Genomic DNA, 65408 nt, shown 5'->3' on the forward strand with positions numbered 1-65408 from the left:
AAATCTACAGTAAAAGCAAAAGTCTCACTATGATTGCAAAACATTCCAAATTGTGAAACTTAAGTTACTTGTAAAATAGACAAAAGTAAAGCTGCTTCCTCAGTCATTTTTGGAGATCTCAGCATCAATTTAAAGAAAATGCTTATATTTAAAAGAAAGCCTATTACAAAATATGAATCCTTACATAACTACAAATAAGGACATGAAGTAAATTTATATACCATATCATACAACATTCTTATTCCATGTGTTTGCACATGAAGGAGATGTGAAATTAAAGTTTAAAAAAAGTTATTTCCTTTACTATTGAATTCTTTAAGGAATAAAACAGTACAAGAAATAACCACAATTGATATTAATTGCAAGAACAATCAAATTATATAAAATTGTTATGTGGATTATATGAAAAAAGAAAAGGATGGATGGATTTCCTTGTGTGGAAAAGATACATTTCTGTATGTACTGTAAAATACTGCCTATGAAAATGTTTTTACATAATAAATAATTTTTCCCACTCTCATTTTTAAATAAAAATTATGTGCATTTAAAACCCTGGTTATAAGAGGTGAGGCTCAGAACCTCACCCCCTCTGCTTTGAGAGAAATCTTCTGCATCCGTGGATGTCCTGCTGCCCTTGTCTAGCCTGGATTAATACTTAGTCCATAGGCACACACCTGATCATCTGATCATCTACATTTGCCTTCTTACAGCACTAAACTATGTTTTCTACCTTTATCTTGCATCTACCTACCACTTCAGCATTTTATTAAAAATAAAAATAATAATAATAATAGGAGAAATGTGGGATCAACATATAAATCAAGTACAAAAATCAAACGAATATTCATATTTGACCTGATTGTTTATAGGTCATAATGCATGACCAAAACCGAAAGTTTCTGTGATGAATGCCCTTGTACTGTTCACCATGTAAGAATTTATTCACTATGTAAGAATTCGTTCACCATGTAAGAACTTGTTTGTTATGCTTCAGAAGATTGGAGACTGACGAGAATTAGGCTTGAGATGGATTAATGATTGTACATTGAGCGTTGACCCCCCTATACTGAATTTTATTGTTGTTAACAACCATTTGATCAATAAATATGAGAGATGCCCTCTCAAAAAAAAAAAAAAAAACCTGGTTATAATAAAGTTTGTTGGGAAGGCAACAGATTTAAAAATCACATGGAATTTAAAAATCACATGGAATCACAAAGACAGAAGGGATCAAGAGGGTTTAGGGCCATATTTGAGAAGGAAAATATAGTCTGAGAAAACATGCTACTCCAAAGCAGCAAAACTATAATCAAAATGTGGTTGTTTGAAAGCATGGCACAGTAGTTTAACATCTGGAAAACACTGCTGCTATTTCAATTAGGTAGTTCCCAACTCCCCTCCCCAGTGGTGGGGCAATGCATTGTAATTTTCTCTAGCTACTGGGGTATTTTCTTAGCACTTTGTGGAAACTGTTGGCTTTCAGAAACACACAGGCTGATTTGAAACAAAAGTTAGACAAAATACAGAATTGTAACAACAATAAAAAGCAATTTAGAAAGAGGATCAAAGCCAAGCAGATAAGCAAACATTTTTAAATCAGCTGAGATTTTTTTTCAGATCAGTTCCCTAATTTCAAAGAGCCAAACCAAAGCAAAGCATGCTGACTTACACTGATTCTTCAGTTCTTTCAGCTGTTGTTTAAATTGTACAAATTTTTCATTGTTTTGGAAGTCTGCATCTGAATTCTTATTCTGTAAAGCCAAAAATTTCTTCTCCACTAATAATTTTAGATCTGGTATTTTTTCTGGACGTTCTTCTTGTACCTGAGGAAGATAATAAAAATAACTAAGTGTTAACGATAACATAGTTTTGTAACATTACTTTTATCTCAATTCATTCAAATGAAAATACTATGAGGTAGAAAACACAAACTCGCCACAGTGAACCAGAGAGGTCGGGACTAGTTGCAGAACAAACTGTTGGGAAAGAGTGGAGGGAATCATTCACCCCATCTACTCATCAATTTCTTAAGCCACTCTTCAAGGCCCTCCTAATTTGCTGTCTCCTGGCAACTACGGGGGAACAATCTCACACCAGCACAATTCCATGTCCTCTAACCTGAGCACTGCGGCTTCTGCTCTTTAGCCAGCAGTCTCTGTCCCCATCTGTCTCTCAACATGCCCCTCTTCTCTGGCAGGTGAGAGTGGTTCTTATTTCACAAGAGGTTGACTTGAATCTTGAGCTTTACCATCTGCTGCCACAAGAAGGAACAAGTGCCCCCTATTACATTCAAAATTAAACTCTCAGCCCATATTCCTTTTCTTCCTGTCAATATTTTATTATAAAAGGAAACATGTAGAAGAGTTGAAAGAACTGTATTTTGCCATTCATCTAGCTCCTCGATGCCACAATAACGTTTTGCTGTTTTATCACGTATCTATCCAACTTTCGGTTTTGCTGTCCACCCTCAACCAGGTTTTCAAGTTCATTCTTAATTTCATCTTCTTCATTTTCAGAACTCTTTTCCTCTCTAGAGGCTCTTACCCCTAAAATGTTTAATTTTGCCCTTTACTTCCATATTTAAAATCAGCCTCTTATAATCCCCTCAGTTATTTTCTCCTTACAGTCCAGCTCCTTTGAAAAAAAAACCATCTGTATCCACTACTGCTACTTGCTTATCCTCAAACTTTTGCCACTAGTGACGCTGCTGGCCTCACTACTACACTGTAACTGCTCTTCTGCAGGACTTCATAACCGGCCCACTGAATCACTGGCCTTTTCCTGGTGCTCCTGCCATCAAAAATTCACCAACCTCTCCCTCAGGCCCCAGCAGGCCTCAGCCACGCTCCTACCATAGCACCAGTAATATTAACTGGATTTATTTTTATATTCTATGTCTCTTTCCTCAAATAAATTCTAAAGTCTTTCAAAGGTGTCTGATTTATCAGTGTTGCCAGCACCTGACACATTAGAAGTAGTACTTAATATATTTCAAATGAATCAATCTTATTAGATTCCAAATATACATACCACTAAAACTCATGACTTACTGTTGTTATCATTAGTAGAGTACACAGCACAATTTCTGAGCTGGAAGATAACTTAGAGATCATGTGATCTTGAGCTCCACACTCCTCATTTTCATAAATGAATAAAATGATATACAAAGAAGTTAAATGACTTGTCTACAGTAATCCAGTTAATTAGAGGCAATGCTAAGACTACAAGGTAGATAAAGAAAATTCTTGGTTTTGGTTCTAGTCGGCAGGATATATTTCTGATCTCTGAATCTGAGTAGCAATGCATGTGAAGTCAAAAGATTATGTGCAGTTTATCTGCTTTGATTATCCTTTGTCATGGAGAAAAGAATTACATAATCTTCTTTTGCCTAGTTGTTAGGCATTTTAATTAGCTAAATGGAAAATAAAAATTAAGCATGAAACCAAAATACTCAAATTTATATTTATGGTACAATGTGTATATTGATGGTAATCAACCAGTGCTGAATCCACCATCAAAGAAAGTTGTGAAAAATACGGAGAGGCTTTAATGATAAGTCTTATATGTAATTTAAAATTTTAAATAAGTCCTGTAAGGCTAAAGAACCAATAAAGCTCAGTTGGGAAAAGAGAAGGTAGAAAGGCAATTTAATAATGCCTTTCCTCTAATAAAATGAGGAAATGAGCTCAAGAGTAAGAGCTATTATACGTGGTGACTAGAGCAAGAGCTATTATACGTGGTGACTAGAGCAACAGCTATTATACGTGGTGACTAGCTATCCTCTCCCTCTACAATGGCCAGAACAAGACGAAACAAGTTCAAGATTGTAGCATGAATAGTTCAGAATAGATACAGAAAATAAATTATGAGTTTTTACAAGAGAATTTCAGTCTTTCTGAATTTATAAAATAAAATTAACTTGCAGCCACCTGAGATGTTAATGGTAATGTCACAGGCAGGCATACAGATAAACCTTCTCAAGGTCTTTAATGAGTCTGAAATTATTTAATATGGGGTGATCAGGAGAGGTCTCATCTGAGCACATGATCAGTAAATGCAAAAGCTCTTTTCCTACAAGGTCTCTAATCCACTCTACATACATAATTTTCCTGGCTCAACTACAACTAATACTGGGAAGTTAAGGTGAGGGGTGGAGAGAACAGGTATTTTGCAGTTGACAACATGGCAACCTGAAGTATCACTAGGAAAACCTGAATAGACCAAATGTAGTGGTTCATAGTACTTTCTCCCCTGACAGCCAGACCTCAGAGGAACAGCTGTAAAGCACAGAAACTCACTGTAGTAAGTAGCTCCTCTGGAAATCTGAAGCTGCAGTGAGCATAGCTATCCACTGCAAAGAGAACTTAATGTACTCTAGCTACCAAAACAAAAGTCTGGAAGACATTAAACCCACTATGTTTAAATCTATGCAATAAATGGGGATTAATTATATTTTAATGATTTTTTGCTTCATATCTTCAACAGAAATAATTTTAAAAGGGAAAGGAAAAAGTCATTTTTTAGGTAGTGGATCGTAAGTGTTATCTAGTCTGAAAAAAGTAAGGATGGCCCTCTTTTCCTAGATCAAATTTAAAAATCCCTTAAAGAAATTCAAAGTGGGAAGAAGGAATTTAGCAGATGCCAATCCATCCCTTTCCTAAGGATAAAGTTCCTAAATACAGGACTTAAAATCTCAGTGAATTAAAATTTAAAGACACTGTATTAATTCGTTATGCCTGTCGTAACAAAGTGCCACAGACTAGGTGGCTTTAATGACAGAAATTATTTCCTCACACATCTGGAGACTAGAAATCTGAAACCAAGGTGTCATCAGGGCTGGTTTCTTCTGAGGCCTCAAACTTTGGCCTGTAGATGGCTGGCTCCCCCTGTGTCATCCACCACAGGGTCTTTCTTCTGAATGTGCCTATGTCCTAATTCCCTCTTCTTACAAGGACAACAATCATATTGGATTAGGGCCCATCCCAATGATTTCATTTTTACCTTAAACACCTCTTTAAAGGCCCTGTATCTCTAAATACAGTCACACTGAGGTACTGGGGATTAGGACTTCACATACGAATTTTGGGGAATCCAATTTGGCACATACACATAGATTTTTAAAACAAAATTTTAAAAACAGCTTATAGATTATTAGTCTTTACAGCATTTTAATTTTAAAATGATAGAAACTACTGAGAAGTTGACTTAGCAGATATCCTACTTACATAACGGGAATTTAATATTGCTTTTAAGAGAAAAAGTCAGGCCCAGGGGAGAGGAAGCTGCGACACAGCTCCAGATGACTGTGGCCATGCGAAAGCGCCAGCACAGGTTTTTAAAGAAAAGTAAGAAATCTAGATGTTTGTCAGATACTTTCTCAGAGTGTGTAGTCCAAACAATACATCCTGAAGGTCATGAGTTTGAAACCTCTATTTAATGTAAAGGGAATATTTTGGACATAAAAATAAAAGTACTCTTGGGCGGCCGTGCCGTGGTGGCGGCGGCGACGGTGGAAGCCCCGCGCTGAAGAGGCGCCGTGGCCGACCCGGCGGCCTGGAGGCCGCGAGAGGCGGAGGCCGCGCCCCCCTCCCGCGCCGCGGGATCGGAGGGGAGGAGGCGGACGCCGGAGAGCCCCGCCCGGTGGCCGGGAAGGTGGGGGAGGCTCCGCGCACCGCCCGCCCGCCGCCGCCGCCGCCGCCGCCGCCGCCTCGGGGGTCCCGCCGCGAGCTCGGCGGCCCCGGCCGGGGAGGGAGGGCGGCGTGCGCGCCCCGAGCCGCCCGAGATGGCGGGAGGCACTGCGGCACCTTCGCTGCGGCGGCGGCCGGCAGCGGCGAGATCGTGCAGCTGAACGTCGGCGGGACCAGATTTGGTACAAGGCAGACTCTCATGTGGATTCCAGATTCGGTTTTTTCCAGCTTGTTGAGTGGAAGAATTTCAACACTTCGAGACGAAACTGGTGCAGTATTTATTGATCGAGATCCAGCAGCATTTGCACCCATTTTAAATTTTCTTCGGACAAAAGAACTGGATTTACGTCGTGAGTCTTTTGTCGCTGGAGTTTTTGTGAAGCTTACAACGCATAAAGTTACTGTTTAAGATGGAAAACATCCCTTTCTCAAAGTCAAGATGGGATTTTTATGTAACCTCTATTCAAGTCTACACAGGCGTGTTCTATTATCAGGTCACAACTAAGCAGGTATCTTTCTGACTGTGAGCATGATATCAAAACACATTTTCAAATTTGTGAAAAGTTCTGTAAATTGGAGGGAAATCATGTGCAAACAAATTATCTATAAAGGCTTTCTGATTTCTTTTAAAACAAATTCATGTCATTCGGCAACATTTCATTTGAATACAGATAGCAAATTCAATCTCCAAGCCTAATGTGTGCAATAATGAAGTGTTTTCAAGACTCAGAATTAGTTTGACTGTAAAACTGGATGAAATTTTTTAACACCTCAAGAAAAATTCCTTTAAAAATATTATCAGTTAATAAGATACACACCAAGATTTTAAGTTAAATTATTAGATGGATTATTCACTTAGTGAACAATAGTAGGACACTTAGAGGTAGTAGTCTTTTGTTCACCAAGCATCACTGAAAGTTCTTTTTTTTGTCTCATATATTCTTAATCACTAGCGATAGAGACATGGAAAAGACAGTTTTAGTTACCTGTGATTCAGTGATAAAGTAGAAGTGCCTGCAGAAAGCGGAAGAAGGGAGCATAAGGGTCCAGGGGACATGGGGCAGTGCAGTGGGGAAATGGCGTGTAGTGAGGATGTATTTACTGCTCATTCTGTAACAGACAGCTAGCTAAGGCCTGAGGAAATGCAGTAGTTACCTGAGAAACGGAAATTAACCTAGTTCAGTACTTTCATACAAGCCTCAGTAAACTATTAGTAATATTTGAATGTATCATACAAAATGCTTGGTAAGAATATGTTTTTAATATCACATTGTAAATATAATTTTAAAATAAAATAATTTATGCATATTAAAAATAAATAAATAAATAAAAGTACTCTTGTAATCCACAGTATCTGGGGGGTATTGTGCATATCCCATACTTTTACTTTAGGGATGAAATATGGTCCTTTCACGCAGAACAGGGAATAATGGGAGAGGATGGTTGTGTGTGTGTGTGTGTGTGTGTGTGTGTGTGTGTGTGTGTGTGTGTGTGTAAGAGAGAAAAAGTAAGGGATTTCACTTTAACATGCGTATTCAAATTGCTTGTTTAAAACTTGGCTCCATACTTGAGATTAAAAATGAGGCTCTGCTACTAACTGAATGACCTTGGGAAAGGTACTAAATGCATCTCACCTTAGCTTCCTCATTTATAAATACAAAATTATAACAGTATTTACCTCACAGTGTTGCTGAAAGGAATAGATGGAATGAAGCAATAAACCACTGAGCTGTCTGCCAGAGCATTCGGTAGTGAGTAGCTGCTGCTGTTGTGATTGTCCTTGTTACCATATATATATATATATATATATATATTCAGGGTGGCTGGACACACAGGTCTGCAGCTCAGCAGCTGACATGGGGACACACAAGTGGAGGCGTCAGTGCATGGATTTTAAATGGAAACTACAAAAGTCTACCAAGGAGACTGAATAGGAAAAAAAAAGAACCAAGGACCGAACTCTGGAGAACACCCCATTTATGGGGCAGCTAGAAGACTCTAAAAAAAAGGTACAGGAGTTAAAGAAGATAAACAAAAGAAAGAGCCCCCAAATCTAGGAAGAAATTTCAAGATCTATCAAGTGCTGCTGAGAGGTCAAGCTACAAGGCCTGCGATGTGCCCACTGAACTTGGTGACTGGGTCATGGGGACTTTAGCAAGAGGAGAGGTAAACACAAAGTATTGACTCCAAACTATCCAGACCTCTGTTTAATGAATTGTTGTAAAAAGATGGTGGGGTGGTAAGCAGAAACATACAAATCTTCAAATTCCTATAGGTTCTCCAACCAACTGCTCAGTTTCGGCTCCAAAACACCTGTGAATGTTTAGCTACATTGAACTGGAACTCAGCACTCCTCTGACTGCAGTATTTCTCGTGTTAGCAAGGGGAAGGCAATCAGTGAGCTCAGTCAGGCCTCTGGTGGCTCTGTCCCTACGAACAGACGCTGCTTGTTTTGGGAAAAAAGACAACAGTAGAAACAAAAGGCAGAACTTGATTCTTATCCATACTGAAACTACGTAATATTTTCAACATGCTTTAACAAAATTCTAAATATTTATATGATGATAATATACCTCATTTCTTTCAAACAGTACTGTATACATATGCAATTACTCAAAGTGTGCCATTTTACTGCCACAGGGCAAAGTCAAGATCTCCTACTCCAATTATCATTACTGCCTTGTAGCTATCATTTCACTGGGAGGGGAGATCACAGGAGCTAAAGGTATTAATGGGCTGAGTAACACAAACTTTTGAATCATGGGAGAATCTGGTAAAACATTAGTCATTCTTTTAACTTAACCAAGACTCAGAAGGATGTATTCTCTCCAAACAGCCATGGTTGGATGTTTGACTCCCCAAAAAACATACCTGGTGATTTACATTTTGGAAATCACACAGCATTTTAAAGTTCATTACAAGTACATAGTAGTGATAAGCAATTTGCTCTGCGTTCTGCTCTGCACACTAAGTATCCCAAGTTCTAATTCATAGTCAGCTTGAGCTAAGGCTGTAAGACTTGCTTTCATGCTGGGAATCCACAGGGAATTGCTTCAATTGGTCCTAGAACATTCATTCAACAAATATTTACCGAGTCCCATTTGGGTACCTGGCATTATGATACTATTCCAAGCATTAAGACATTTACAGACGTTGGCCCACACTTATGACACATCACCAACACAACTGGTCATGCACAGAGTAAATTTATGTACACTAACACTGTCTCCAGCTTTATACAGCAAAAAAGCTTGGTAAAAGTTTTTATTGAAAGGCATGTCCAGGCTAAGAATCATTATGCTTTCACTGGGTATAACCTAATTGCATGTACATATGGTATATTTTCTACAGAGTTTATACTATACTGCCTTAGACCTGTTTAAAAAAATAAATCCCACACGCTAATGATGACCATGGGTTATACCCTTCATCTCATGCCAACTTCTGTTGTCAATTGCACAATCTGCACTGAACTCTGTTGGACCCAATTATTTGTACCTGAGTGAGTTTCTAGTGCCATTATTTAGTTTGACTTCTGACAAAACACTTAAGAGAGACACTTCCTTGTGGAGCATTATGACACATCAAATGGACTTCACAGTTTGCCAAGGTGTTGTAATGCACCATTACTGAGCACCAGCCAACCAGACATGGAAACATCTTTCCTCGTTCAAGGCTTTCATAAGAATTTTGAAAGTAAACTTAAAACATCTGAGAGAGTGCTATTGGTCTAGTTCCAATGGATCAGTCCTATTAGAATAGACAGTTGTCTAACAGATGGCACTGGAATGAGGCAATCTGCCATCTATGTGCATCTGTTACTAAATATTTATGCTGTTGAAAATCACTCCAATAATTTCTCATGGCTTCATTCCCACTACAGGATTATGACCAACAGGAATCACTTATTTATACAGCATAGCACATTAACATTCCCATACTGGAGGACAGAACCAAACTGCTAATTTTGCCTCTCTAGGGTTTTGTTTTATTGTTTTAGCCTTTTTTTTTTTTTTGCTTTGTTTTGTTTTGGTAGAATTCATAGAAAAATGCACTATTTACTTTTTCATTAATTTGTCCACTTGATAAATACTTACCAAATGCCTACCACGTGCAGGAACTGTGCTGGGCATTGGAGATGCAATAGTAAACAGACTAACTTGCCCCTGTTGTTCTCATGGGGACTGGGATCTCATTGGGAGGAAACAAGTATTATTCAGTCAAACAAATACACTATCACCAGCCATGATACATGTTGTGAAGGAAAAGTATTGATGCTAAGAGAGCATGTAACAACATAAATACTGAGGACATGATTTCATAGGTAATCTTTTTAAGCACTGCTCAATTTCAACACAGATCATACTGAGGGAGTGTGATGAGGATTATTGTTGTTATTGACAAACACTTCACACTTGCACAGTACCGTTCATCCGAGTGAGTCACAACTTCATACACACAAGTATCACAATCCCAATTTTATAGATGTGAGGAATGGGCAGTGCACAGTAGTTAAGCATCTTGCCCATGGTCATACTGAGTGAGTGGCTGATAGTTTCAACTCATTCAAACTCCCTTTCAATTTAATTTTGTTTTGCAAGTGCCTCCTAGTTAACAACTCAAAATGAAATTTATACCCCATCTTAAGTTTACGAAAACATACTTGATTTCAAGCATATATCCTCAACCTTTAATGGTCATTTGTTAGTTCTTATATGAAAAGACATTTATTCTTTTTTTTTTTTGAGAGGGCATCTCTCATATTTATTGATCATATGATTGTTAACAACAATAAAATTCTGTATAGAGGACTCAATGCACAATCATTAATCAACCCCAAGCCTAATTCTCAACAGTCTCCAATCTTCTGAAGCATAACGAACAAGTTCTTACATGGTGAACAAGTTCTTACACAGTGAATAAGTTCTTACATGGTGAACAGTGCAAGGGCAGTCATCACAGAAACTTTCGGTTTTGATCACGCATCATGAACTATAAACAATCAGGTCAAATATGAATATTCGTTTGATTTTTATACTTGATTTATATGTAAATCCCACATTTCTCTCCTATTATTATTATTAATATTTTTTTAATAAAATGCTGAAGTGGTAGGTAGATGCAAGATAAAGGTAGAAAACATAGTTTAGTGCTGTAAGAGGGCAAATGTAGATGATCAGGTCTGTGCCTATAGACTAAGTATTAATCCAAGCTAGACAAGGGCAGCAAAACATCCACGGATGCAGAAGATTTCTCTCAAAACAGGGGGGGTGAGGTTCTAAGCCTCACCTCTGTTGATCCCCAATTTCTCACCTGTTGGCCCCCCTGCAACTGTGCCTGTCTTAGGTTGTTCCTCTCTTGAGGAATCTTACCCGTCTCTGGCTAACCAGTCATCTTCCGGGGCCATACAGGGAAATGTAAAGTTGGTAAGTGAGAGAGAAGCAATATTCTTTGAAAAGGTTAGCTTTTTACTTCTTTGCAGATTTATGCCCTGTGGCTTCTATGCCCAGCATTTGCCATGAGGTATCTTTACCACTTGGAAGAATTATGATACTCAGTAATTTCGATATGAGGCACAAATTCTACTTAAGGGTTGTAATTAGGAAGGAAGAAGAAAAGCTTTAGAAGTAGCAGACGGAAGAAAACATGGGAAGATTGATTATTTCTTTGACATATCTTCTTGTAGTGTAACATAGCATGTATAGGTTTTAAACTACTAATTAAATTGCATGCACACATTAACATAATAGGAATACAGCTACATAACCAAAGCAGACCTACAATTACCAGCCATATCCAGTGAAACCAAGAAAACCAGTTAGGCACCCTAGGCATTTGTGAAAACTTATCAATTATATGATGGATATTGTCTCACTGAATTTGAATAGTTTGAGAAAAATCAGACAAATTAAAACAACACATTCCTGGGAACTGTTCACATCCCATATGTTCTTTTAACAGTAGATAGTCTATAGTCGCAAGATTTTGGAGCACTGCAACTTGCACTTCTCCTAATTCTTGGTTGAGTTCCGACAGTATAGATCCAGTCAAATTTGTTGTTTCACTGTATGCACAGGCCAGCTTAGATATCTCCTTCGTCATTCCAATGGCAAGTCCAGGAACTGGTAGGATGAATGTAGCTACAACTGCAACAGTGCCAGGATCTTTGTTGAAGTTTTTTGATGATCATCTTCTGGAATGACTCTTCCAGAGAATGTTGATGTTGGAAGTTCTTCTTCATATCGTATCTTAATTCGTTTTCTGGGTAGCCAAATTAGGCTTTGATCCTCTGTATAAACACAAACAAACCCTTTGCCCACCCTTTGATATGACCTTTATACCATTGTGAAGAACTTATTGGAGATCACCACACAGGAACTGCTTTTTTTTTTTTAAGAGAAAGGAATATTATCAGAAAAATGTACTTCCATAGCTGATCATCTGACACCCTTTAAATGATCAAAATTAAGGATATTTAAAGCATGCATTAATCGGTGATTTGCAGGTGGTTTTATCCTATCAGGGAGTAATCCCCCTTTTCTTTCTTTTTTTTTTTTTTTGTTATCATTAATCTACGATTACATGAAGAATATTATGTTTACTAGGCTCTCCCCTATACCAGGTCCCCCCCACAACCCCTTTACAGTCACTGTCCATCAGCATAGCAAAATGTTGTAGAATCACTATGTTGTTCAATTTTTATTCCTCACCAAAACAAGCAATAAGATAGCAATATCCATAACTTCAAGCATGTAGAATACATAAAGAGAGTGTAAGATATTTCCTTCTAAATAATTATCATAACCCACTACGACCCTATATAGTTTCAGGTTTTAGAAACATTATAAAATTATGACCTGCTATTACTTGGTCTTGTATCAAGCCTATACAGAGAGCACAACTTTGCTTCAGAAAAGGACAATAAGCATGTTTTATCCCCTTATGAAAGACAAGGGAGTTTCCTGACAAGCATTAGAATCACTAAATCCAAGTTGCTCTACAGTCTAGGGTAAGGTTAGGACTGAAAAGTGGGATAAAACTCAAAGTGTCATCTTTCCTGTTTAGCAGGGTGGGGGTAATGGCAAGAGGGCTCAAGATGAAAGAATGCTGTGAACTATAGAATGTGGGTGAGAGAGGGCTTGTCTTTTTTTAAAACTGAGTGACTCAGTTTTGTTTTTGTTTTTGTTTTTGAGAGGGCATCTCTCATATTTATTGATCAAATGGTTGTTAACAATAAAATTCTGTATAGGGGGGTCAATGCTCAATGCACAGTCATTAATCCATCTCAAGCCTAGTTCTCTTCAGTCTCCAATCTTCTGAAGCATAACATACAAGTTCTTACATGGTGAACGAATTCTTACATAGTGAATAAGTTCTTACATGGTGAACAGTACAAAGGCATTCATCACAGAAACTTTCGGTTTTGATCACGCATTATAAACTATAAACAATCAGGTCAAATATGAATATTCGTTTGATTTTTATACTTGATTTATATGTGGATCCCACATTTCTCCCTTTATTATTTTTATTTTTAATAAACTGCTGAAGTGGTAGGTAGACACAAGATAAAGGTAGAAAACATAGTTTAGTGTTGTAAGAGAGCAATTGTAGATGATCAGGTGTGTGCCTGTAGACAATGTGCTAATCCGAGCTAGACAAGAGCAATAAAACATCCATGGATGCAGAAACTTTCTCTCAACACGGGGGGGGGGGGGTGAGGTTCTAAGCTTCACCACTGTTGTTCCCCAATTTCTCACCTGATAGCCCCCCTGCGACTGTGTGTCTTAGGTTGTTCCTCCCTTGAGGAATCTTACCCGTCTCTGGCTAACCAGTCATCTTCCGGGGCCATACAGGGAAATGTAAAGTTGGTAAGTGAGAGAGAAGCAATATTCTTTGAAAAGGTTAGCTTTTTACTTCTTTGCAGATTTATGCCCTGTGGCTTCTATGCCCAGCACTTGTCTCAAGGTATCTTTACCACCTGGAGGAATTATGATACTCGGTAAATTCGATATGAGGCACGAATTCTATTTAAGGGTTGTAATTAGGAAGGAAGAAGAAAAGCTATAGAGGTAGCATATGGAAGAAAACATGGGAGGATTGATTATTTCTTTAACATATCTTCTTGTAGAGTACCTTAAGCATGTATAGGTTTTAAACTACTAACCTGCGCACACATATTAACATAATAGGAATACGGTGACATAAACAAAGCAAATCTATAATTACCAGCCATCTCCAGTGAAGCCAAGAAAACCATTTAGGCACCCTAGGCATTTGTGAAAATTTGTCTATGATATGATGGATATTGTCCAACTGTACTTGAACAGTCTGAGAGAAGTCAGACAAATTAAAGCAGCCCATTTCTGGGATCTGTTCACATCCTGTATGTTCTTTTAACCGTAGATAGTCTATAGTCGTAAGATTTTGGAGCGCTACAACTTGCACCCCTCCCAACTCCTGATTGAGTTCCAACAGTACAGATCCGGTCAAATTCGTTGTCCCACTGTATGCACATGCCAGCCTAGACATCTCCCTCCTCATTCCAATGGCAAGTCCAGGAAATGGGGTGGACGCAGCCACAACCGCAGCATCGCACGGATCCCTGTGGAGGCTTTTTGATGATCATCCCCTGGCATGAGTCCTCCAGAGAGTGCTGATGCCGGAAGCTCCTCCTCATATCGTAGTGACTCAGTTTTTTAAAGGGAAAAAAGTTGGATTCTTTATGTAAAAATACCTTGAACAGGAAACAAAAGCAAAAATGAACAAGTGGGACTATATCAAACTAAAAGGCTTCTGTACAGCAAAGGACACCATCAGAACAAAAAGGCATCCTACAGTATGGGAGAATACATTAATAAATTACATATCTGAAATTTCTTTACCTGCAAGATAAATTTGAGAATTGTGGAAGTCTAATGAATGTTCTTTTTGGTTTATTTATTTATTTTTTTAAGTTTTCCAATATTGCTCTTTGGCTCTTGGAAGGAAATGAATGTGTCTTCCACTGTCATTTTCTGGCTGATGACTTTGAAAAGTTATCGTTCAAGGTTGGGTTGAAAGTTCTCACCCGTATATATGTGGAAAGAAAACAAACAGCTGCACACATCATGATCATGAGTTACATATGTCTGTACAGTGCTGTGACACCAAGAAGTAGGGTTAAAATAGGAGCCAACTTAATTAACTGTAATCCCAATACCAAGTGCATAGGTTCCAATTTTTTAAATTAATGCGTCAAAAATCTGGATACAAAGTCCATGTTAGAAATAGTCAAATTCTGGGAAAAAAGCAGACAGTTAGCAGGAGTCCATTAGGAACTTGGGCTAAAGATGTGCAAACTAGAATTAACATTTTGAAATGTGTACATTGGGGCAAAATTAATGGCACAAAGAGGCAGATCCTCAACGAAAAGGAGATTGTTTAGGGACCTTGTATTTTCAGTGACACCTGGTACTGCTGTCTCCTCAGCATAAATGAATCTTAGGCTGCTCAACTAGTTTGTTGCCTTTCAGCTTAATAGTATGTGAGATTATCCACCAGTGTGTATCATTCATTCACATGTTTGACGATGAGCTATTTTAATGCCCACTTTTTAAAAAATGAAATTTGAATGGCCTTGCCTATATTTGGGAAACCACCTGGAAAACCAAAAATAATAAATAACATAAAGAAGAAGAAAAAAGTTTGCTTATCAAGCCCAGCTTTGACAATCTAGCTTTGTCCCTTTGGGTATAACAGCCAATTCATTAGAATATGAGGACCCATTATTGAACTGACACTGAAAAATTCCAAGTCAGAGTTGTGGTAAAGGAGATTTTTACATCAAATAGGAGGTCATCTGCAAGTGTAAGATTCTTTGAGTCTCTTTGAGGGGTTACTATTCCAAACCACCCTAAAAATCATGTTTTGATGAAATCTCTATAGAAGGTGCACCTTGCCAAGAAAATCCAGTTAGTATATATATCCCACTTGAAACTGACATGATTTTTAAAAATTATTTTTAATTTGTGAAACAGTGCAGGTTCACAATCTTTAGCTGCAGTTGTGAAATCCAAAGAGCATGAAAAAAATACATGCACACCAAGTAACTCCTTTGGCAGCAAAATCTGAGCTAATATGAAATCATTTGGAGTTAAACCCGATCAGAGCAGATATGAAGCTAGAGATAGCATTATTTACCTCACTTGTGAATATTCGTAAATTTTATTGCAGAAATATGTGTGGATTATGGAACACCAACTGAGACCCTACCTATCATATCACATATGATCTAAGCATCCTATTACTTTCTTGTATTTGAATAATGCCATATTCTGAAACAAATCTAGCCCCAGTGATTTTGGGAAAGGGATTATAGACCTTTACATAGAACTATAGACATATAAGAATCCATCTTATAAGTTTGCTATATTATAACAGGCTTTTTGAAAATATAACTTTGAATCGTAAGGGTATAAATTAAACCACAGCTATATCTAAAACTACGTAAAGTCAAGGTATAGTGAATTCTGTTTCGTTGGGCTTTCAAGTTTCTAATATGTGCATTTGTTTGACCCTTTATTTCCCACTGTGAACCTGACTCAGTGCTGCTCGATCTTCTGCTGATTCAAATATGGATGATATTTGTAAGCTGCTCCGAAGTACAGGTTATTCCAGCCAACCAGGAGCCAAGAGACCACCCAACTATCCTGAGAGTTATTTCCAGAGAGTGCCTATCAATGACGCCTTCATCAGTATGGTCATTGGCCGACTAAGATCTGACGACGTTTACAGTCAGGTGGAGATTAAAGCTGTTAAGATCTTAATGATCCAAAAGACTGCTTTCCCTTTCCTCTTCAATTACTCCTTCCCTTCTTTCTTCCTTTAAAGAGTAAAAGCAACTAAAAACTATCTAAAACCTTTTGAACTGTGCTATGGGATAATAGAGGAAACAGGGATGTTAATTTGGGCAGAATTGGAGATTCAGGGAGGAGATGGGATTTGAGTTATATTTGAAAGATGCTGCATTCTTTTAGTCATTCATTCAAGAAATGGTTACTGAGTGTGCATTAGATGCCTGTCTGTGTGCTCGGTGCTGGGGATCCATCGCTGATGAAGGCAAGCCATACCCGTAATGAGCTTGTAATAAAGATAGAAGACAGAGAGCTAAAGGGATTACAGTAAAGCAAGACGAGTGTTATCTAAGGGGAAGCACGGGGTGCCATGAAGTATATAACAGGGCCGGCAAGATTGCGACAGGTGACAAAGGGGACATTTAGGGCAGTCCGAGCAAAGGAGGCAGCACAAGCAGGGCTGTAAAGATCCTGCAGCATTTGTAAGTCATCTCCCTTTCCTCTCCAGTATATGTATCATTCACTTACTTAAAAGGATGAGAAAATTATCATTTGACTATTTTTCTGAAATGAACATAATTTTATGTATTTTATATACTTTCTTACTAGAAGAGAATAAAGAACTGTACCTGTGATAATTTATATTGTATACTTGTGATAATTTATGATAGACTGTTATTAATCACAGTGAGTACGTGCTCTGTGCAATTGTTTAGGTAGCCTGTTTTTCGTATGAATAAGTTAAGTGTAAAAAAGAGACCTTTTTTTCCCTTTTTTTTAAGACAACTTAAAGTCAGGAGCTACCTGCAAATCCCAGGTCTCCATAATACTTGTGGACATTTATTCAGAACCCAGTATAAACCAGAATCATTGGAGTCAAAGATTCCTAACGCAGGAGGTTATGGAGCCTGGGGACACATCAGTATTTAGAAGACAGGCAGACGAGCAGCCAGCAGAGCACAGCGAGGAGAGGACCCGTTGCCCAGAGGATTGAAGTGGGAGTGTGACAAGGAGGCCACCGAACTGAGTGACGGTGAGGGTGTGAGTGACCCCAGGAAATCCCAGGAGTGATGGTGGAGGCCAAGCTTCAGGAAGTGGGCAAATGGCAGCAGAGAGATGAGTCTGTGAGTTCCGAGAGATTGGCTGTGATGGGAAAGACAGAGACATGTGCTAGTGAGAGACATGGGGTTCAAACTTTTTCCTTTTTCTTAAGGAAGACTTTGAATTTGGAAGAAAGATGACATTATGTGGTTGGAGAGGAGAGGGAAGGCCCTGGTTACACTGCATCCCTTATAATACCACAGTCTGAGAATTGCATCTGGTGCCCAGGACCCTCAAAGGAGGTGGCTTGTGAGAGACTGATAGGCCCCAGGACTGGGTCATTTATTTGGCACCTGTATACATTTAGATGTTGTAACAGCTCCCTCCTCCGGGTGATCCAGGTCTCGGCGTATCCTTTGCCTGAGCATCGCAGCACGGCCATGCTGTATGTGATTCTCTACTTTGAACCTTCCATCCTTCACACCCATCAAGCAAAAGTGAGGGAGATAGTGGATAAATACTTTCCAGATAATTGGGCAAGTATTACTATTGATCTGTCTTTTCTCTACAATGAGGTTGTTGCAGAACTGACTTTGTATTCTTTTGGCCTTTAACTCAGAGGTCAAAATGTTGTAAATAAGGAGACAAAATTACTGGCAAAATTACTTTAAGTGTGTTGAGAATTTTATAAATCATAACATGAAGAAGAAAAAAATCTGAGTAAAATTTCCTGACCAACCTACTGGTTTTTCTCTTAAATGGATACTTTGAAGGTCAAACTATGCATTAAAATATATCTTGCCTTAGCTACTGAGATTATAACTGTTATGTAAGCATTTCTTTGTTCTTTTCTATTTTATGAATCTAAACCATCAGAGTTTATCTAATTTGTCATTTTATGAATAAGAATTTCACTTTTATAATGTTTTATCCCTATGTTAATGTTGATGGGGCTGCTGAAGTGTAAATACTGCAGGAATATGCTGTAACTTTTTAAATGTTTCACTTAAAAGCAGTAATTCTTAAAGGAATAGAACTGACTTAACACACTTAATTTATATGAAATATTCTCTTTGCGCATAGAACTTTAACAAAGTACAGTGAATCAGATCATTTTGTAATTCAGGTAGCAGATTTTCCTTCACTTCTTCCCAGCCATTGAATCACAGATTACCTATGATAAGGGACCTGGATGAGGAGCTTTCCTGGGGAGGACACAGCCTACACAGAGGAGGTGATGCTTTCTATCTAACTAAGAGTGCGTCACACTCATGGGCTAGCAGTTGAACAACCTAGGGGAAAACTCTGGTAGTCTAACTTCATTTGCCTAAGCATAATTAAAGAAGTTTTGACCACAATGTTATAATCAGAAACGGAAGCGCCTTTAATATTAAGAAAGGTCAAAATCCTGTTACATAATGTTTACAAGATGTACTACTTTAAAAAAAACACCCTGGCACATGGAAATAAAGGAGTTAAAAAAAAGATATGTCAGGCAAGTGGCATCCAATAAAAAGCTAGTGAGAAATAATAATATCACACCACAGAGAATTTTAAAGAAAACACATTAATAGGGACAAAGAAGGATCATATGTGTGTGTCATATTAAAAAGAATAATCCACACTCAGTAACATACTCAAAATATATAAAGTGTGAAAACTCAGAATAATGTGGAAAATTTGATTTTTTTCCTTAATGATAGGAAATTTTAATGTACTTCTTTTCTATATATAATCCTGCTCCCCCCAAAATACATAATGGATGTTCCATGTGTATTTGAAAAGTTGAATATGCATTGGATCACGAAGGAAGTCAAAAATTCAACAAAGTTAAAAAAACCAGTGTTAGACTAGGGACTATATTCTCCTGCCATAGTGCATTTGAATTAGAAACCAAAATTAAAAAGATATTTTTAATGTTTGGAAATACATATACTCCCAAATAACTTACATTAAAGAGGAAATCACAATGTAAATGAAAAAATACTAAGACTTGCACCGTATCAGAATGCTACACAGTGAAGCTTATAGGAAATGACTATAACTTGAAGGTGAATACAGAAACTTAAATTCACTTACTTGAAAAAAATTAAAATTAAATGGGTTAGATATTAAGCTTAAGAAGTTAGAAAAGGCAGAGTAAAAGGAAGTTGATAATATACGAGCAGAAAATTTATTGAACTAGACAAAAAGGAAATGAGATCAATACAGCAAAAGCTATTTTGAAAAATGTAATAAAATAGATATTTATTTGGTAAAACTGACTACAGAGAGAGAGCAAGAGAGAAATTTCAATATATTAAGTTGGAAAAAGAAGACCTAGGACAAAGAATTTTTAAAAGTATAAGAAAACCTATGAACAACTTTATGCCAGTACATTTGAAAACTCTGCGAAATGGACAAGCTTTTTAAAATTATAACTACCAAATATGAGTCAGGAAGAAAAACAAAACATGACTAGTCCAGTAACTATGAAAGAAATGGACTTGGTGATCAAATCTCAGTGCCTAATCCACTCCCACCAAAAAGAAAGAATCACCAGGCCACAGGAATTCACAGGTAAGTCTTGGCAGAGCTTCACTGGCTCCCCAGCTTTAGACACACTGAAGTGGGTAGGTACAGAACTGCAAAAATAATGCTGTTTCCTCCAGTCAAGGGATTTTTACAACTTGAACTCGGGACCCCTTGAAATCTCTACCTTCAAGGGGTCAGTGAGGTCAAAACTGTCTTCATAATAAATTAAGACATTCTTTGCCATTTTGCTCTCATTTCTTCCCCAGCATACAGGGCAATTCCAGAGGCCACGTGACAAGTGAACCTGCAGTAGAAACAGAATGTAAATCCAGCTGTCTTCAGTTAAGCCAGACATTACAGAGACTTGAAAAAATATCAGAACAATGCCAGTCTTTTCACAAATATTTTTGGGAAAACTTGAGGTTTTTTTCCTTTGTTGTTAAAAAAATATGTATGTTAGCATGTAAAACAAAAATTTATGTTGTTTTTTTTTTCCTGAGGGCTTTTTTTAAGTTATTAATTGAACATTTAATGGTGCTGTAGGGCCAATTATTATCCTTTTATAGGTGGGGAAACTGAGGTGTGAAGACATTTAGTTACTTGCCCAGGGCTACACCACAGGCAGTGCTGGGCTGGACCCCAGCAGGCTCTTTACCCGCCAGGGGATTTCTAACGACCCGCAGAGCCTACATCCAATGGTGGAGCCAGACTGAAGTCCCTGATTCGTTTCTCCTCCCTTCTTTCCAGCGGTCCCTCGCGCGGGCTGTCCTGAGAGCACCACCCCCACCCCACCCCCTGCTCCTGGAGTCTCTGCCCCATATCCTCCCCTTTCTCAGTCCCCTCTCTCCTTCTGTGGAAGCATATCCTCAAATAACATTCTCAGGAAGGTAGATCAGAGGAAATGCGAGTCCTTGTGTGGCAGAAGCAGCCACAGCATCCCCTGTCCCAGCACCCTGGCTGGCCCTCGGCAACAGGACTTCCCCTTATTCACATCAAGAGACAGGGTCCCTTTCTTCCCCCGGACGCTGTGGTAGCGTCGGGATTCACTCGGGTCGGAGGGCTCTTAATGACACGTCGTGAACAGCGGACTGAACAATGCTGGTGTGCGGCCTTGACCTCTGTTTCTGCTCTGAGAACCGCTTCTGTGCCGGGAGGTGCGGACTTGCTCTAGGGAGGCCCGCGTCATCCTGGCTGGCCACCAGCAGCCTGGAGGTGGGGTGAAAAGCCCAACAAGACCTGCGGTAAACAGCCCCCGGGGCCAGCCAAGGCACAAAGCCTCAGGCCAGGTCAAGGGTGTCTCGGTCACTACGTTTTGGGGTGGTTGTCAGGTGGGAGTAGGCAGGGAGACAGCTCACAGGCCCGGAACCTTCTTACGCTTGCTGGATGGCAGGCTGGGGGGTGCTCGGCGGGCGTTTCCCCCTTGGGAGTCCGCTGGGGGCCGTGCGGTCCGCAGCTGCCCTGAGCAGGCCACGAGCCACGGCTGGTCTTGTTAATGTCGGCACGCGTGTTTTACATTTCTGAGGTATTGCTCGTTCGGGAGCCCCCGGTTCTTTTTTCAGAGCACGCAGTTCTGTTTTAGGGGCAAAGTGGCTTTGCAGGGAGGGGGCTTTGGGGTCCTGCATTTTCTCTTTTTTCTTTGTGGGTTTTTTTTTCTTTTCAGTCGTGGGACCTCCTAGCAGGCACTGTCTTCGGGGTCTGGTCTGCTCTCCTTTCCGCTCCTGTATGCGAGGGAGGTCGGAGGTCAGGAGGAACCCCCAACACGCTCTGTCCCCGTTAACTTCCAGAGCTGTCCGAACATCCGAACCTCAGGCCCCTGCAAGGAAGTCCTCTTGCCTCTGAGCAGACCGGTCCTGCTGTCGCTCTGCCATCTGGAGGGACAGCTGGGGGAGCCCCCGTGTCACCTGCCGTCCTGCCCTTGTGCCCCCCTCTCTGTGATGCTGGATCGGGGCGGCCATGCCAGGCCATCCCTGATCGGCCTGTTTTCTGGCCCTCGCTTCATCCCCACCCAGCCGTCCTGCCAAGTCAGTCCTGACCTCCGCCAGGAGTTGGTCAGTCCCTTGTCTTCAGACTGTTATTTCTCCTGTCCTCTTTGCCACATGAGGCAGATATGCTGCAGGGGCTGCAGGTGGACGGCTCACCAAGAGGCCATGGTGTGACGGGCCACAAGCTGGGCTGGCTGGACACGTGGGGCCCCTGCCTGTGGAGGCCCGTCTGGCCTAGGGCCGGGCGGCACCTGGCAGCCTGTCACTACAGCTCTGGCTGGAAATGAACCAGGAGGGGCTGCATCCGGAGCCCAGCGCAGGCATCAGCTGCAGAGCCAGCTCGGGGTCCACTCGGCCATTGGAGGGAGGCACCCCCGGCCTCTACCCTGTCGCCCCTTTCTGGAGTCTCATGGTTCTCAGCACGTGCACAGCTCAGAGCATCCCTCTAGGGCTGACCTGGGGCGGCAGCCAAGGAAGGCTCCCCGGAGGACCCTGAGGCAGGGAGGCCCCAGGAGGCCGGTAGGGGAGCGGCAGGGTGTGGGGGCTGAGTCCTGCGCCCCATGCCTCCCAGCCTGCCAGGGGCCAGCAGAGGCCCAGAGATGTTTGATGAGGAGAGAGAAGAGGTCCATGTTTAGTGTTATTTTAAATTAATAATTTTTTCTTAATTTCTCAGTTTTAATGTGTAATATGATAAATATTATTCACTATAACCCCCATTTAAAGAAAAATTCTTTGGGGTCCTCAGTAACTTTTTAAGGGCTGAGATTAAAATATTTGAGCTCTAGTCAACGTCTCTGCTTTTTTTCCAACCTTGATTTAGCATTTTTCCATGAATTAGTAGCAACAATTCATTCTTGCTCCAAAGTGTTCCTAAGGAAGAACTCTCACCTATTATGTATTTTGAAACCCTTAGTTCTTCAGGGATGGAGTTTAAACTGGAAGGAGGGGGCAATGTCTTCTCTAATTTTGCCTTGAAGTGAGTAGGTATTTAACAAATACTGAATGAGTGTCTCCTCTTTCAGGTAATTAGTATTTACATGGGGATCACAGTGAATCTAGCAGATGCTTGGGAACCTTACAAAGCTGCAAAAACTGCTTTAAACAATACTCTAGACCTTTCAAATGTCAGAGAACAGGTAGGTCTGGCTAATCGAGAAGGATTCTGTAAAAACTGTAAGCCTGCTTTCTGGGGTAGGAAATGAGTTAAGTACATTTCCCAAGGAATTTGGGTGATGTCCACATAGACATTTCAGTGCAATGATTAATGAAAGGTGAATTTTTCACATCCAAATAAGATAGGTGATTACAGGTTTTTAACTTACGTGAGTATTTGTAAATGAGAGACTTGGGTTCTAAGGAGGAGTCAGCATCCTAAGATGAATCAGTAGGTCATATGGCTCCAGTTGGCTTCACTTATTCTTGTTAAACACCTTCTCCTATGGATAGAAGTGCTTTCACAATGAGCTGGAATTTTAGTCTTTTCATTAGTAGGACAAATGTTGAGGATGGTAACCGAAGGTGTACAACATGCCCTACCATGCCCTGTCATTGTAATTTCAGTTCATTTCTGATGTGCAAAATAAGCAGCAAGACTCAAGACATTGATCTCTAAATGGCTGCATTCTGTCCCTTTGATTAGCGCACAAGGCAGAAGAAAATACCTGAGTAAACAGAGGAATAAAAAATAAAGCCTTTTAATAGGGAAATACCCTTGACATTTCTAAACAGTTGCCTTCCTCAGCCTGGCTGCCTGAGTTTTTCAGTTTCTAGTGGGGATGGAGCAATATTGACTCAACTTCAGCATGTTTTATTCAAATAACTTGAATTCCATAAATAATTCACAAAAGACAGTATCACCGTTGGCATATCTCCTAGAAATATATTAGAGAAAGTGTCACTTCCTATGCTTACTGGCATCATAGCATTAATTTTTCATTACTTAAATTACTTTCTAAAACTGCAATTGCTTATTGGCAACATTTTAAGAGGTTCTCAAAGTCTTCTGATGAAACACCTTATAATAGTTTTAAACTAAACTGACTAGGTTAAGGCTGTTTTAACATTTAACTCTTGCTTCAGGTAAAGCAGACAACCAAATTTTTAAAAGGCTGGTTTGAAAATTCAGTTTTGCCCTCCCGCAGTGTACTTTGTCAAGCTTTCCTATGCCTGCAGAAGTCTCATCTCCTGAGGTTTCTGCTCTGCTCTGCTCTCTCATCGGCAATAACAGGGAGAAAGGCAATCGAGCTGCTCCCTTTATGTCTCTTTTCTGTCCAAGTTAAGAATAGAAAGGGTCCTAGGAACCGCTTGATTCTCTTCTCCAGTTTACATTTGAAGAAACCAACATGCAAAGGTTAAATCTGAATTCACACCAATAGTTAATGTAAGCACAGCCAGAATTCGGATTTAGAGTTCTCTTAATTCTAAGTCCAGTGCTCTTTCAAAAGTGTCCAATAAACCACTCGCCTTTGAGCCTTATCCACTGTAGCCTGTATGTTACTCATCTCATGTAGAAATGTTATCTGTCAAGGGATCAATTTGAATGTGATTCACTTTCAAGATAAATAATTTTCTTTTTTCATGTAATTCAAGTTTTTTTTTAATTTTCAAAGGCAAGCAGATATGCAACTATCAGTGAAAGAGTACATGCTCAAGTGCAACAATTTCTGAAAGGTTATTTGAGGGAGGAGATGGTTCTGGACAATATCCCAAGGCTTCTGAACTGCCTGAGAGACTGAAATGTTGCCATCCAGTGGCTAATGCTGCATACAGCTGACTCAGGTAATGGAAGAAAGGGGTGGCCACTTATAGCACCCTATAGAAAGGCCTTCAGAATTAAGATCTCCTGCATGATGCAAAGCTGGTTAGCCCTTGGTTGAGAATCAAGTTGCTTTTCTAAGTTGTTTGTGTGTCTACTTGGAAAAGTCAACAGCCCACCTGAACAGCCCCCTATCACATACTGTTAGGTGCTAGGGAACATGAAGAAATTTACCTCCACATTCAAGGAACTTGTCACTGGTCACATTGGGGAGATTGGACGTATATGTATGAAAAAGTATAGCTGCAGATCTGCAAAAGGCAGAATAATGCATTCCCACCCCCTCTCTCAAGCATGCCCATGGCCTAATCTCTTCAACATGGGGCATGGTAGCAAAGGGGGAGTAAGGTTGCAGGTGCAACTAATGTTGCTGGTCAGCTGACTTTGAAGTAAGGAGATTATCCTGGATTTTCTTAGTGGGTCTAGTATATTCATATAAGAATCCTTAAACTGAGAAGGAAGCAGAAGAGTCAAAACTAGAGAAACCCATCATGGAAGAGACTCAGCAGGCCACTGCTGGCTGTAAAGATGGGACAGTCCACGAGCCAAGGAGCACGGGCAACCTCTAGATGCTGAAGAAGACAAGAGAACAGATTTTCCCCTAGATGCCCCCGAAGGAACCCAGCCCTGCTGACTCCCTGATTTTCTTTAGCCCAGTGAGACCAGTGGCAGACTTCTCATCTCTGGAACTGCAAGAGAATAAATTTGTGTCATTTTAAGCCACTGAGTTTGTGGTAATTTGTTGCAGCCACCATGGAAAACTAGTCAAAGGGCCAAGCCAGGAAACAAAAGCCAGATGTGTGAAACAGACGGTTGATGGGATCTGAGTCCAGAGCAGGAGAGACAGTGGAGGGGCGGAGGTGACTGGGGCAGGCTCCACGCAGGAGGCAGGAGCTGACCGCCCCTTGCTAGGACTTTGAAGTAAAAAGAATTCTAGACTGGAGAAACAATAGAAAAAAGGTGTGATTTTGGAAGTACAAAAAACATGGGCCCATTGAGCTAGACAAGAGTGCTTAATTACAGAAAGTTGGATCTTAGTGTTTTCTGGGTCATGGTCCTCTTTGAGGCCCCATGGGCCATCAAGTCTAGTTGTTTCACAGATTACATGAGATGCCTCCACAGGGTCTGAGAGACCATGACTTTAAAGCCCCTGGTTTAATAGAAAAATAAGTGGGTTAAGCTAACCGGAGTTTGTTCAGAGCTGATGCAGTTCCTTATATGTAGTAAGTGCTTGATCAACATAACTCAGGGATTCGTTCATCCAGAGCTGTGTGCCCCTTCCCCTAAGACCCCTAAGAATCGTGTTGTTCAGCATCCCTGGAGAGCCTCTGCTTTACTTTTTTCATCAACGGTTTTCTTGAGAACCTACCCTGAGAAGGGTACTGCTTTCAACACTTCCTTGTTCTCTCAGGTAAAGCTGTGTCTCTAAAAAACTGTTCACACCAGACTATTCTGCAGCCTGCCCTGTAACACAGTAGCCCCATCTCAAGACTCTCAGGCAAGGTGTTCTTCAGTCCCCCTCGCTGCCACGTGTCCGCTTCATGGGGGTGGGGCAGGGAGGACAGGGGTTGGATTTCTTCATCCCTCACAGCTGAAAATGAAATTTCTCCTCAGCCTTCTCTCTTCATGCTAGAAATCTCCGTCTTCTAAACTCTTCCTCATAAGCGATGCTTCAAGTTTTGTTTTGTTTTTCTGCCTTTTGCATGTTGGCCTAGAGCTTGCTCCAAATTAGTTTACTCAGAGCATGAATACCATGGCTAAAGTTCTAATCATCTAATGGACCTGTTTTTAGTTGAGTTTATTTTTTACATAAACTCCAGTTCTAATTTGAGGATTTTACTACGTTGACTCAGTTTGTAATCTTCTTTACCAAGAGTCTTACTTTCTCAGGCATATAAACAACTCAAGCCCTTGATTTATCCTATCATAAAACTAACTGCTGTTTTACAGTGAGTCAGCCTCATCTTCATCTTCCTATGTCTGTGCCTGACAGTCGAGCCTGCATTCGGGGAGCCAGTGTTCTCCTGGATTGCACCCCTCCAGGGGCAACCTCAGTCTGCCAGAGTTCTCTGCTTTTATCTTCAGCCACATCTGTTTTCCGTGTTTGTCCCTGACCACTGTCTGACCTGACTGCGCAAGGTCATAACTTACCAGAAACAAACGGTTTACCTATCTGGTTGTGAGTCATATGTGGGAAAAGTAACTGCTTATTTAGCTTTTCTGGTGTTGTGATCATGGTGTGCAGGAAGAAAGGCATATTTCTCATACTCCCTCTGGTTGACCTGCTACAGGCATTTCACACAGGCTCTGGATGCTTCCGCAGTGCCTTGTAGCTGCTGAGGAAGCACACTCGGAGTCAACATCATCTAGGCAAGGCCGGCCTGCTGCAGTCTGACCCCAAGGTCACCAGGATTCCCGCCGTTCTCTGGGTATGAATTCTAGAGGGTCAGATCTTCTAGGGGAGATCAGGCCTGACAATTGGAACCAAGCCTGGCTTCTACCACGGAATTAATTGTCAATGTGTAGAGCTGTCCCCTGTCCAAAAATGAAAGCCAATTAATACCAGAATGTTTCTTGAATTACAAGTAGTATATAGACAGGTGGAAGTCCTTACAAGGTTGCCTTTTGCTTTTTAGTTAGGCAAATGTGAAGCTGAAAAAAATTGTCTATGTAAATAAATACCTTCCCTGATAAGTCCTGGAAAACACATGGTAAGTCGCCACTGCAGTTTCCCTTGAAAACTGAGCCCCTCTCCAGGTTGTCATGGTCTCCTTCTGATGGAGAAACTTAGAAATCAATATATTAAATGGCCTTCTGCAGGCTTCCCCGTAACTGAAGCACCAGAAACGCCCCTGACATACACTCATACAGCATCGTCATTCTGGACATGCCCGACACCCTGAGGTACCAGACGGAGGGCCGGGAAAGCAAGGACGTGCATGTGTGGTACTAGAACAGCTGCCAGGGACCTTGGACCTTATCAGCTGTGACCTTTTTGACAGTATTTATGGTCTTAAATTTTTGATTTTGACTATTTGTACTTTGACTTCTAAATATTTTTGCCTTATCCTATTTTCTCACTCTTTCTTAGAGAAGTAATTGTGCCCATAAGCCAATTGCAGCAAATAATGGCAGTTTTTTATTCTCTCTACTTTTTCTTTTTTAACATGTTGTTTATTTTGTTTGAAATAGTTTAGCTTGGCGGCAGCTGGCAGGCTGAACAGGGAATCAGGACATCAGTGATACGGTCACTCACTGCTGTTTTGGAAGCTTGGTCTAGTCTCCCTGGGCCTCGGTAGTGGACAGTCCAGAAAACTGAGTGCCGGCCATACCCTCTGGCCTTTACAAGGAACAGAAGAGTCCCAGGTCTGGTTGGCAGTGCCACATGTTCGTGTGGGTATCCCTTTCCTCTGCTGTGTCTGGGCACCCCAAGACCACTCCAGCTTCAGTAATTTGCTAGGAGGACTCAGCATATACTAGTACTCATGGCTATAATTTATTACAGCAAAAGGATAGAAAGCAAAACCAGCCAAGGGGAGAGGTGCAAAGTCTGGAGGAAACCAGGCAGAACCTTCCAAGAGGCCGCACATGGGACACGTTTACTTACCCCAGCAGTGGGTTGTGACAGCATGAGTGAGATGTTGCCAACCAGGGAAGCTTGTTAGCAGCTCAGTACCCAGGGCAATTATTGGGAGCTGGTGTGTAAGCCTGGAACCTACCCAAATTTCAGTCTCCCCAAAAGGAAAGCAATGGTTGATCATAAGCCACATTGTACAAACAGAAAAGCCATTATCAGACCATTTTTATCGGCTCTCGAAATGGCAGAACTTCAAAAAATCCAAGTTCCCACATGTCAGCCAAGGGCTGCTCTTTTTTCAACTGTATATCACAGGCGACATTTCATGTCAGATCCAGTTGTCATATTTAGTAGTTTAGTTGTACTTAACTCTGTAGCATACATGTCCTATAATTTATCGTGCCGTTACCAATACACATTCTGCTTATTACTTCATAAATGCTTAAAATAAATGAAAATGAAGGAAAGTATTTAAGAACTCACACTTCATCAATATTTTCTACACATTTAATAAATTGGAAACTCTTCTCTTCCTATGTCTAGCCTGTAACCCAAACAATAAACATCTTCGTCAAATCAAGGACCAGATTCTCAGACTCTAGGTACAATCCCAAGATCCTCTTTTAGTTGCTGTTGGATACTGCACAATTTGAGTTTATACTTAAGGAGGTAAAAATATTGAATGAATAATCAATTCTTAGGTTTGTTCAATGCTTAAGAAGATAAGGATTCGGTAGCTTCGTCTCTGATTCATGCCACAGATTCCAGCTGTCTAAGATAGTTCTTACAGAAAAAGGACAGGTTACACATTTAATGAGCATTTCATACCTACTGTCCTTGGGGATACAGTGATGGAAAAGTGCACAAGATTGTGGAGTACAGGCTAGTGAGGAATATGGGCATTAATCAGAGAATCACGCTGATGAAAAATAAATATAAACTGAGATACACACGCTCAAGGAAAGGAACCTCATTCTGCGAGTACCAGAAATAAGGGGTGTTGTACTAGCCTTGACGACTTCCCTAGGAGAAGCGAGAGCTTCCGAAGGGACCTGGAGAAGCAGCCTGCGAGGGTTAGCAAAGAGAAAGGCTGGGAGCATGATGAACATTCTGGAGAGAGGACGAACATGTCCAAGTCCTGGGTGGGAAGCAGCATGACCAGTTCAAGGACCTAAAAGACCAGCTGGCTGGAGGGAAGAGAATAAGAAATAAAGGTATGAAATGAGAGTTGGGGAAGAGTGAGCCCCCTGCCTGCCCTTGCAGGATTCCAGTCTTCACCTGAAAGGCCAAGAGAACCTATTAGAAAGGTTGTAAGTAGGATGGGTAGTTTGCATTTAAACAAGGTCAACTTAAGGACTTTAAAGATTTTGAATTCACTGGAGGAAGTTCTGAGGTTATTCTTATCCCGCAAGAAGCCTCTTTGGATATAAGACTGGTAAATACCCAGGAATGCCAGCACCAGCAACCTTGGGGGTTTGGGTCAGGTGGGCCCAGGAACTAGCCCCAAATATTAATGCCCATTTAGGACCAATACTCACCTTGACTCAGCCTGGTTAGTGGTATACAACATGTTTCTTTATCTTCTAAGTATGTGAGGACACTGTTTTCCCTATTTAGTAGCCCAGGAAAAGTAGATACTGATTCTTAACATAATGTTAATGGATGTGCTGAGTGTTTTCAGTGACTTGTTTAAGTGTAATTTTATAAGATCAGAGAAGTGCTATCCCTTTTTTAAAATTTTTATTTATTTTTTTATTAAGGTATGATTGATATACACTCTTTTGAAGGTTTCACATAGAAAAACAATGTGGTTACTGCATTTACCCATATTATCAAGTCCCCACCCATACCCCAATGCAGTCACTGTCCATCAGTGCAACAAGATGCCACAGATTCACTATGTGAGAAGTGCTATCCCTTTTTATCTTTTTAATAATGTTAATGTTTCCCCTGTGAATAGCAAAGTATTATTGAATACCTACTCTGTTCCCAACTAGGTGCTAGGAATCTAAAAGTGAACAAGGTATATCCGTACCCCCAAGGAGCTCTCAGTATAGTCAGGAAGAGTGACAGATTAAGCCAAGATAAAAAACCAGTAAAGATCCAAGAGCTGGAACCAGGCATCTTATTAGCTGGTCAAAGTAAAACTGGCCTTTCAGAGGCAGGTGAATTGCCCCCAAGGAAGAAATGTGCTCCAGTTAGCGTCCTGACCTAAGTTAATGCTAGTGACCCAAGAGTTGTTGAGATCAGGACAGATCTGGGTCATCTGCCTGAACAAGCCTGCTTTCCAATCATAAATCTTTACCTGGAATCTATTGGAATAGAATGGGCAGCTCCCTTCTGTCTTTTCAGGTAGCAGAAAAATAAAAGCCTACAGATCAATCCAAGTTGTTGTCAGAGATCTTTGAGGAGAGAAAGATCTGGTCGAAAGAAAAGAAAACCAACTACGCAATACAAATCGATCAAAACGAGGATACATTTGAATTTCTGACATTACAGCTTGGTCCTTTAACTTGTATTTTCATTTGTCCCCCCGACCCCAACCCTTTTTCTAGAATCCCTTTCTGATTCTCCTATAAACACACCAATTGGTTCCATGTTTTTTCTCATCTTTATATGAAGATGCAGCTCCTAATTTAAGGACCATCCCCTATCCCAAATCCCATCTTACAAGATAAGAAATCTGAGTTCACTCTGAGGGAGTATTTGAAGAGCTGAAGCCATTTGGTCCATAAAGAAGATCTCGGGGTGAAGTTTTTGCTGCTTTGTCCAATGGCATTGATTGATCCCAGGCACTCAGATAGAGCAGACTGTATAAATAGTGCTCACTGTTCCCATCTTATGACTTATCATTTCATTGATTAAGCATCCTGCCTGGTTACTAAATTCCTCTTCACTGGCCTTGCAGAATCCCCCCAATTCTGATCCTTTCATTGGCAGATGGAGTCTGCTGCCCCGTTGCTCATCTTTTCAATATTCATTGTGAGGCTGAGGAGCAAAGGATTTAAGAGGAAAATGAGCACTTACGTATACTTACCTCTTAGGAGCTCAGTGAAATAAACCTCCATACCTTTGTACATACCTTAGATATGTTTTTAAATTTTGTTTCCAGAAAAACAAAAACCAACTAACCCTGAGTTATACCATTTCCTCCTCTGTTCGACTCTGTAAGTTTAAATTTTATGAATGAGTGAATTAATAATCAGAATTATTGGATAATCAAAGCAAGGAAGAATTTTTTTAGGTGACTTAATTCATTCTCCAGTTGTCAGACAAGATAATACTCAAGTCTTCCCTGACTAATTAAATTAGAATCATAGAAATTGTTACCTAGAAAAGACCTTAGAGCAATGGTCATCAAGTTTAATTTCACATTGGAAATGCTGCTTCCTGGGCCTACACAAGACCTGAACCAGAATCCTGCTGGGTGGAGCATGGGATTCTGAAAATGTTAAGGCTGTCCAGGTGATGGACAGCCTTAAAGCTCTCAGAGATGCTCTAGCCTTGCCCCTCAGTTCATTTGAAGTAGTAAGGCTTAAGAGATGGCCTCGGGGTAATGTTCAGGCATATATTTTTGTAAGTTGGGTTTCACACAGGCTTTCTCAGGAAACTGCCCAATCTGGATTTCTTCTTAAGTAAATCTCTTCTGTCTCTTCAACAGATGTTCAAGCAAATGCTCTCAGAAAAGCAAGCCAAATGGGAGCATTACAAGAAGGAGGGCTCAGAGCGGATGATGGAGCTTGCTGATGTCTTTTCAGGAGTGAAACCCCTAACCAGGGTGGAGAAAAATGGTAATTGCTAAAGAGGCATATCTGTGTTCGGAATGTATACACAGACTGTTGGAAACTGGCAAAGTAGAAAGTCATTATGTTGGTAACATCTTTGTATTGATTTTAACATTGCAAATGAAGGTGGGAAGTTTAGTTTGGGCTGCCTCTAGCTTTGTGCTCCTTTGAGTGGTCTGTGTCACGCCCCTATAGTTTTCTATAGTTTTCTTGTCCTCAATATATGTTAGGCTAAATCAGGGTTTCTAATTCTGTGGTTTTTAGATGCCTTATAGAGTCATAATGCACCCTCCCCCACACTTACCAAAGTATGCAAAACTCATGTGTCAGCTCATGTGCACTTGAGGGAAGGGGAAAACCTCTTAACTCTCACCATCTCAGAAGAATATACTTCATCCAACAATAATCGCTAGGTGATAAAGGTTCTTTTTCATCTACGTGCCTGCCATCTACTGGCATAAGAGGGGACATGCAGACTGGATTTGAAACTAAACGTAACTCATTTACTTTTATTTTAATCCTGCTGCTTTTAGGAAATTTTATCTACATGAAAATTGTTGTATCACTTAAATTTTTCACATAGGTAGAAACCTTTCAAAAATGCCCCTGAAAGATCATTTTGATTTTTAAGATAATAAATCGAACTATTTTTTTTAATGCTCTAATAATAGTTAAAGCTGTCAAATTCATTTCCAATAGTTAATTATGCTGTGAAACTGCTTAATAATATAGCTTTTTATTTTTAGAAAATTACTATTTATAATCAATATGAGCTTGCTTGCATATGTCAGTAAGAACTAAGTGTGTAAAGGATTAATTAAATTCAAAGCCACAGCTATGGGAATTATGGGATTCAGTAGTCTTTCCTTGTCTCTGTATTAATAGAAAATCTTCAAGCTTGGTTCAGAGAGATCTCAAAACAAATACTGTCTTTAAATTACGATGATTCTACTGCTGCAGGCAGAAAAACTGTGCAACTGATAGAAGCTTTGGAGGAGGTAAGGAAAGTCTTTTAAAATGACAGTTCTTGAATCAGAAATCATACTTTCTGACCAACCCAGCAATCTGCTTCTGGAAATATATCTAAGGGACTATTTCGTCAGAAGCAGAAAAGTACAAAAAAAGCAAAATATGCCCACTGTGCTACTATATACAGTGTCCTAAAATTGGGGAAATAATTAAATGACTAGCATGAAGAGAATGGTAGTGAAAAGTTACATTTCAACTGGTGGAAACATGTAATCTTGGAAAATTAATTATGAAAACAACATAGAAACATTGGCGAAATTGTGGTAAAGTAGTAAAAGCAAAAATAAAATTGCACTGCATGTCTCATTTTTAGGTTGGTAAAGACTGTAGACCCAGGGCAAAACTGTAAAGGAATCCACAAGAGTGAAGATAGTTGTATAATGATCATATTCCTAAAGTTTTAATTGTATGCTTAGCTAAATTTAAAATAGAAAATAAACCAAAGTATCAGAACAATAACCATGAGGTCTGTTATTTAAAACATCATTCAATACTTATCTGGAACCCTGTCCAGTTGATGTACATATATTTTTAGAAATATAATAAATATTGTTTTCATTTGATGGACTTTCTTAGCAGACGTTTTCTTATTTTTATGAGGTTTTTACAATCATCACTTGTTAATGGCAGCACAATATAGTACTCCGTTGTTAGCATTTCAGCTTCCCAAGCCATTCCAAACAATCCCCACTTGTACTATTTGGGTTGTTTTTTGGACATTCTAGTCTATAGTACAACTACAAATAACTTTGTAAATCTCAGATGCTTTTATCTTTTCCATTATTTATTTTGGTAATAGCCCAGACCCTTTGAATCATATATATTAAAATTTATATATGAATAAAATATATATAGCATTATATACATTAAAATTTCAGTGGAATGTTTTGATTTAAATACATCAAAAACTTAAAAATGTGCAAGTGCCAACACCCCACTTGTGAGTTGACTTCGTTTTTTAGCAGTCCTGCAAATCTTCAGAATGAAGAGGCTTCTCCAGTATACTTTTATTGATACTAAACTGGAAAGTGGAAATAGTCACTTATTATGTCATATATGTACAGGAAAATAAGCAGTGGGACATTTCCTAATTCTAGAACTTTGTGTCGCCTTTTCTGACCTGGCTTATACAGTTCTGAAATTATAATTTGAAATTAAAAATTTGCCAAAAAATTCTTAGTAAGTAGTGTGCTTTATTTTAGGTGTTTTGAAGGAAAAATAAACACCACAGAGGCCACTCAGAAGTTTTAATTAAATGTATTTATGTAACACAGGTTCAAGAATTTCACCAGTTGGAATCAAATCTGCAAGTATGTCAGTTCCTTGCTGATCCTCGCAAGTTTCCCCACCAAATGATTTGAACCATTAACATTAAAGAGGAGGTCCTCATCACAATGCAGATTGTTGGGGACCTTTCTTTTGCTTGGCAATTAATTGACAGGTAACGTGGACAGCCTAGCATTTGCCATTGATGAGGGCCACGATGAGCATCTCCTTACCATTTATCTCTTTACAGTTTCACATCTATCACGCAAGAGAGTGTAAGGGTAAACCCATCCATGGTTACTAAACTCAGAGCTGCATTCCCAAAGGTAAGCAGAGAGCAGTGAAAACAGTCTCAGACACCAGGGGAGAGTTGGTCTTCGTTATTACTTCATTAATTCAGCCCAAGAATTTTATCCTTTCAGAAAGTTAGATAATTTGAGTATTTTTATAGACTGAAAAGTTGGCAATTTTTCCATGAGAGCACACTTTCAATAGATGCCATAAATATTTAACGTTTGAATTCATAAGTTGCAGTGTCTAACATAAATTATTTTTAAACTAAATAATTTTTTAAAATTTTACCAGTATATAAAAAGGGCTTCTGTCGTGAGTGGCACACGTGGGGCAGCTCGTATGCTCTTCGTGCGGAATCGACATCAAGAGATTTCGGAAGCATAATTTTTTGGTACTTGGGCAGCTAGTGATCGTTGGTCCTGGAGCCCCCAAAAAAAAAAAAAAAAAATTTTACCAGTATACTAAAAATGTGAGTCCCAGAGTCCTTTTTCTCTAGACATGAATTGAGTCCTTTTATTTATTCATTTAAAACATTCTTGTTGAGGCTCTGCTCCAAAGTAGGATCTCCTCTGAGGTCAAGGAGTAGTGGTGAACAACACAAGCATGGCCCTTGCTCACGAGGTAATTGCAGTTTGTGATAGGTGAACAAATAATTTACTCAGCGACTTCTGATGGAATTACCATGAATATCAGTTCTGAGGTACACTTTCTTTCATGTTTAATTGGGGTTACGCTTTATAATTGATGGAATATCCTAGTTGAATTGTCAACATGTTTTTTCTTTGTGAATAATGCATAAAGTAATGAATGGCACTTCTTATTTGCCATGATGTCTTAGATTGTACTCAGTACAGTAGTCTCATCAACCAAGACGTCTGATTTTTCCAGAGACGAATAGCTGTCTACCGTAGCACCGAGAGACGAGCAGCTGTCTACCATAGCACAGAGGCTGTCAAACTTGAGGGGTGTCAGAGTCACCTGGAAGTCTTGTTAGAGCCGATTGCTGGGCCTCTCCGTCAGTCTCTGATTAAGTCAGTCTAGGGTGGGGCGTGAGAACTGGCATCTCTACATCTCTAACAAGTTCCCAGGTGATGCTGATGGTGCTAGTCCAGGGACCACAACTTGAGAAGCACTGTCATCCAGATGACATTTTTTTTTAATTATATTGTTGTGAGAAACCATTAATTGGCATTGATAAGTTCAGTGATCTTTGGTCTGAGTAAAGCCCAGAGGCATTGTTGTACGTTACTATTCCTGGAAAGAAAGAGATTTCTAGGACTTTTTGAGAAACGTGTATATGTGATTTTTCTTCCAGCTTGCCTCTGCCCTTGATCTTCCCCTTCTTCGTATTAATCAAGCAAATAGCCCTGACCTCCTCAGTGTGTCGCAGTATTATTCTGGAGAACTGGTGACCTATGTGAGAAAGGTAAGAAACGTATCAAGATGATGTTTATTTTTTGCACATGTGTTTTTATTTTCAAAGAACTTTTACACCTGCTTTATAAATGCTAGTGGTAGTAACCCCATTTTATAGGTGTAGAAACTGAGAAACAGATTACAGTGGTTTCTTCAAAGTCACAGAGCTAGTTGGTAAAAGACGCAGATCTAGATCCAATATGTCCTAGTCACAAGTTAAGTTTTCAGGGGAATTTTGGTCCTGGTTTCAGTTACATATGGTGTAGCATGGAAGCAAATAGGCCTGGATTCAAAATTTACCTGGGTCACATACTAACCTTTGTGACCTTTGGCCATTGTACTTAACATCTCTGAACCTCAGTCTCCTAAAAATGTGTCATCTGAAAAAGATACATTTTTTTGCAGCATTTCTATGAGGATTAGCTTTATATCCTGTGAGCAAATAATATTTGAAGGCATGTAGCCCTGGACCTGATAGCAGTTATGAAAAAAACTCTTTGAAGTCCCTCAGCATCCCTTGCAATAGACCAATGGCTGTTTGCACACACTGGTACCTTTCCTCCTGTCATCCTAACATTTTTTAGCAAAGAAAAATAAATGTTCAGATCACGGGAAGATGACAGCGTGAGTAGTTCAGAGAAAATCTCCTCCCCAAAACATATATATTTATGAAAATACAATAAATACAACTATTCCTAAAAGAGACACCAGTGGATGCAGTAAAACAGCCAGGACACATCTACATCTGCGAGAACTCAACATCACACGAAGGGGGTAAGATACAAGCCACGGCCAGGAAGGACCCAAATGCTCCCCCTCCCCAAAACCCAGTGGGAAGGAAGGAGTCGGAATGGGGAGGAAGTGAAAGCCCAGTACTGCTAAACAACCAGCTCTAGAAATCCGCACCTCGAACGCAGACACAAGGTTCACGGGGTGCTGGATATTAGAGAAACGGAAAAGCAAAACCTGTGGGCAGTTGCCCGCAACTGGTGCCCCTGAGACAAAAGAAAAGCGAGTGCTTTCTGCAAGTCTTAAAGAGACAGGGACCCCATAGATGGATGAAGTTGTCCTGGCACACTTAGCCAGCAGCTGGGAATCCTGGGGAAACTTAGGTGCCCTAAATCCTGGGGAGGCAGTGCAGCTCTGAAGCCCCTCATGGCACTAAGCAACCTGCCAGTCGTTCCTCCAACTGGTGTGAACTCCGACACACCGGCCCAGTAGCGGGAGAGTGGCAGTGCGTGCCAGGGATGGCGGTGCCAGAAGGGACTGGGAGCAGATACATGTGCCAACGGTGCAGGAGGGGACCAGGAAAGGCTTGTGCGAGCCCGCAGCAGTGCAACCGAACAGCCCAGGCATGGCTCGCGCACACCAACAGCAGTGGAGCCAGAGGAGCCCGGTAGAAACCGCGCGCACCTGCAGCAGAGCCAGAGGGAGCAGGCGCACTCCCAGCAGCTGACCAGAATCCCAGCCCAAGGCACAGCTGCCCAGGGCAGACCCAAAGGCCACTGCTGGCACAGAGCTGCCTGGCAGGGGCGCTGCTAGCACGGAGGAGCACACCTGGCGTGCCTGCCACTCCTCGCAGGGCTCCGTGCTGCTCTGACAGAGACCCTGCCCACAGCAGCTTAGGGGACTCACCCGGTGGCTGCTCCAGGAGTGCAGGTAACCATCAAAGGCAGTGGGGAAGGGCAAGGGAACCAGCAAGCAGGAAAGGACTTTCTTCTCCCAGCTGACACACCCGCAAGCTGCCTACAGCCACTGCTATCACCATGAAAAGGCAAATAGATTTAGTCCAGTCCAAGATAGTTCAAACAACACCTGAGAAAGGATCTGCAGAGGCAGACCTAACGAGTCTCCCTGAAAAAGAATTCAAAATAAAGTCATAAACATGCTGACAGAGCTGCAGAGAAATATGCAAGAGCTAAGGGATGAAGTCCGCAGGGAGATTACAAACGTCCAGAGGGAGATTACAGAAGTGAAACAAACTCTGGAAGGATTTATAAGCAGAATAGATTAGATGCAAGAGGCCATAGATGGAATAGAAACCAGAGAACAGGAACGCATAGAAGCTGATGCAGAGCGAGATAAAAGGATCTCCAGGAATGAAACAATATTAAGAGAACTGTGTGACCAATCCAAAAGGAACAATATCTGCATTATAGGGGTACCAGAGGAAGAAGAGAGAGAAAAAGGGATAGAAAGTGTCTTTGAAGAAATAATTGCTGAGAACTTCCCCATACTGGGGGAAGAAATAGTTGCTCAGACTATGGAGGCACACAGAACTCCTGAGACACGGGACCCAAAGAGGACAACAGCAAGACACATAATAATTAAAATGGCAAAGATCAAGGACAAGGACAGAGTATTAAAGGCAGCCAGAGAGAGAAAAAAGGTCACCTACAAAGGAAAACACATGAGGCTATCATCAGGCTTCTCAACAGAAACCTTACAGGCTGGAAGAGAATGGCATGATATATTTAATGCAATGAAACAGAAGGGCCTTGAACCAAGGATACTGTATCCAGCATGATTATCATTTAAATATGAAGGAGGGATTAAACAATTCCCAGACAAGCAAAAGTTGAGGGAATTTGCCTCCCACAAACCACCTCTACAGGGTATTTTAGAGGGACTGCTCTAGATGGGAGCACTTCTAAGACTAAATAGATGTCACCAGAGAAAATAAAAACACAGCAAAGAAAGCAGACCAACCAAATACTAACTAAAGGCAAAAAATAAAATCAACTACCCACAAAAGCAGTTAAAGGAAGCACAAAAGAGCACAGAATAAAACAACCAACATATAAAGAACGGAGGAGGAGGAATACGAAGGAAGAAAAATAAAGAATGACCAGACAGTGTTTAAATTAGCTCAATAAGTGAGTTAAGTTAGAAGATACTAAAGAGGCTAACCTTGAACCTTTGGCAACCACAAATCTAAAGCCTGCAATGGCAATAAGTACATATCTTTCAATAATCACCCTAAATGTAAATGGACTGAATGCACCAATCAAAAGACACAGAATAATAGAATGGATAAAAAAGCAAGACCCATCTCTATGCTGCTTACAAGAGACTCACTCAAACTCAAAGACTATAGGAACAAAGAAAGACAGAAGGAACAAAACAGCAGCAGAATCATAGAACCTAAGAATGGACTAACAGTTACCAAAGGGAAAGGGACTGGGGAGAAAGGGAGGGAAGGGAGGGATAAGGGTGGGGAAAAAGAAAGGGGACATTATGATTAGCATGTATAATGTTGGGGGGGGTGGCATGGGGAGGGCTGTGCAACACAGAAGACAAGTGATGATTCTACAGCATCTTACTACACTGATGGACAGTACTGTAATGGGGTTTGTGGGGGGGGTTTGGTGAAGGGGGGACCCTAGTAAACATAATATTCTTCATGTAACTGTAGATTAATAACAACAAAATTAATTAATTCATTAATTTAAAAAATAAAATAAAATAAAATAAAAAAGGTAGGGAGTCAGTAGTTGAGAATTCTTCTGGGACCACAGTAATGCATATTATTTAACAACTGGCTGATAAAAATATAGCTGTACCCAAACATGTGACAAAAATTTTGCACCAGTCCACAGATAAACAAGTGTGATCTACAATCTGTTACACAAACGGAAATAAAACTAAAAGATGACTGTTAATTATATATAAATACATACAAAGTGAGAGTATAACTATCCATAACACAACCTCCATACTTGAATTACCCCTCAACTGGCTTTAAAGTATATCACAGAAACTGCTAGTTCAAACTAGATTATCTGCAGCACAGCAGAAAGCTGAGTCCCCAAGTCTGGCCATTCTTGTCAGACTCTACTAAGCCTTTCCTTCCTATATATTTGTCTTTACTCAACCATTAATTCAAGTATCTCACCAATTTCTAGGTGCCAGACCCTGATTCAGCAAGAAAAATGAAAAAAACAGAAGATAGTCTGCATTCAAGGAGTTCTAAATCCATGAGATGAGATAAATTATAAGAAGGAAGTATACAGTAAGAGAGGTAAAAACAGCAGGGTGGTTAAAGTCTGAGACTAGTCTGAAATACCTGAAAGCTACTTCTCTGACTTGCTAGCTATGTGAACTGAGTAAGTTTTTCACCTGTAAAATGAGGATAATAGAACCTACCTAATAGGAGTTTTTATGAGATAATACCCAACAGAGAAATAAGCACTGTGTATTATTTACTGCTATTACTAGTAAGAGTGCTATTACTGAAATATGACCAAAGTGCTATGGGAAAATGAAGCAGTTAACTGCCTAGGGAAGATTATCAGAGATGTTATCAAACTGAGGCTTGAAGAATTAGTAGGAATCCAGACAGGTAAGAGCATATGCAAAAACAGTAATAAAATAGCCTAGCATGTCCAGAAAACAATACGAACAAACTACAGAGAAACAGGACAAAGAGAAAAGAGAAAGGATAAAAATAAAGAATGACCAGACAGTCTTTAAAATAGCTCAATGAGTGAGTTACAATGGCATCAGATGCTTAAGAGTCTTACAAGCCTAGTGAATTTACACAAGACAATCAGGAACCACAAGAAAAGGCACACCTTAGGAAAGATCAAGGTTCAAATCTAAGTTTACTGTGAAATGGATCAAAGACCTGAAGGTAAATCATGAAACCATAAAACTCTTAGAAGAAAGCATAGGCAAAAATCTCTTAAATGTAAACGAGCAACTTTTTTCTGAACACATCTGCTAGGGCAAGGGAAACAAAAGCAAAAATGAACAAATGGGACTACGCCAAACTAACAGGCTTTCTGTACAGCAAAGTATACCATCAGTAGAACAAAAAGGCATCCTACAGTATGGGAGAATATATTCATAAACAAACAAGGGTTAACATCCAAAATATATAAAGAACTCACAAGCCTCAACAACCAAAAAGCAAATAACCCGATTAAAAAATGGGCCAAGAATATGAACCGACACTTCTCCAAAGAAGAAATTCAGATGGCCAATAGGCACATGTAAGATTCTCCTCATCGCTAATTATCAGAAAAATGCAAATTAAAACCACAATGAGATACCACTTCACACCAGTTAGGATGGCCAACATCAAAAAGACAAGGAACAACAAATGCTGGCGAGGATGTGGAGAAAGGGGAACCCTCCTACACTGTTGGTGGGAATGTGAACTAGTTCAACGATTGTAGAAAGCAATATGGAGGTTTCTCAAAAAAACTAAAAACAGAAATACCATTTGACCCAGGAATCCCACTCCTAGGAATTTACCCAAAGGAAACAAAATCTCAGATTCAAAAAAACCTATGCACCCCTATGTTTACTGCAGCACTATTCACAATAGTCAAGACATAGAAGCAACCTAAATGTCCATCAGTAGATGAATGGATAAAGAAGATGTGGTACATATACACAACGGAATATTATTCAGCCATAAGAAAACAAATCCTACCATTTGCAACAACATGGATGGAGCTAGACAGTATTAGTTAGGCTCAGTGAAATAAGTCACACGGAGAAAGACAAGTACCAAATGATTTCCCTCATTTGTGGAGTATAACAATGAAGCAAAACTGGAGGAACAAAACAGCAGCAGACTCACCGACTTCCCAAGAAGAGACTAATGGTTACCAAAGGGGAAGGGTGGGGGAGAGTGGGTGGGGAGGGAGGGAGAAAGGGATTGAGAGGTATTATGATTGGTACACATGGTGTGTTGGGGGGTCACAGGGAAGACAGTGTAGCACAGTGAAGACTAGTAGTGACTCTGTGGCATCTTACTACGTTGATGGACAGTGACTTCAATGCGGTATGGAGAGGACTTGATAATATGGGTGAATATAGTAACCAAAATGTTCTCATGTGAAATCTTCATAAGAGTGTATATCAGTGATACCTTAATAATAAAAAAATCTAAGTTTACTGTGTAGCCTCAATTTCTCTGAGTCTCAGTTTTCTCATCTGTAAAATGAGGGATACCATTATCTGGTTTGGATGGTGACTGGGATTATTTAAATATCTCCAAAATGCCCTGGTGTAGGGCCTGGCATGTAATACTTAAACAGCAGGTGATAGTATCATCACTATATGTGATAGTAGTCAACTTTTGATGCTGGAATAGTCAAGGATAAGTTCATAGGACCCTAGTTTGACAATGTCTACTAGACGTGCCATTCTCCTGTCCCATCTACTCTTTTACTGAAACAAATGAACAAAACAGACTGATTTTATATTCTCTTCTTATATTTTATGATGCATTCTAACAGATGGACGCTCAAAAATATATTTGGGAAACAGAATGAATTGTCTGGTATACCTGTTCTTAGTGAAACGGCCAGCACGAAGTCATAAACAGCCAATTAAGTTTATTAATACTGAGATGTTTCCAGAAGCATACCAACAATTTCCTACCAGTTACTTAGCTGGTAGAAAATGCAATGCTTTCCCTACTGTACACAATACCAACACTCCCCTCTGCAAAAAAAAGCCCACTTCAAAAGAAATCAGAAGATAAAAGTTCAAAAACTCAGCTTAGTAACTGGGCCTCAGTTACTTCATCTATAAAATAGAGTTACTACCTATTCTATTTACCTCGCTGAGTTACTAGAAGCATTAGATAAGAATGTATATAACGGCACTTTAATAAGTACACAACTATACAGTATTATCATTCTGACATCCAGTTAGATGATTTTACAACATCCTGGAGTCTCAGTTCCTAACTTCCTTCCCTATAATGATCCTGTCCTCCATTCTCCCTTAGCCTTTTAACTCTCATGGTCAATACCAACCATCTCAATCCTTCTATAATCTCTATTTCAAACACTGTGCTCTGCAACCACAACCTTCTACCTTTCCAGTTCATTTCTTCTAGCACCTCCAAAATTCTTAAACCCCATCAGAACCTACAATCCACTGATCTAATTTTTCACTCCATTCCCCTACCCCTCCACCCCAAAGTCCTCACCAAGTTTAAAATTACATAGTCCATTATTACAATCACTCCCTTGTCCCCACTCACATTAACTCTGGTTAGTGGAGACTGGGTATCACAGTTTTAACAGTATGTATAGCACATTTAATACAACTGTATCCAAATTAATCTTCCTGTAAGAAAAACTGCATTGATATTTACCCCATTTAAATACCTTAAACAGTTAGTACATTCCTACTTAGAACATTAAAATAAAACTTATCTTTGTAGCCCTAGATTTCACTTTTTCCCTATGCCCAATGGCTTGTATAATCATTGTCCTGAAAAAATCAAGAGCTTCAGTTGGAGCTATTTTCTCCAAATGAGTATCTCCCATTCCTTTCCTTTGCAAGGATGCAATCCCATCTTTCAAGATCCAGCTTAAAAGCTGATTTCTTCTTAAAGGCACGTCCAATCATCCCACTTTGAGGGTTTTCTCCTTTCCTTACAATTTTGCATTTACTAACTATATGATCCATCTGATAATTATGCTGGTGAGGAACAAATTATTGTTACTTTTATTCTCTAGAACAAAAGCTCCTTGAAAAACACTACTTCTTAACCAACTCCCACCACCAACGTACTCAATATATATGTCTTAGTACAACCACTATTCCAATATTGTTTTATTTAACAATCCTTCCAAAAATTAGTTTGTTTTCTAGAAAATATTCTGAAGGTATATATACCCCTTGGCATCTCTTGTGCAGATAGTACCTTAAAGTAGTATGAAACCAATTAAATTTTCAACTACTTCTGCCCTTTCTTTTAGGGTAACTGGCAAATTTTACTCATAGCAACAAGAGAAATTACTGATTCTACAGCATACAATCCACAAGCATCAGCATTATTTTCTTCAATAGTCAACACCCACATTAACAAGTTAATTTCTTGTTTTATCAATACTGCCTCAAAAAGGATGAAAAGTTCTCTCTACTCCCTCAACTCTGAAAAAACTGTTAACATGAACAGTTAAGATATGAGTACTGACTTTTCCAACAATCATTACTTAAAACCAGTCACAAAACATGACCAATGACTGATTTTTTTCCTTTTTTTATTAAGGTATCATTGATATACAATCTCATAAAGGTTTCACACGAGCAAAACTGAGGCTATTACGTTCACCCATATTATCAAGTCCCCCCTACACACCCCACTGAAGTCACTGTCCAGCAGCATAGTAAGAAGCTACAGAGCCAATGACTGTTTTTCTATTACAACTTAACACATGGAGAGCTGTTTTATATTTCAATTTTATAAACTACAGAGATAAGTTGAAATTCCTTTTTGAAATCAATGTAATTGCCAAAAGAGTGGCAAGAACAACAAATAATTGGAACTTCATGAGATGAGACCAATTGTAATACACCTCTGGTTGCTTGCGTGACACCCATAAGATTTATCTTACCTCAACAACGTCAGTAAAAAGAATAACTAAGGCAAGTAACAGGAAATGCCTGTTTTGATCCTAACTTTAATTTCTTACTATCTATAGTCCTTACTAAAACATTATGTGCTCTTAACCTATGTACAGTGCCAAAGCAACTTCAACTTTTTCTTCATCCATTCCTAAATTAGGTGTAAAATGCTAAATGTATTTGTTAAATCCCAAAGAAATAAGCCTGACAGTACAGTATATTCTGTCTTTCACCATGGGCATATTTAAGTTTTTGCACTAATACAATATGCATTAAGTACATTTGGTTAGAATTCCACAGTTAAATGGTCAATTCACTTCTTATAACTGAAAGATCACTGCAACATCTTCTGGTATTCACTGCAATATCTAATCAATGCCTTCTTTCAGTATTTATGGTGGTCTTTTGTAATTCCTTTGGTAATTACCATGAGTCAGCTTTCACTTAATACTAAATGGGAATGCTAATATGAAGAAAGAATTAATATCACACACACAAGCAAAAGAACCAAGTTGTTTCAGGGAATAAATTTTAACAGAATTGAAGAACTCAAGCTGGAATCCATTTTCATTAATAAAATAGTAGAAACTTACTGGTTTACAAGAAAAAAATGAAACTTCTACATGGGTTTCAAATTCAAGATCTCATGAACCTGTTCTTTTCAGAAAATGGTAATACTGACCACATCAAGACAACAGTCTTTTTTTCATTTTGCCATGTACCCAAATAAATGAACATGTATCTCAGCTATGAAGCAGCACAATCAGGACAGCTAATTATATATGTGCTTTAATAAATTTTTAAGTCACAAATTTTAGTTTAGATTATGTAACTTATCATAAAGACCTGAGAAAATGATAATCCCTCTGCAGTACTCTAATGAGAATTATGTGACACACTCAGAATGAAAGGAAAGAATATAACAGGGACACCTATTTTGCTCTAATGCTGCAGCACTAGAACAGCCCTGTAATAATCAGCCTTACAGTATATTTGGATCTGTTTCTTCTTGGTCCCCACGCCCACTTTGAAAACAGTGCATCATCACATGAAGTCCCATGATCACAGTCTTGCCAACCCCATTCTCCCTTCAATACAACGTATACATTTTTCTCCTGTGACATTATTCCTTGACATGTTCCAAGTTTTTAAGAGCCTTTTGCCTTAGATACATACCCTGTACCCTTTAGATCACCACTAGGTAGCCCTCCCTTATACTGACCTTATTTGGTCACTCTTGATCCCCAGAACATGTAGTAACCAACAATTTTATATTTGCTAATGATCATGTCAATTCATCATCATTTTGAAACCTATACATCATTATTTTGAAACCTTGTTCCAATCCCTTCCACCTATCATAATATGCATGGGAAAGGGAAGAGCAATGATTTTGCCTTGTTTCAGCAATCCAAGCAAAGGTGACACTGACTTTCATAGCTAGTAGCATCTCAGGCAGATAATGGGAGAGAGACCCAGTTAACAGAGATTAGAACACCTGCTAATGTGTCTTCTCTGGCATGTCTGCAATAGAATGCCAACTCTATTACAGTACCACACAGAAAATTTACTAACATGCTTCTGTGACCTGAATATTTTTAAACTGTAAACTTCCTCACTTAAGATCTTAAGATTTATCACATCCTGGTCACATACATGAAACACAGAGAGAAATCCTACAAACATACTACATAAAAGTAATACATGACTTGCTTATTGCTATTTACCATTATGAATACTTACACAGATTTTAAAAGTTCTTGGGTACTTTTTATATTTTTATTATGACCTTTACAGTAATATTTGTTTCTCCCATTACTTCACCATTCCTTGATCTATCATCACAGCTCCTTTTTATCAGAACTCTAATGAAGACATTCAGAACAAGAAAGAATGGAAGACAAAGTACTTTAAGTCACCAGTTCTCTGCAGTTACAGAAGCTGAAGAACATTTCCTCACTAGCATTCAGCTACATCACCATTAACAGCTGCACAGCCAATAATGCTAAACAGTGTATCTTAACACTTTAGAGCTGTACATCACTGTACAAATAAAACTTTCTTTAGTGAACATATAATTCAAAGTGCTAAATAATCTCTATCTTAAGTTATCCTATGTATTTTCCAGTTTTTGTGTGTAACATTTCAATCTATCAACAAACATGCCTTAATCTGGTAAATGTAGGCAGAAATCATGTCTCATTCAGAAATTCAGGTCAGATTCTTGAAGCAGTTAAAACTCTTAAGACATTTAAAAAAAAATAAATACTTCAGCCTATTTCACAAAGCTTTCCAAAGATCAAATATCACTTTCAAAGGCTACACAGAAGAATGTCTTAGCTGAAACAGTTAACAATATATGCTCTTTGACACAGTGTAACTAATGATGGTCAGAAACCTCCCCAGAAGCCCTTGGAAGATGAACCCAAAACAAATCTGAACAGAACAGAGTAAAAACTGTTAACTGTCACACCTCTCTAAAAACTCATTAATTCTTTGTGACCTATAAGTTTATCCTCCATATTTGATAACTGAACTACAGTTATATAAAAACATAATTGCAAGCAGAGATAATGGTCAGGAGCACAGCTTCAAGAGTCAAAGTACTAGAGTCTGAATCCAGGCTCTGCCAGTTAGAAACTGTGTGTACTTGGCCAAGTTATTTAAAACTCTGTGCCTCAGCTGACTCCTTCGAAAATGGGAGTAACAGTACCTACTCAAGGGGTAATTGTGAAGATTATGAGATAATACACATAAAGCCTGCAGAACAGTACCTGTTTATTATTATAATGAAGTCATTAAAAAATTTTTAATGTACACTCCTGATAATGATCACTCTTTCTATTCGGAAGTGTTTCGAGTGGCATAATACAGTTAAACTCCTCACTGTATTATACAAAACACATCTGAAAGCTTAGGTGTTCACCAATCTAACAGTGTACCCAATTCTGACTCAGTTCAAGAGACAGTATTAAAACTCCAAAATTTGAACTTAATGGTAAATTGGCAAAGAATAAAATTCTATAATTCTAAATTATCTTGCCAAATAAAAGGCAAAGAAAATGATAGTCATCTAGAACTTACCAGAGAAGATTGCCCCCCCAAAATTCCAGTGCTATAAGAAGATCTGTTTTAAAACAACAGGATTTATGCACTGTGTTTGGAAACCTACTTAGGGTTTGTTTTCAAGTGTACTCAGTGACTTCACCTCATTTGTCACTTAAAACCTTAAAAAGAGGCCACATTTAATTTTTAATGACCTGACCTTAAAAAATGTTTTAGATACACTACACACAGAAGCATCCTATTACTTCTCTCCAAAAACTTTAAATCAAAGGACTCTGATAAAAATCAATTTGTATTTTCCCTTTATTAAAACATCCAGAAAAAACTACTACTCGAGTATTTTTAAATGAATGTTTTTTAGAACTATTAGTACAATAATTTAGAAAAGCTTTAAACATACTGTCTGAAAGTCTGTCATTCCCAATATCCTATTGACACACAGTATTAGGACAACTGAATTTAAAAAGCCAACATTTTCCTGGCTGGCCCAATGCAGCAGGAGTTGGTTATTACAACACATATGCATTATCTTCAAAGGAATACCCAGCAACTTGAAGCAAGTTTTACATAAACCCAACTAAAGCATTGATTGGAAAAGTCATCTTATTTGAAAAGGTAGACTTACTCAATTTTTTCAAGTAACAGCATTTATACTCTGTTACCCAGTTTTCAAAATCTTTCAAGACCCTGCAAATCCTGTTTAAGCCTGCTAAAATTCCATGGTTGACAGCCATTTTCCCTCAAAACTTAATTGTCCAGATTACCTATTTTCAATTTTATTAGGTCACCTTGAAATTCTCTCTTCCATAAAGCACGTAAGGGTTTTAGTTATAAACATGTCTCTAAAAATTAACCAATAAAGCCCACACATTTTGCAGCCTACTCATGTTTTAAAATGCTCGCTAAAAAAACCACCTTTATCGGGGACCAAATACCTAAAATGAACTGCTTCAAAATTCCCTGGACCTGCATTATACCCTTTATACACCTTGAGATCCTGTATTATGCTGCAGCTATACAGCAGACGCACGATCACAAGGTTTTCAACAGCCTCCAGATCCCTTACTGCTGCAAAACTTCTGATAAACCTTCCATGCAGTAGACCATTAACAGTGCTGGTTTAACTGCTTTACCTGTTTATTTACCAACCCAATCATCTCAGGGAATTCAAACTGCCTTCTGAAACTTATCTAGAGTATTCCTGTGTTCTTTTGAGGAAGATCTGCACCTGGAAAAAACTTTTGAGTTTTAGTGTTCATTCTCTGGTCCAAATTCCTGTTTCCAGGATACGCGGTAGTAATGCAGTGGTTTCTTTGAGACTCTAAGATTGTATTTTACCCTAGCAATAGCCAACCTCTACTAAATCCCTTTTAGGTGGCCGAGATTGCTGCGGATTATAATGCTCAACAGGAAGGTTTTTTAAACATCCGAAAGACGAGTTATTCGAATTCAGGCCTTAATTTTTTCCTAAATAATACTTGTCATCACAAGGACATGTTTCCATACATTTGCAACTTAAGAAAGTAAAAAATCAAGCTTTTGGCACTATTTATCACAGCTTAAAAAGTCCATCACCATCACGCTTTTTCTTTCGAAGTAGGATTTCAGACAAAGCTTCCATCAACCATAGTCCTGTAACATGCTTTCCAAGCCAACTGACGGCCTGCTAACAGCAACATTTACACCCGGGGAAATCTTTACAGTTGACTAATCAAGAAGGCGTCTGATAACCAAAGCACCCTTTCTCGAGGAAATGTAAGAAGCAACAACTAAAGGGATTTATTACAGTGAGGAAAGAAGGACTCTCCAAGCAGGGCCATGGAGCAAAATTCAGGGGTTCGGAAGCCCTGGTCTCAGCAACACTGGCCCCAAGGCCTCCCCACCCAGCCCGCTATCCCCCCGGGAGCCAGCCCTGCACCTCCATAGGCCCGGCAGACCAGAGGGGAGCACCTCCCCCACCCCACGCAGCGGCCAGGCTCGAGTTCCGAAACCTGAAGCCCAAACAGGCCAAAGCCGCAAACGCGGCAGCGTGAGTTTAAAAGGTATGAAAACACAGGGTGAGAGGAGATGCGGCCTCGCCTCAAGCTGGGAGGCCCCCTGAGGAATACGAGGCGGGAGAAGAGCGAGCCGGTTGATAAGCCGGAACAGTCTGGAAGAAAAGAGAGCTGGGAGCGGGGGATGAGGAGGTTCCTGCTCGGCCAGCGCCTTCTCCGGGTCCTCGGCGACGCCCCTGTTTACCTGAAAGTCTCGGTCCTCGTTGAAGCGGGAGAAGCGATCCGCCATTTTGCCTCCCTCACTCCTCTCAGGACGACGCTCTCCGGCTAGCTCCTTCCCTCCCGCGACACCCGCCCCCTCGCTCCCCTCCTCTGTTCCCCGCCTCCTCCCACGCCCACCCGGTGCGCACAGGCCGGGAAAGGAGGATGCGCGTCCAGAACGGAGCCCAGCGGACGCAAGCGCCTTTCCGCCCTGGAGGCGGGACATTCCTCCACGCCCCGCCCTCCTCTCTCAGCCTAGTGCGACCCCCGGCGGCCGCGCGTGCGCGCTAGTGCTGGACAGCTGCGAGCGCTTCCGGAGAGAAAGGTGACGCGGGGCGCACTGCGTGTGTGTATGGATGTGTTCCACCTGCTCTCTTCCCGGAATGCATTATCTTTTTTTGCCCTCTTGCGTCCCTCTGTATGCGAAACCCATCCTTTGTTTTATTCACCAAATGGCAGCATTATGTAGTGGCCAAAAGCGAGGATTTTGAAGCCAGACTGCTCAGTTTCGAATCCCGGTTTGCTTTGAACGTTAAACCGTGAACGAAACGGGAAAAGGCCTTTCTCTCAAAGGGTTTACATTCCACTGTGGTAAATAAGATGAATAATAAAACAATTGAGTAATTTTTAATATTAATGAGTGCTACAAAAAAATAAAACGGTGCAGTGATGAGAGGGACTTCTGAAATGACCTTTGACCTGAGGAACAGAAGCGGCCTGCAACCTTGGAGCAGGGGAAACATTAGACGCAAAGGCCCAATGACTGCTAAGAACTTGGCATTCTCAAGCGATCATTTTAGAAAAGTATTTCTCAAGAGACCAAAGTTTCAAATCAATTCAAGTTCTCTGGGCTTCGGTTTCCATTTTATAAAATAAGGAAATTGAGTTTGGTAATCTACTGCCCCTATCACTGACTTTGTATGGGTTATGAATCAGGTTTTTCCACCTTATGACGTTCCTGAAGGACCCCACCCAGCCCACCAATTCCCTTAGCCAAAACACATAAAACACACAGGAGTAGCAGAACTTCCCTACTTTTGAAAGAGTAGTTGACAGAAATCACACAATGAAAAAATGACCCTTACTGCACCCTGAGAGTCAAACGGAATGTAATTTTTTGGAGGAAGGGTGTGTATCTCCTATTCCTATGTTACCTTCTGCAGTCCAAGGAGAATACAGTTCTAAGCAGTGAAACGAGCTCCCTAACTAGGGAGAGGCAAAACACACAAGGTAAACATTGTAAAGAGACCTGAGGATACATGTGGCGGATTGAATCATATGGATACCCATGACACATTTACCTCTTTTCCCTCTCCCAATCCCACTAAAATGACAGTAAAAGAATCAGAAGGACATAAACTTACATGGACAAAGAGACCTGAAGAAGGGACAACAGATGTCAACAAAATTTTGGAAGCTAAAGAGCATAGATAAATGGAAATGCACTAGTAGAATGGAGAAAGCAAAGTCCTGGAGTGAGGAAGCCAGGAAACATGTTGAATTAATGCAGAGGAGTATCAGAAAGACTCAGGAATTGGAATCACCAGGTTTCCCTGAAGGTGAGGGTGTGGATGGAGCCAGAAACAGGAATAGTTACAAGGCAGTTTAGAGAGAAGTAACTCTTAAATCCCTTTCCCACCCAAGTAGCAAACTGGAGAATTCTCTTGGATATGCTGGAGAGACTTTGACATATCTGGCTCAGCTAAAGAAGGAGATAACAGGCTGAAAATGGCAAGGTTTGGTAAAAGCCAACATTCTGGTCAGAGAATTGTTCTCCCAGCAAAAGACTACAGGATCTCTCTCTAGGAAACTGATCCCTCTCTGGTTTAATGGGAAAAATCCTACACGTCCAAAAACAGGAATAGAGAGTGAGGCCTCCCCAACATAAAGGTCATGTTCCTGTCCAGATATTCCACAGAGAAGTCCATCATTCAGGAAACCCCATCCACAGAGTTTCCACTCAGCTCTTATGCATAGTCGGATAGAAGGAAACCTGTAACAAAGACAGACATCCCCACCCAAAAAACAAAAACGGAAAGGAATTCAGAGGAACTAGAGATAACAAAAGTAGCAAAAGAAACCGTAAGACAATTACAATCAACATCTATGGAGATAGAAGATCACCTCAGGGAACAAGGGACCACATTAGGGAGCAAAGAATGCCGAAAAAGAAAATTCAAAATTAAGAAATAACTTTTGGAAATTAAACAAATAAAATAAAAAGAAATTAAACAGAAATAAAAAATTCAATTGAAGAGTTAGAAAATAAAGTCACAGAAATCTCCTAGAAAACAGAGTATAAAGACACCCTGGTCTCCTTAATTATTGCAGTAACTTCTAAGTGTTCTGCTTCCACCCTGACCCCTTACAGTCTTCAAAGAAGCTATGGTGATCCTGTTAAAAGGTCAGTCAGATCTCATCAGTTCTCTGCTCCAACCCTCCAGGGGCTTTCCCTGTCATTCATAGTAAAGTCCACCTACTACTGAGACAGGGACCATGGGCTTAGACTGAGTAGGGTGAGGGCCTCTGGAAAAAGCAAGGCAAGATATTTACAGTCAAAGCAATGTAACAATGTAAAGTCCCTATCGAAACTCTGTGTTCAGCATTATGCAAAGGCAAGGTCACACTAATTCTCTAGGGTAAAGATACCAGACTAGGAATATAGACATATTCATTGAGATCAGCTAAAGGTCAAAAGGCCAGGAGCAACTTGGCCTGGAAAGTTTGAGTGTTCCACAAGGGTATCTCAGCATAACCCATGACTTCACTGTAAACAGCCCTAGCAAACAGACAATAACTCAGCCCACCTTGAGGGTAGGGCAGGTGGTACAAGTCCACACCCTAAGCCCTCAGTTCCCAAAAGTCCTCAACTGCCTATAAATCCCCTAGACAACGCACCACCCTGGGTTCTCTTGTCCCCTCCTGGTGTGAGCCAGGAGCTCTTTCCTCTCACTTTATTTCTAAATAAAAGCTTCTGCCCTAGCTCTACTACCTTGGGTGTTTGCTAAGTTCATTCTTCGACTCAGCAAACAAGAACCCTGGCATCACTACCACCTCACCGCTCAGATCTCCTTTTCTCTCTGCACCCTGCTTCGCTACTCTCTGGACACACCACCTGGCTATACCTTAATCCCTAAGTCTGTTCCCACTTCAGTCTGCCCTACTTGGGAGATAATGTATATGCTGTTCTTTCTGCCTATCATTCTTTCCCAGATATCCATCCACGTGGCTCACCATCCACCACTCATACTCTGGTCTTTATTCTCAGTAAGATTTTCCCTAATAATGCTATTTAAAATCACAGAGCCCCATATTCTGAACTCCCTAGCTCCCTTCCCTAATTTTATTTTTCTCCATAGTACTTATCACTTTCTAATGTGTAATGTTTGCTCCTTGAGAGCAGGGATTTTTCTCAGTTTTGTTCCCCTCCGTATCCTAGTGCCAAGAATAATGAATGGCATATAGAAGGCACATGAAACATTCTCCAGAATAGACCACATACTAAGCCACAAAAAGAGCCTCAGTAAATTCCAAAAGATTGAAATCCTACCAACCAACTTTTCAGACCACAAAGGTATAAAACTACAAATAAATTGTACAAAGAAAGCAAAAAGGCTTACAAACACATGGAGGCTTAACAACATGCTCCTAAATAATCAATGGATCAATGACCAAATTAAAATGGAGATCCAGCAATATATGGAAACAAATGACAACAACAACACAAAGCCCCAACTTCTGTGGGACACAGCAAAAGCAGTCCTAAGAGGCAAGTATATAGCAATCCAGGCATATTTAAAGAAGGAAGAACAATCACAAATGAATAGTCTAATGTCACAATTATCAAAATTGGAAAAAGAAGAACAAATGAATGAGGCCTAAGGTCAGCAGAAGGAGGGACATAATAAAGATCAGAGAAGAAATAAATAAAATTGAGAACAATAAAACAATAGAAAAAAATCAATGAAACCAGGAGCTGGTTCTTCAAGAAAATCAACAAAATAGATAAGCCTCTAGCCAGACTTATTAAGAGAAAAAGAGAGTCAACACACATCAACAGAATCAGAAAACAAGAAAGGAAAAATCACGACGGACCCCACAGAAATACAAAGAATTATTAGAGACTACTATGAAAACGTATATGCTAACAAGCTGGAAAACCCAGGAGAAATGGACAACTTCCTAGAAAAATACAACCTTCCAAGACTGACCCAGAAAGAAACAGAAAATCTAAACAGGCCAATTACCAGAAACAAAATTGAATCAGTAATCAAAAAACTACCCATGAACAAAACCCCCGGGCCAGATGGATTTACCTCGGAATTTTATCAGACATACAGAGAAGACATAACACCCATTCTCCTTAAAGTTTTCCAAAAAATAGAAGAGGAGGGAATACTTCCAAACTCATTCTATGAAGCCAACATCACCCTAATACCAAAACCAGGCAAAGACCCCACCAAAAAAGAAAACTACAAACCAATATCCCTGATGAATGTAGATGCAAAAATACTCAACAAAATATTAACAAACCGAATTCAAACTACATCAAGAGGATCATACACAATGACCAAGTGGGATTCATCCCAGGGATGCAAGGATGGTACAACATTCGAAAATCCATCAACATCATCCACCACATCAACAAAAAGGACAAAAACCACATGATGATCTCCATAGATGCTGAAAAAGCATTCAACAAAATCAACATCCATTCATGATAAAAACTCTCAACAAAATGGGCATAGAGGGCAAGTACCTCAACATAATAAAGGCCATATATGATAAACCCACAGACAACATCATACTGAACAGCAAGAGGCTGAAAGCTTTTCCTCTGAGATTGGGAACAAGACAGGGATACCCTCTCTCTCCATTGTTATTCAATGTGGTAGTGGAGGTCTTAGCCACGGCAATCAGACAAAACAAAGAAATACAAGGAATCCAGATTGGTGAAGAAGAAGTCAAACTGTCACTATTTGCAGATGACATGATATTGTACATAAAAAACCCTAAAGACTCCACTGCAAAACTACTAGAACTAATATCGGAATTCAGCAAAGTTGAAGGATACAAAATTAACACACAGAAATCTGTAGCTTTCCTATACACTAACAATTAACTAATAGAAAGAGAAATCAGGAAAACAATTCCATTCACAATAGCATCAAAAATAAAATACCTAGGAATAAACCTAACCAAGGAAGTGAAAGACCTATACCCTGAAAACTACAAAACACTCTTAAGAGAAATTAAAGAGGTCACTAACAGATGGAAACTCATCCCATGCTCCTGGCTAGGAAGAATTAATATCGTCAAAATGTCCATCCTGCTCAAAGCAATATACAGATTTGATGCAATCCTTATCAAATTACTAACAGCATTCTTCAATGAACTGGAACAAATAGTTCAAAAATTCATATGGAATCATTAAAGACCCCAAATAGCCAAAGCAATCCTGAGAAGGAAGAATAAAGTGCGGGGGGGGGGGGGGGATCTCACTCCCCAACTTCAAGCTCTACTACAAAGCCACAGTAATCAAGACAATTTGGTACTGGCACAAGAACAGAGCCACAGATCAGTAGAACAGAATAGACTCCAGACATTAACCCAAACATATATGGCCAGTTAATATATGATAAAGGAGCCATGGACATACAATGGGGAAATGACAGCCTCTTCAACAGATGGTGCTGGCAAAACTGGACAGCTACATGTAAGAATGAAACTGGACCATTGTCTAACCCCATACACAAAAGTAAAATCCAAATGGATCAAAGACCTGAATGTAAGTCATGAAACCATAAAACTCCTAGAAAAAAACATAGGCAAAAATCTCATGGACATAAACATGAGTGACTTCTTCATGAACATATCTCCCCGGGCAAGGGAAACAAAAGAAAAAATGAACAAGTGGGACTATATCAAGCTAAAAAGCTTCTGTACAGCAAAGGACACCATCAATAGAACAAAAAGGTATCCTACAGTATGGGAGAATATATTCATAAATCCGATAAAGGATTGACATCCAAATATATAAAGAGCTGACACACCTCAACAAACAAAAAGCAAATAATCCAATTAAAAAATGGGCAGAGGAGCTGAATAGACAGTTCTCTAAAGAAGAAATCTAGATGGCCAACAGGCACAAAAAAAGATGCTCCACACCACTAGTCATCAGAGAAATTGCAAATTAAAACCACAATAAGATATCACCTCACACCAGTAAGGATCACCATCATCAAAAAGACAAATAACAACAAATGTTGGCGAGGTTGTGGAGAAAGGGGAACCCTCCTACATGGCTGGTGGGAATGTAAATTAGTTCAGCCAGCCATTGTGGAAAGCAGTATGGAGGTTCCTTAGAATGCTCAAAATAGAAATACCATTTGACCCAGGAATTCCACTTCTAGGAATTTACCCTAAGAATGCAGCACTCCAGTTTAAAAAAGACAGATGCACCCCTATGTTTATCGCTGCACTATTTACAATAGCCAAGATATGGAAGCAATCTAAATGTCTATCAGTAGATGAATGGATAAAGAAGACGTGGTACATATATACAATGGAATATTATTCAGCCATAAGAAAAAAAATAAATCCTACCATTCACAACAACATGGATGGAGCTAGAGGGTATTATGCTCAGTGAAATAAGCCAGGCAGAGAAAGACAAGTACCAAATGATTTCACTCACGTGTTGAGTATAAGAACAAAGGAAAACTAAAGGAACAAAACAGCAGCAGAATCACAGAACCCAAGAATGGACTAATAGTTAGCAAAGGGAAAGGGACTGGGGAGGATGGGAGGGAAGGGAGGGATAAGGGTGGGGAAAAAGAAAGAGGGCATTATGATTAGCATGTATAGTGCTTGGGGGGCACGGGGAGGGCTGTGCAACACAGAGAAGACAAGTAATGATTTTACATCATCTTACTATGCAGACGGACAGTGACTGTGAAGGGGTATGTGGGGGGGACTTGGTGAAGGGGGGAGCCTAGTAAACATAATGTTCTTCATGTAATTGTAAATTAATGATACCAAAAAAAAAGAAAAGAAAAAAGTAAAATAAATGTTCAACTGCTTTTCCTCTTTTCCCATTCACTAAAGGTTTTGCAGATCATTCCAGAAAGCATGTTTACTTCTCTTCTAAAGATCATAAAGCTTCAGACTCATGATATCATTGAAGTGCCGACCCGCCTGGACAAAGACAAGCTAAGGGACTATGCTCAGCTTGGCCCACGATACGAAGTGGCGTGTCTCTTTGACTTTTCTGCCTTTTGATACTTAAAACCCAAACCATGGAATGTCCCAGGTCTGTGTCACCTGCCGTGTCCCCAGGACCACCAGACCAGTTTGGATTTATTTTTTCCCACTCTCAGTGTCCAGTCACCACATTTCGAACCATTGTCAATTTCATGTCCTCTGACACAACTCCAAACTTTACATCAGAAATTTAAATTTCCATGCTTATTCTAACTCAAAAATATAGCATCTGTTTACCTTATCAATATCTCCTTGTGTTGCTTGAAAAAAAATAGAGGGCAGTAAAGGGGAGATGACCTCAGAGTCTTGATTAGCCTTTTCTACTCAAAAGGGACCATCCGTGTTACTACCTCCTGCCCTCATATCTACATAAGAAACTGAGGCTCAAAGAAGGGGAATTGATTGGTCAAAGTTTAAAAAAACATTTAATGTCTTCTGACTCAGTGTCCCAAAATGTCTAATAGTGATCTCTCAGTTATACCACAAAGCCTCATTTCTGCCTGGGGAAATATATGTAAATAAATACATTTATATTTACATTTATATAAATAAAGCTGCATACTCATTCCTGTTGTCTTTGCCCATTGCAGGACTATTAGCCAGTTATCTTAGCTTCCTCTGGAAATGATGGGTCTGTTGTCTGAAATACTTCATTAACCTCTTTTTTCTTTTTTAAAAGTTGCCAAACTTACTCATGCTATTTCCATTTTCACTGAAGGCATCTTAATGATGAAAACGACTTTGTTGGGCATCATCAAGGTAACAGCTTAGATGCTGGTCTAGGTGGTCTTGTAGTGAGGTCCTTACTTTGGGTTATGGTATTTATCCCTTGGGGAACAGGCAATGACCTTATCATCTTGTGTCCCTTGCTGTTTCATACTCAGCTTTTAATCATCATTTTGCTCATATATGGATGGAAGAAGGCAGTTTAAAATCCCTATTTTTCATTATACCCAATAGTTAGTTAAATCTAAGAAAGAGCCGTGTATTGAATTTTTGTAATAACAGAACAAAATGGTTTAGTCCCCTTAGGCAAGTATCAGGCTCACTCTCTCCCATCCTTCTGTGGTATCTTCAAATTGCATTCAGGCACAGAACAGTGAGCTAATCGCAGGCCATCGTGATCACTGATGCACCCAAGCTCCTCTCTGCTCTTACTGTTTCCTTCTTCCTCTTCAGGACACCCTCACCCATTCCCATCCCCCATACCACTCACTCTGTACGTTTGATTGCTTTCCCTAAATATGCAGCTATCCTTATTTTAAACATGGTGTTATGTGTGCATGTGTTTTTTATTTATTTAAATCATATTGTGCTCTAAGTCTCATTCTTTTTCCAACTTTTCTCACTTGTTAATGCTTTTGAAATGTATTTATGTTGCTATGAGTCAGGTAGTTGGTTACATCCTACTCCTGCATGGAATTCCACATTTCACTTAACCATTCCCTGTTCACAGACCCCTGTGTTGCCCATTTTCTACCTCTGCTCCCCGTTATCATAAACAGTGTCAAGATGAGCATCTTCAAACATGTCCCCATTGAAGACCTACAAGAATTTCTCTGAAATGTGCCTTCCTAGGAGTGGGGCACTGAATCTTAGGGCATATTTGTACTTAATTTGTCTCAAAACGGCCAGATTGCCTTCTGAAATGACTGTTTCCTGAGTGTCTACCTTTATTTTTGCCAGGACTCATTATTATCCACTTTGTAACTTTTGCTCTTCTAAGAGGTATAAAGCAATATATCATGGCTGTTTTAATTTGTAATCCTGTGACATCTAGTAATGTGCTCATTCACATAGTTCCTGGCACTTTTATTTATGTTTCCACTTACCTGGCATCAGTAGAATCTGCACATTGCTGATTTTTTAAAAAATTATCAGTCAAATTGCCAGATTAATATTTCTGTTAATAAAACCCAAGAAAATACAAGAAATGAACCTAAATAGAAACCGAACTTCAGTGTATGGTTTTTGTAAGTGTGCTGAAAAAAATACCATTGTATTCCTGAAACAGTAATAGTCCATTAAACTATGCAGAGAGCACACATACAGATTACCACTTCTAACTAATCCATAAATAGATGGTAAATCCTAGAACCAGATTAAGCATTTTACATGCAAAGTGACCAGTATAGGAAGGATGTAATAAAACCTAATAATGAGCGATAATTCTCAAAAGAAAGACTGCTTTCCTTTGTGAGTCTTTAGCCACAATCTTTCAGATAAAAAAAGAGCAGAGGAACTATCATCTTGACCCCATTCAGCCCAAGTAGACTAACAACTCAGGGCTTTTTGTAAAGAATCCTGTGACTTCCACTAATGTTTAACCTCCAAGTATTAAGGCTCTATTTCAAGTACTTAAAACATTAAGTTTCCTTTAGTCAATATGACTCAATACCTATTAATGTTCATCATTAGAGGTAGCCAAAAAATGGGAATAATCTAAACATTTATCAGTAAGAGAATGGCTAAATATATCATGATGTATTCATACTATGGATCATTCTGCTGCCATTCCAAAAGAATTTGCCACTGGAATATTTTTAAAACTTAAAGGGAAAAAGAAAATTGCAAAATGTGTGTGTGTGTGTGTGTGTGTGTGTGTGTGTGTGTGTGTGTGTCATATTATGATCCCATTTAGATTTTTTAAAATTAGTATGTGTTTAAGGACAAATATTTACATACATAAATTAATAGAGAAAGGTCTGGGGGATCCACATGAAAACTTAGCTGTTATTAACTTCAGGGGAGGGAATACAGTTGTGAGGGAGGGGCTTTCTCATAGCTATGAATGCTCCATGGATAGGTGAACATCTAGGAAGGATTGGAAGGGCTATTAAGACCTTTAGATGTATGAAATTTAACTCTTTTCACTAAATATGCTCTTTTTTTTAATCAAAGTATTATTGATATACAATCTTAAGTTGGTTTCAAGTATACAACACAGTGGTTCAACAGTTGCTGACATTATTAAGCCCTTACGCCCACTAGTGCAGTTACTATCTGTTACATAGGAAGATGTTACAGGATCATTGACTATATTCTCCATGCTATACTACCATCCCTATGACCAACTTATATTATGATTGAGAATTTTTGTGCCCTGTTATACCCCTCACTCTCCCCACCCACTTTCACTCCAACCCCTCCCCCATGGTAACAACTAGCCACTTCTCAGTGTCTGTAAGTCTACTGCTGTGTTGTTCATTCTGTCTGCTTTGTTTTTATATTTCACAAATAAATGAAATCACATGGTATTTGTCTTTGCCTGGCTTTCACTACGTCTGTTCTTACAGGGAATGTTTCTTTGGAAACTTTGTGTTCTTTCTTTGATTTTGTTTTCATTGCTTATGCTTATCTATAATTAACCTTTTTGCTGTAAAATAGAGCAGAGATACTAAAAGCTACAGAAACACTTGTGTAGTTTAATGGATTATTATCATCACCACTCAAGAAATACAGTTTAGCCAGGTCTCAACCTAGTTCCTCCTCATGTGCCCCAACCTAATATCGCTCTCTTTGTTGATGGTTTTATTAGCCAAAATAATCTCTAGATACAGGAGGTTTAGACTTGCCCATTGAAAAAAAAATATGTTAAGTCTTTTTTAATTTTCAGGTTTCTCCTCCATTCCTGTCTCGCCAAGGCCTTTGACCTGTTGTTTCTCCAGAGTCTGCATTTTGCTAATCACTCAGTCATGATGTAGTTCAACGTGTTTCTCTGGCTTTTGTGTCTTCGGCAACTTTCATTGCAGCTGTTTCTCTTGAAGTTTAAATATAATCAAACACAGATGGAACCCATCAATTGTCTTTATGACTTTTGAAAATAATGGTTCTTTGCAAATTAAAAGTGAAAGAAACAAGTCTCAGGGATTCCAAAGGAGTGGGTTAAAACTATCTGATAGGATGCTGTCTTTGAGAGAGCAACAAAAGTTTTCTCATTACAGAGAAAAGAATCAGCAAAATAAGCTTACAGAGTTAGATAGCAGATCTGCTTTCCTGTCCTCTCTCCCTAATTACAATCATCATTCCGAGAATGCTGGAAGAACAGAGAATTGCTAAGTCTGCAGAGTGGTCCTGCCCAAAGCTTGTTGGCCCCTAAAGGTACAGATGCCCTGAGATGACATCCGGAGACAAGACACACACTGAAACCAGATGCAGGCCCTTCTTTGCAGTACCTCATCCTGGTGATAAGAAAAGTCAAAGTCACTTGTTAACTTTCAACAAAATGATTAAAATGTGAGGGCAATTTAAAACTCTCTATACCCACCGTCTTTGAAATATCACATTGTAAAATCATCATCACGGATTTTTCTGAGATAAACCAACTCCTAAAGAGGTGACAGCTTTATGCGTTCGGTCCAAGCTGCACAAGGTGAGAGGGGGGCCACAAAGGGAAAAGTCCCAATCATTCAGAAATGAAGTAAGAAGGGTTCCACCAGGGGTTCTGGAAACCTTCCCCCCTGGATCTCTTCAGAACTGAACTTTTCCTCCCTGCTACTTACTTCTTTCTGATTTGTACTCAGGTGGATCCAAAGCAGTTGCTAGAAGATGGAATAAGGAAGGAGCTAGTTAAATGTGTTGTTTTGCTCTTCATAGGGGCTTGATATTCAACCCTCGAGCCAAGGTACCAGATGACCAAAATAGGGCTGTCCTTTTTCTCTATTCTGCTTGCGAAAGGGACTAGAACACCATTCGAAACTCTTGTGAAGCAGACCTTTCCTCCTGTCTAATGTATATCTAATATATAATGTTTGGTACAAATGATGTGCTTTTTGATTCTATACTGTAATCCATTCATATTATAAGAAAATCCCTTTAAAACCAGCCTTTTGTAATTGCTGATCCCCAAGTTTAGGAATTGAACTGATGTTTATGATTCAGAGTTACTTCTTATCATTGTAAGAATTTGTTAACCCGAAAGCAGATAGGAGCATAAAGTCTTAACTTTTTATTTTGCTCAATCTTTTAGGGAATATGGTACTTTTTCTCAGGAGAAAAATAAATACGCCTGAAATTTATATCTACGGTACTTTTCACCTCAGTAAATTCAAGGTAAAATATTTTAAGTGTTTTAGGATTCAATATATTCATCAAGGGACATGAGAGAAATCATCAACATTCATTTTTTACATTCTTTTGTCTGAGGCTTCCTTGTGAAGTCTATTGTTTGCTTAATGCCTGACACAGGTTACCACCCACCCTAGATGAGGTAAGAAATGAGTATTTCCAAAGCTGTCTTTAACTGTCACTGTGATCTCTCAGTTGGGGTACCACTTAAAGTCTAATGTAGATATTAATGGTTGACAGTCTATTCTAATGTCATAGATTTGTTTCCCGTTTTGCACAGCCAAGTGAATTGATGCCCAAGCTGAAAGAGTTGGGAGCTACCATGGGTGGATTCCATCGTTCTTTTGAATACATACAGGACTATGTTAACATCTATGGTCTGAAAATCTGGCAGGAAGAAGTATCTCATATTATAAATTATAATGTGGAACAAGAGTGTAATAACTTCTTAAGAACAAAGGTATCTAAATCAGTTTTAAATTCTTGACGATATTTGTTATTTCTGACATTTAAAACACACTCCCCAAACCTCAGAAATGCCAACAGAAAAGCTTGTTTAAATGGCTATACAAATCAGTAAGCACTATTTAGTCATAATACTTTCAGAGTACCTTCAGGAGTTGTGAGAATTAGAGAAAAGTGTATATGACACCTGGCCTCTGGGAGTTTACGGTCCTAAGGAGGGAGCAGACATAATTAAATGGCTGCAGAACAAGCTGGCTGTTGTAATTGTTAGAACTCAAGTGATCAAGAATTCAGAAGACTTGGGAGTTCATTTGGGCCCCATCAGAGGATGTTCCTGAAAGCAGAATTGCTGATCATGTGGCGATTCTGTGCTCAACTTACTGATGAACCGCCCAACTGTTTTCCAGGGTCTACCGGCAGTGTCTGAGGATTCTGATTTCTACACATTCTTACCAATACCTAACCAATATTTCTTTTCTTTTAATTACAGCTATCCTAGTGGGTGTGAAGAGGTATCTCATTGTGGTTTTGATTTGCATTTCCCTAGTGACTGTTGATGTTGAGCATCTTTTCGTGTGCTTCTTGAGCATTTATGTATCTTTGGAGAAATGTCTCTCAAGTCTTTTGCCTATTTTTCAATTTGGTTGTTTGAGCAACAGATTCTCAAGTGTTACACTGGGAAGGTTGATTTTAATCAGTAGTAAATAAGGAGCCACTCTTTAAGTTTTTAATTAGGGACATGATTCAGGTGACATTTTTGAAAGTTTAAGTATCTTCCACCTTATGACATTTTGGGTTTTTATTACTACACTGACATATGGTAACATAAAACAAAATATGAAGAGTCTCTTCTCCTTTCCTCAGTCACTTCACTTTTTCACAAATATTTCTTTTTTTATAAATTTATGTACACCATTTCTGGGAAGCTATTAATGCATTTTTTTAAAGTTTTCTCTTTAAAACCAAGGAGCATTTATTGTCACTGTTCATGTAACATTATCATTATAAAACCATGTGGAAAAAAGATGAACTAGACTACCTTATCAAAGATGACTAAATATGGTTTGGTTTGGTTTGGTTTGTTTTTTTCTAGATTCAAGACTGGCAAAGTGTGTACCAGTCCACTCACATTCCGATATCAAAGTTTACACCTGTGGATGAGTCTGTCACATTTATTGGTTGGCTCTGCAGAGAAATCTTGCAGATCACAGACCCAAAGTAGGTGTATCTGAATTCCACTGGGCCTTGAAAACTGGGGGCAATAGAAGTCCCTAAACGTGTTGCATATGCTCAGACCACACGCTTGTTCCTGCCACCTGTCTAATGCGTTTACTAAACTCATTTTTTCAGGCTGCTGTTTTTTTCAGTGTGACTGTGGAGTCACCAGTCCAAAGAAATGTAAATTACAACCACTATAAGGCTGTTTGGCCCCCTTATTGTCTATGTACCTCTTGTTTTCCAACTAATGTTCTGCTCACCTGGGCAAGACTCTCCTTATTGTAATTGCTCACCTGTACCTGTGTAACTGTGGCACTCTCCCCCATTCCAGTCACTGGGTTTTGCACTTGTCAGCTCTTATCCTGACCTTTTAAGATTACTTCCTTATTTCTTAGCCCCACACCCAAGCACTTGCACTACCAAGAGCTCACATTTATTGAATGCTTGCCTTAAGTGCTTCTCAGCACATTACGCACATCCCTTCATTTACTCATTACAACAGTCTGTGAGGGAGGCATTGTTATTCTTCCCACATTAAAGTAACTGAAACACAGAAAAACTAAGTCACTTGCCCAAGAGCACAGAGTCAAAAAATGGTGGACCCAGAATACACACCAGGCCCTCTGACACTGGAGCCCAACTCTTTTTTTTTTGGTATCATTACTGTACAATTACATGAGCAACATTATGGTTACTAGACTCCCCCCATTATCAAGTCCCCACCACATACCCCATTACAGTCACTGTTCATCAGCGTAGTAAGATGGTATAGAGTCACTACTTGTCTTCTCTCTGCTATACTGCCTTCCTTGTGCCCCTCAACCCCCACATTATATGTACTAATCATCATGCCCCTTTTTCCCCCGTACCTCCCTTCCCACCCATCCTCCCCAGTCCCTCTCCCGTTGGTAACTATTAGTCCATTCTTGGGTTCTGTGAGTCTGCTGCTGTTTTGTTCCTTCAGTTTTTCTTTGTTCATACACTCCACAGATGAGTGAAATCATTTGACACTTGTCTTTCTCCACCTGGCTTATTTCACTGAGCATAATACCCTCTAGTGAAGCCCAACTCCACTTAAGCACTGTGCCATTCAAGGGCAGACAGCATAGCTTAGTCACATGGGTGAAAGTCTCATATAATCAGAACTGCCCTTAAGGATATTTTAGGTGATATGATGGAGAGGCTTGGATGTGGCCTCTCTAAGCAAGTTCAACTAAGCTACTTCCCCTTTTACTTCCATTGAGCCTCTGATGAAGCAGTTGGTACTAAAACCACATGAAGGAAGAGCAGGTTCATGTCATATGTCTCAGGTTTACCCCTGGGCACATGTCCACTGAGTGGAATGATTGGTGGAATTACCCAGGAAAAGAAGGTTCTCTTTTCTTCTTTGCCCAGCTGTGCATGCATAGTTGAATTTGTAAGTTAAATGTCTTAATGACATGGCTTCTTTGTAC

General features: G+C 39.7%; 1 long non-coding RNA gene and 1 other non-coding gene across 4 annotated transcripts; one reads left to right on the plus strand and one right to left on the minus strand.

The window, feature by feature from the left end:
• Positions 1–10444: 10444 nt before the first annotated feature.
• Positions 10445–50081, minus strand: LOC140849168 (uncharacterized). Of its 3 annotated transcripts, XR_012130801.1 has the most exons (5): positions 49925–50081; positions 27143–36238; positions 23382–23495; positions 14573–20381; positions 10449–14424 (listed from the first exon to the last, which is right to left on the minus strand). It is a non-coding gene; the product is annotated as an uncharacterized lncRNA (long non-coding RNA). The 3 variants fall into 3 exon arrangements; XR_012130800.1 differs by having other exon boundaries at positions 10445–14424; positions 14573–23495; XR_012130802.1 differs by lacking the exons at positions 10449–14424; positions 14573–20381; positions 23382–23495 and adding an exon at positions 23532–23720 and having other exon boundaries at positions 26244–36238; positions 49925–50080.
• LOC140849344 (U11 spliceosomal RNA) lies at positions 35122–35255 on the plus strand. The gene has a single exon (XR_012131082.1). It is a non-coding gene; the product is annotated as a U11 spliceosomal RNA (small nuclear RNA).
• Positions 50082–65408: the final 15327 nt, after the last annotated feature.

Source organism: Manis javanica, chromosome 4 (genome assembly GCF_040802235.1).
Source record: "Manis javanica isolate MJ-LG chromosome 4, MJ_LKY, whole genome shotgun sequence".
NCBI classification, from domain to species: Eukaryota; Metazoa; Chordata; class Mammalia; order Pholidota; family Manidae; genus Manis; species Manis javanica.